The 72,089-nt window shown below is 37.5% G+C and overlaps 1 protein-coding gene across 1 annotated transcript; it reads right to left on the bottom strand.

Moving 5' to 3' along the window:
* Positions 1-27,581: 27,581 nt before the first annotated feature.
* Positions 27,582-59,908, bottom strand: GRXCR1 (glutaredoxin and cysteine rich domain containing 1). The gene is given in 5 exon segments (XM_072336496.1): positions 27,582-27,761; positions 29,716-29,781; positions 36,248-36,471; positions 54,936-54,954; positions 59,513-59,908. Coding segments are annotated over 5 exon segments (885 nt in total).
* Positions 59,909-72,089: the final 12,181 nt, after the last annotated feature.

Below are 72,089 nucleotides of genomic sequence, written 5' to 3'. Positions count from 1 at the left end.
TTTTTTTGAGTTGTGAGGAAGCTGGTAATCTCTCTTAATCACAGACAAGAGTGGTGTAACATGCTGAATGAAACTTAAAAGAGATCTGAGAGCTAAAGTAGCAGTTTTCAAGTTCATATTTGTCATTTGATTCCATAAGGAAGAAGAAAAAAAAAAAAAATAAAGCATCTTAGGGCCCAAAGCTGTGGGATAGCTTGTTTTCAGGTACCTTTTTATTTAATTTTAATGACTACATAATATTAAATAGAGTCAAAATGATTTAAGTTTTAAAATACAGGGCTGATTAAAATGGATATATAAAATATCGCCAGCTAACAATGCTCCTTTCTCATGAATATTTATGAAATAAATAAAAAATAAAGCCTTTTAAAGTCTTTAAGATCTGCATTGTTTTGTGACAAGCATGACACATGTCAGATAACATCAAATGTTTGCATTCACTGTGCTGAAAACATTACTCCTTAACGCTGGGCATTAACATGTCTGGCCTTGGAGAGGCTGAGATTACTCCAGAGACCCAGTGAACAGGATCAAAGGCAACCAGCCTTGCTCCTCCTCTGCCTCTCTCCTTGGACAAGGAAAGCTCTCAGCACACTGTTCTTCGGTCACATGCTGGACACAGAAAGTAGCACCAGTCCATCTCCTGCCTCTGATTCCACTTGCTTGTTTAGTATGTCCCCACGGAGATGAGACAGCATCCTGTTGTTTTGCATTTTTTTAAAAGAAACAATTGGAGAGCACTGAATCTCCTAATTGCACTTAAACAATATTTTTGTCATTTTATTGTGGGCCTTTTTAAGTCTAAGATTTTGGAGGATTTGTTTAGGCTTTGGTATTTCTTTCCATTGCATCACTGGATTTTTGTATTTGCTTCAGAAAATGTAAATGTTCAAGTAGCTTTGCTGTTCTTCTGCTAATGAGACACAGGATTCAGTGGTGTACCAGAGAACTGTGCCTAGTTCTGGGCCCTCCAATGCAAAAGTGATTTGAGCATACTGGAGACATTTCAGTGGGTGGCCAACAAGATGTCCAAGAGCTTGGAGCATCTGACATATTACGAGAGACTGAAAGCTGGGACTGTTCAGCCTCGGAAAGAAGAGGCTCGGCGGTATTTCATCAATGTGTGTAAATATCTGAAGGCAGAGTGTAAAACTCTCTGCAGTGATGGTACCCCATGCCAAGGCAAGAGGCACAGATTGCCCAGAGGTAGTAGAGTGCTCTTGGAAATCTTCCAAAGTCGCCTGGATGCGGATCTGCGCAGTCTACTCTCCTGTCTTTGCTGGAGCTCAGGTTAGACAAGATCACTTCCAACTTCAGCCATTCTGTGGTTCTGTGATTCTGTGGCATACATGAGCATTTCACACCTGATTATGAATCACTCGTTCTTTTGGCTCACATGGACCTCTGAATTTGTTCCTCAAGGTCCCTCAAGATTTGTTTGGACCAAACACAGGACAAATAAGATAGTTGCAAAAGTCCTCACTGTGTGAAACCTGAATATCTCTGAGAAAACTGGAGCTCAGCTCTTTAAGTTCCCAGCACAAAATTCAGGTATTTAGCTGAAAGACTGCACAGACAATATTCCATTATTCTCCAAACCTACAAACTCATCCAAACTCATGAGGATGATCTAAGGACCAAATAGGTGCTAATTCATTCCATTCACCCTCCAGGTTTTGTTTCAGTATGTCCCAACCTCCAGTAAAGCAGTAATAGGTTGTATTTAGCAAGTGCACTGTTTTCCTCTACAAAGTACATAGCTCTAAGGCAGGGGAGCTGGAACTCACTGTGCAAGTTAATTAGTTGTCTCTTTAGTCCAAATACTCTCTGGGCCCTACAGCCACATCCACACAAAACAACAAGTACTTCATACTGCAGTTTTACATGATATCTGCTTGCTGCTCTTATTTCTGTGGAAAACTCAGAAAAAACATCGTTATTTTAGGATGACAAGACAAGAAAAAGGAGGTGCCAATCTTGGAACAAAAGTTTAAAAAAAAAAAAAAAAAAAAAAAAGACAGACCAAAAATTTGACAATAAAAAAGTCTTTTAAAGCAACCCCTCAGGGTAAAAATACCCAACGAAATACATTCTGAGTCCTCCACTGATGTATGTGTTTGTTTTAAACTACTGTAAAAGCCATTTCCCAGAGCCAGAGCTAGCAACCCAATTGGACATGTTCCACTGATTAATTTATTTTTCATGAAGGACCATTACATGCGTTTGACTTGGAGTTGTTGCTGCTTTAATATTTTCCAGGATGGAAGCACAACCAATATTCATTTTGCCCTTTGCAGAAAAAAAAACAAAACCATAGTAGTGAAGTTATTGAGTCCTTAATTCAAATACATCTATTTACCCATACATCAAACTTAGAAAGAAATCCACTCTTGAATGGGTAAAATTCTTGAGTAAAAGTGTGTATGTAAATAAAATTACTACAAATGTACTCATTTTCCCTTTATAAACATGGGGAAAAAAAATAAATGTGTCCGGTCATAACTGCAGTGATGATATCTTTAAAATGGTTTGGTACCTGCTCTCTCTGACTGCAGACCTGAATTTTCCTGGCTCATTTATGTCATATATTGGTGTTCTTTGTAGCAGACATTAATTCTTGCCCTTAATAAAATCTGTAAAGTCTTCCCAGTGACTCAGGAATTCTGTGTGCCTACAGTAATGGGGCTCAACTCCAGGATGTGTTCAAGGAAATTCTGGCACATTCTTCCTATTTTGATACATTTAATTCTTAGTGCAGCTTATCAATTGCAGAATCACTGCTGTAATAAACAGGTCTCAAGGGAGGATGAGGTGAATTCCTGATTTATTTATTTTTTATTTTTTGGTCTGGGACACTCGTAGAAGAAGAGCATTCCATAGTCATTGTTTACACATATAATCTGACAGCTATCCTGAAAGCACCTATTTCAAGTGTTCTCTTCCAAAAATAAAATTATTCTGAAGAGACAGAATGAACGGGTATCAGATTTAGTCATAGAAAAACATCCCATCTACAATAAAAGAATTCAAAAAGTTATGCAGATGCAGTATGGTAAATACAGACTTTCTGCTAAGAAATGATGGTGTCATTATTCAATTTATAGTTTACTGGCATTTACATAGCAGATTTTTATTGCTTCTGATTAGCAGTAACAGGAGTTTAAAACTTACAAAGAAACAGGCTGACTTAAAGTTCTTATTAGCTTGACACAATCTCAGTGTGGCTTTGTTCATATTTGTATTTAAGGTGTGTTTGTTTGGTTTTTTTTCCATATCTGGGTGTAGCAGAAATGCTAATTCATGGACTGAAGCAGTGATTGAACAACTGGTGTGAAGGCAGAGCCAGCCCAGAGGAGCTCAGGTGTATGCAATGCACATGAGTGACCAGAAGGAGTGGAGCCTAGATCCACCCCTTCCCAGATCTCATTTAAGGGTTGGCAGTGGAAGCAGGGACATTTTGGAGATTTCTGTGTGCCTGAGGACTTCTAAAGGTAAGTAGAATCTTTGCTTAATTTTTGTGTCTGTGGTTGCTGCATTTGATCAAATCCTTGCTTTCTGTAGCCTCAGACTTTGCTGCTATGTTATTATTGCTGTGCTTTCTCTTGCATTACAGCATTATGCTGTTTGTGCTTTGAAGAATGGGCATAATGTTGTTGGAGTGCTAGAATCAATTGGAAGGTTCAGGATTTATCAAGTTTCTGTAGTAAATTATGAGATATTATTCATGTTATAATGTCTTTGTTTTCATCATTCATTTTGGGTTTAAAACTCCACCTGTGTATCTGGAGTATTTCTCAGGTCACAGAAGGGAGCAAGTTCTCCTTTCCTAGAATTGCTCCTGAAAGAGCACTGAGATGCTTAAGGAGCCTGTGATTTCTCAATTCTATAGTTGGTTCTTATATCATGAGGAAAAATCTTCTCTTCCTTTTCTGTGTCATTTCTGATGTTTCTGCAGTACTTATATTTTTCTCTTCAAAGGTTTCATATAGGCCATTAGGGTAGATATGAATTTCTGCCACCTCACAGCTTCTGATGCACTTCTGAGATATGAAAAAAAGCTGGGACTCGTGCAGTCCCAGTTCCTCAAAATATTTTTAAGCCTTGTTCCTTTTTTGCAGGTACATGTTTAAATCTTCCCACTAAATAAATACCATGAATAAATACAAATGAGAGTTATGTAGGGCTAGACTCCTAGTTAGTAAAATGCATGTCAACTCTAAAATGAAATTTAGCTTCATGTTTTTCTATGGAGGGCAATTTTTTTTATACAGAGGCTTTCATACAACTGCTATCAGCTTACTACATGCTCTGCTTGAAGGAGATGTGTCATAGAGTATGCTAATGAATGTATCAGTGACAGCATACAATGTCTTCATCTCCAGATTCTACAGCATCTTTTGTTTGTAAGTACTACAACACTTCTTTCTCTTCACATCATACACAAGGCACCATCTGCTGTGACACAAGTGAGAGATGAGCTTTCCATGTGTTGTTTTCATCAATAGTGTGGCATTCAGAATAGTTACTTTTTAATCAATGCCATTTTTGAGACTCTAAAAAGCAACAAGTGTCTCTGAGATGTTTTCTGTCATTCCACAGATGAAAACAGCTTCTTCGTCATCAGTATGCTCTTCTGGCACTGTGGGAAGTTGAGCATTTTCCCTTTTTACTGCTGAATCTACTTTTCAGCATTAGTGCTGATGCATTCCATCAAGCATTTTTGTAAAGTTTACTCCCCAAAATGTAAGGCTGCAAGAATGGCTTTGAATTTCTACATTAGAGTTTTGTTTTTTGTTTTGTTTTGGTTTGTTTTTTTTTTTAACCTACAGTTCCTACCTACCTGTTAGTCTCTATCCATGTCCTTCTTTTCTTTCCTTCTACAGTGTGGCTTAACCAGTGTGTAATTATAGCAGCCACAGTGCTAGAGCACTAATTATTCCCAATCTTGTGTTCTCTGAAGAAAGACTTTTAAAATAAATGTATATACTTGGTGGGAGTTGTATAAAGCCATAAAACTTCTAACAGAAGTACAGGGAATGTTGAGGTTTTTCGACATTATTAACATCCCTACAATTAAAGAAGCATTTTCACATGAGTCCTTATGACCAGAGCTGGGCATGTGGGGTGTCTGTCTGTCACAGACCTCTGAAAAATGCTTAAACAACTGTAGTTAAGAGGCAGCCAAGCTTGGTGTAATATCATTTATCCTGCCTTTTAAGAATAGGCTTTGGTGCTAGGTGTTGGAATCTCTGCCTAACATCAACTAACAGTTATACAATTTGTATGGTCATAGTATATGTACAGAAACCATTGTGAAACCTAGCAAAGAGGAGGCTTGTTATTAATGTGTATAAATACTTCTCTTTAAAGCTACATTGTTCCAAAAGTAATGCCTCCCATTTCAGTTGAAAGTACAACAGCGATAAAGAGTGAAACAATGCTGTTTGATAGAGCACGTTCTCAGTTACAGAATGTGGTTTGTCTTTAATGTTATTGTCACTACTGATAAAACACACCACCCACCACCTCACTGTGTTCCCATCCACAAGTTTGTCTCCATAAATGGTCAGCAAGCATTGATGAATGTTGATGGTGCCATTATTTCACCCAGGAGTTCAGTCGCGCCCCTTTGTCTCATATGCCTTTCCACATCAGATGCCATTTGTCAGACTGCTTCTCTGCTGCCATTGGTCTCACAGCCACAAAACATAATGGAATATCGATGGTTAGGTTCAACCTCCACTGCCATGCCACCAACATCTGCCTCTGATGTTGTGTGCCAACATATTAAAGTAGCAGGCATTATTTTCTGAGCAACCCTCATAGTTTACTGCATAATGCAGTTTTGGTAGCCCAAATGGATTTTTAAACAATGGCATTAGCAAGGTGATATTTACTGCAACAGTTATATCAGTTGTAAATTCACCGTATCTAGGTACACAGTAACAAAGAACCAAAAGTACTTTTAGTTTTACTGTTACAATTAGAAAAATAATTCTGTATGTTACTTATTTAAATATTCCCTGACAGTATCTGAGTGTTAGCGGTGCCCCAGTAAAGAAGCTTCATTCAGACTTCTGGGATCCTGATTTCCCATTCTGGAGTTTTTAGACAGGGAATTCTTGTTATTAAGAAATCTATCATTTTGGCTTGGATAAGTGGAGAAATTAGCAAGTGCTGTGAGTCAGGCAGGGTGAGAATTAGGAGTTCTTTCATGCCAATTCCATATCTGCTCATCACAGAATTTAACCTTATGCTTAGGAGGGTAGTATGCTACCGCTTCTACTTAGAAATGTGAAGGGAAAGCAGGTGCATCTCTGCCATGCCTATGTCAGTCTCTTGCTCTCAGCCGATATCTAAGTACACTTCTTGCTGTACTTTCTTTTTAATCCCTGCTGGTTGCAGAAGGAGTCTGGCCCCGTGGGTATATCTCAGAGAGCTTGTACAATTAATTCTAAACTTGTCATGAAGGCATTTCTCTCAGAATCAGTGGTGAGGTGAGTGGGAGAGAATATCGCATCACTTGAAGTAGAAGATAATCTCAGACCCTTTTTACAGCCTCAGTGGGGAGAGTGAGTGTGTGAAGATCACAGCACATGTTTGCTATATTGTTCTGAATCTCCCTTTGCAGAGCACTCTCTACTAGTAATGCAGAAGCCTGAGAATGCCTGAAGCCAGATGAGATTGATGTTTGGGAATGTTTTGCAGACAGAAGTGCAGTGTTTAAATCCAACTTTCATAAATCACTTTCTTCTCACTAATTTAAAGGTATTTACAAAAGGCAATTGGCACGAGGATTCCTTTAGAGATTGTGACAACAAGCAATGAAAGCACTAGTCATTCAGAAATACTGTCAGAAACCTGAATAAGGAGTAGTAAAAGTAGACCTTCGTGGGGGGGGGGGGCGGGGGGAATAAAATAAAATCTTGTTTCTAGTTGGGATTCATTGCCATAACCATGAACTTACACTAACAAAGGAAATTCACTGATGCTTTGTAATGTTTGTTCTTTTACAGGAGATAACACTATGCATAACTATGTGTGCTGTATGTAAATAATATCAGACATGAGAATGTTCCATTCCTAAGTGTATCTTACACTATGTTCCTGATATCAGAGCAGTAAATTCCAACACAGATTCAGAATAGTCATGGTCGTATGGGCATGTGGAACAAAGTCTTGAAATACTAGCAAGAAATAGCAATCTGCAAAAAAGAATCTTTCAAAGTCAACTAAATTCAAATTAGGTCATGGAATCACAAAATGAATGCAAAACCAGGACTTGGATTTTATGTATATGTATGCAGAGCTGTGTCTTAATTTGTTGCTGCAGCAAGTAGTTTACAAGTAAGCAAAAATTGTCCTTTCAGTGCTGGGCATGCAGATGACAAAGTAATGCCTGACTTTATACCCACAGAAACTTTGCTTATGAATTCAGTAGAGTCTGGAGTCATTAATTTACAGAATCTGAAGACCTAAATGGGCAACAAGGAGAGAGCAGTGTAGCAATAAAACCTCTCTTTCCATCAGCTGCTTGTCAGTGTTATGCTGCTGTAACAATGACCAATGACAGCTCTGAAACTCTCACACCGCTCTAATAATGCTCTACAATAAATCACAGTATAAGAACTAAACAGCTGTAGAGAAGGTCCAACCTGATAGCGCCAATGCTGCATATTAAATTTGAAGGTAGCACATTGCTCCCTACTCCTCAGTGTCCTGAGGTATCAGGAATGTTACTAAGGCAAGTTATTTCCCCATACAAGAAGACGGAGCAGCTGTTTGGACAGCTACAGTGACAGCTCCCATCACAAGAGCACCCTCTGAATTAAAGGATACTCAAAATTAGGTTAGAAAACTGGAAGTGTTGTTATGGACAAGAATCGTAGAATGATTTGGTTTGGAATGGACCTCAAGGATAATCTAGTTCCACCTCCCTGCTATGAGCAGGCCATCCTCCAGCTGAGGCTGCCCAGGGCCCCATCCAACCTGGTACTGAGTGCCTCCAGGGTTGTGGCATCCACAATGAACTGCAGATGGACCCTCACTGCAATCTGTGCTAACTACTGGGGAAGTTGAAGGTACCTCTAGAGACAGAAAGCATAGATTTCACCAAGGAAATCCAAGGTTTTAAAAGTGGATTTACTTACTGGCAAGCATCTTATTTCTATTCTGCTGGGAAAAGGGGTGCTTCTAGCATCTTCCTACATTAAGATATCTGTAAGTGTCAATAGCTGTGCAGTGCCATTGTCACTGGATACAACTAAAATCTTTTCTTTAGGTCAGCACAGGTTTGAAGTAACTGGCTTCAGCTCCACAGAAATACCTCCATGCTCACTATAGTTCAATATGACCAGTATGTCCCATTAGATCTAAACAGTCAGCCACATGTTCTGATTTATTTAATATTTAATGTCACTTTATGAGCTGTGTACTACTGTGTGAGAGGAACAGTGTGAAAGAACAGGATATCATAAAACCTTGGGAGGCATCTATGCTGTTTTATATGCCTCTCAGATTTTTGCTGTTCTTAAGAAATCATCTGTGTCACACAAGTGCATTCTTCTTAGCTACCAGTGCTTGCAAAAAGGTAGTTAATTCCTGCTACTTTTTCATTAAGCCAAAAGAAAATCTTCAGCACGCTGACAATCACAGATCCTAGACCACAATCCTGCATAAGTCTGTGCTCATCTTTTTCATGGAAGGTGCAGCTGTCAAAGATTAGAAGCACACTAGCTCCATCTGCTGAATCTGTGTCAGCAGAGCTTTTCCCAAATACCAGTGTTAGACAACATTTGTTTATATCAGCCAGTTTGTATCAAGAGATAAGTACTGAAGGCAGATAAGAAAACAACAAAGCAGCTTTGTCAAAGCTGGAACAAAAACATGTATTTTAACAACGTCTCAAAATCTGCTTTGTAAAAATGTGTTGTCCTACATATTAAGAGTAAAAAGCTGCTTTATGAATGTGAACCATCAGTCTTTCTAAATATTTCCTGTTTTTACTGACCTCCATAGATTTCAGTGCCCTTAGCACTAGTGAACGTTTTCTTACCCAATTTAGACGATTGTCATTACAAAATAACCTTCAAGTTTTAATAGCTGTAAAAGTAAGAGGATTGTGTCGGGGCAGATAAGAAATGCTGAATTCAACACCTAATTAAAAAGAAAATGTGCCTTTCCATGTAAAATAGTTTTTTGTCAAAATTAATATTTTCTTGTTATTCATGAAAAATTGGTTAATCATCAAGAAAAAGTAACTGACAATATCGCTTTCTTGTCTTACAAGAGATAATAATCTGATCTACCTGTTAGATAGGAATTCTGCATAAAGATCCCCTAAGTCTGTATTTTACAGTTTCTAACAAGAAAATAGGGATAGTTAAACTGATAAGTGAATAAAACTGCAGAATTATCAAAACAGACAAGAAAAAATTCCTTTCTTAATAGAAGTCAGTCTGGTACACAGTCACTAACTCATATGACACTGAAGTAAGATCAACAGGTAGAACTCCAGAGAATGGGTGGGAATTTTTCTTTCTAGTAAGCCCTAGCAGTTTACAGATATTTTTCTCTGCTATTGAACTTCGAGAGGCTAGGCTGAAAAAGGAATAGTTTATATCCCAAAGTAAGATTTCTAAGGGCCTGTAATTGTAGCATGAATCAAAAAGAAAATACCTTGTTTATATAAAAATACAATATCTCTACCAAATGATTCATTTTTACATGTGTTTATTAGTGAGATCAGCTTTGTGTCAGGCTTTCTGAGCAGTTTAGCTTTAAGAGAAGATACCAAGATCTATTTCATCAGTGAGACAGTAGGCAGTTTCCTGGACTGGGAGGTTACTGGAAGGATCAGTTCAGTCCTTGTCTTTGCTGTGTGTGCTTTCCACTTCAGTTCTGGTATGCTGCTGCCCCAAGAGCATGAAGGAAGCTCAGAGTTAGCCTGGGGCTATAAAAAAAAATAAATCTACATCCACATAAAGTCAAAATAAACAACACAGGCACAAAATATGAGAGACATGCTTGTACAGCTTCTGAGCAATATACTCTCTAAACAACATCTCTTGATGCAGGCTCCCAAAGCACACCCTTAACTAAGGGTTGTAAAGTGTTCTGTTCCACCCAATGGTGCGTCTATGAACTCACAGAGGTATGTAGTATTAAACAGATCCTGTATGTAGGAGGTAATCTTACTAGCTTCTACTGTACTTAACTCAGGCCTCTGATTATCAGTGTTTCTGCTCAGCATCTCTTCTATTAGCCCTGATGGTTTTGTCCCACAGGGAGTTATGAGGAATCTTTTCCATACTTGATATGCTCAATAAAGTCCTAATAATCAGCTTCCGAGACAAGCAAACTTATAGATACAACTATTGGAGGAGGGAGAAGAAATAATGTGTTGAAGAGTGCTGTAGTGAAATGTTTGTTGTCCCAGTAAGACAACATGTAGGAAAAGCATTTTACAGATACTGACTTCACCATCTCTGGGAACACATATATACTTGTCACATCCCAGCTGTTAATCTAGTGGAAAATCTAGGGCGTTCAATTACACAGTTGCTTAGCATATTTTACTCAGCCGTTGTGCTAATTCTAAGACAAAGGCGGCAGCATCTGAGGCTGTAGTAAAGCTTCTCAGTAACCTCTAGGTGTTTCCTTTCATGAACATCTCCTCTTTAAGGTACAGCCTGATTTTGCACAGCATCTCCTGAAAACCAAATACAGAACCTTCAGGATGCAGTAGAGGGAAGGGGAAAGCAGGACAAGGAAGCGAAAAGGATTTTAAAAATAGAGTATCCATCATGCATCAGAAAGAAAAAGAAGAAATAAAAACAGCATAGTAGGTGTTTTAAATACTTCCTTTACTACTTTCATCTAAGGTTCGCATAGAATGTCCTAATTCTATCCTGTGTTCCCCAGCTGTGAAGCTGACAAACATACCACAGGACTAATGGACTGATTTCACCAGAGGAACAGGTTCTGTGCTTCAAGGTGTTTAAAGAACTTGATTAACTTGTAATTAGACATAGACTGCAGGGAACACATTATCACATTCATCCCACAGCACATGAGGGGTGGGAAAGCAATTTCTTTCTGTACCACATACAAAAAGAAACATGTGGGTTTATCAGTTTTCAGCAGCCCAGCCATTCTGGTGGGGAATGACCTCTCTTCACCAGGTTATATGTACCTACTGAGAAAAGTCAGTATTTAGGCTAAATAATATCCCAGCTGGAATGTAACTAGCTACAGCTAAATATATTTAAGTGCAAGGCTTTGAAACCTTTTAAAACAAAAGCCTACAGTACAAGTTCTAAAAAAGGAGAGGATTTAAAGCATTAGGTATTATCTGTTAAGGTAGGGGAATGATTTTATTATGTTTTTGCCTCTGTGAAGGATTTGTTTGCAATGCTGTTAAAGCTGTGCGTAGGTTGCTGTTATGGGTTTATTTTGTTTGGTTAAGAAGAGGTTCACTGTAAGACATATATATATGTTCAAGTAGTTATTTAGCTGTTTATTCTGCATTTTACCTTGACTTTCTCTTATGTTTCTCTGTTGTTAGTGGGGAAATATTGTTGGTAGGTGGACAGTTGGACTAGATGATCTTGGAGGTCTCTTCCAAACTTGGTAATTCTATGACTGTACATCTTTATATTATAGGCCTTACCAGGCACCTGTGTAGACTTTACATTTTTGAAGGTTCTCATGTAATCAGTAGAACTACAGTGTCTGTATAGGACAGTATAGGACAGGCAAGAACTTGCTGGTGTGTCTCTCTTTCCAAACTAATGGTAGATATGAGTATTCAAAATGAACAAAAAAAAGTAAAAATTATGTGAGGACACAAAATAATCTTTTTTTCTAGAATGTTATTTAAAAAGCCACAGAAGAGTGCACTTGTTCCAAGAGTCAAATTGCTAAGATAGAGGGCAGCCTTATTGAAAAGACTACTTGATCAACAGAGGCAGTTCATATGAGATGGCAAAGTTCTAATGAGCAAAGATGTGTGGAAGGGTAGAAATGAACATAGAATCAATACAGCTTATGAGCAATTGATTTCCTGCGAATAAATAATCAAAGCTAAAGGTCTCAGTTAAAAAATATATACATATCAATCTCTATGGGGTATAAATGCAGTTTAAAATTAGGCTAAAAATAACAACTGTATTTAAAAAAAGAAACCTTGAAACTTGTACGGGGAAAAAAAAACAATACAGCTAAACAGAATGTAGAAGTTACAATGTGAGTTGTATCAGGCATGGCTTAAGGGAAGATGGAGGCATCAAAGGTGAAAGATATGGACAGATTTTTAGGTGGTCCTGTGTAGAGTCAGGAGTTGGATGCAATGATCCTTATGGGTCCCTTCCAACTTGTAGTATTTTATGAGTCTAAAGAAAGTGCAAAGTTTCTAAGACAAAATGTTTTCTGTCTTTAATGTTATTCATTTTATGATTGTACTCCAAAATTCAGAGTGCTTCTACTGATTAGCAGTCAAAGTGTTAAAAATCCTTTGTGAACAGAACACATGTAAAACTGTGGATGACAGGGACAACAGATGCACAGATTAGTAGTTTGAGTGGACCAGGTAAGTATCTGAGTAAACATTCAAATAAAATATCTAAGCAATATTGTGATGCTAGAAACCAAGTACAGATTTCAAAGGAATAAAGAAATTGGTATTGTGTTCATAACAAAATCTGCTACTCATTAGATCCTATCAGCAACAAAAAGGGTTAACAGTCACACAATGCTTAAATTTGTACTAGTTGTATGAGAAAAGAAACTGATTTCAACTATGCTGAGACTTCCACTTATACTGTGGAACTGTGTATAGTTTAAGTGTCCACATAGTAAAAATACCTGATGAAAATTCTCTGATGGAAAAATAAACAAATGCTCTAAATGCCAGATAAATTGTGTTTTAGTGAGGGTTTGAAAGACCAATCTGTTCAATCCAAATAGAGGGGCTTGAGAGGTGACTCTATTACTGCTTGTAAGTACCTCCACGGAAATAAATTATGTATTAAGGAGATGTTTAATATAGTAGAGCCATAATAAGAACATATGGCCAGACCATAACATCATGCCAGAAAAGTCTGGCATTTTTCCAGTAATGAAGATGATCTGTCATTACAGGGAGCATCTAATGGAAATGGCAGGTTTGTAACTGTTTCATGCCTTTGTATCAAGATTAAATGTCTCTCCAAGATGTATAAATTTGTGAAATGTAACCTGTTTGGCTTTAAGAGAAACAAGATGATTCAAGATCCTTTGACATCTATAAATCCTGTGGATACGTACACCTGGACAAGAGCTGTGCACTGTCTGTAAGGCCCTTTGGGAATACAGGGAAGAGTCCTTTATGCATTGAAAGAGTAATTTCTTTTTTGCTCTGAATATATTAACCTGCATGGAAGAAAATCTATGGATATGTTCCCACATATTTGGGGATATCTGAATACACCTGGCAACATTAACATTTTGTATAACTAGACAAAAGCAACATCAGATTCTGTGTGACAATATAGCCCCATTTTCCACCTTTAAGCCACCAACTCTAACTGACTTCCAAAATATAGTAGTTTCTGTATGTAAATATAACAGATTTTCAGCTTGGAGTTTTAGTAAGACTTGATCCTTGACAAATCCTTCTACTCTGCCCTGGTGAGGCCTCATCTGGAATACTGTGTCCAGTTCTGGGCTCCCCAGTACAAAAAAGACAGGGATCTCTTGGAAAGAGTCCAGAGGAGGGCCACAAAGATGGTGAAGGGCCTGGAGCATCTCCCCTATGAGGAGAGACTTAGGGAACTGGGTCTGTTTAGCCTTGAGAAAAGAAGGCTGAGAGGGGATTTGATCCAGGTTTATAAATACCTGAAGTGTGGGAGCCATAGTGGTGAGGCTGGTCTGTTTTCAGTAGTGCGTGGGGACAGGACTAGGGGCAATGGGCTGAAACTTCAGCATAGGAAGTTCCGCACGAATGTGCGCAAGAACTTCTTTACAGTGAGGGTGACGGAGCACTGGAACAGGCTGCCCAGGGAGGTGGTGGAGTCTCCTTCTCTGGAGATATTCAAGACCCACCTGGACGCCTACCTGTGCAACGTGTTGTAGGGAGCCTGCTTTGGCAGGGGGGTTGGACTCGATGATCTCTAGAGGTCCCTTCCAACCCCTACAATTCTGTGTTTCTGTGAAATGGTGATGAATCATCAAAAATAAAATGTTTTCTTTGCTGGTTATGTTAGTTTTATAGGAAGGTAGCAAATTTGACTCAAATTTCCCTTTCATTTTTTGTGTATGAACTTTTTGTGCATAACCTTCTGTATTGTAGTGGAGCCTTGATTGAGGTTTGCTGAAAGACCAGTAGCTGCTCTGCTCCCCTGAGAACTCTGGCTCCTGTAGGAGCAGAAGCAGGTGTTGTGCCTGTGCATTTTCAAGTCATGCTCAGCTCTGGCAGAGAACTTTTTCTTTTTTGACAGTGTATTGATTAGTAATCACTCTTCATATGCCAATATTTGTGTCTTGTTAACATAAGATGAGTTATTAAATTCTTTTCAAGTATGGGATTTGTCTTAGTGCATCGCATTGCTGAAGTACTCCAGTCACTCAGCCTATCTACCCCTCTACTGGAAAAGTGTCTTTGTCGTATCTTTGGCAATGCGCAAAGTTTATGCTAAAAACAAAAGATGTCTCATTTGTATCATCTACATTATCTTTAAATGAGAATAAATCTCTTTCTTCATGCCTTTATTGGAATGAAATTCATCTGCATAGCTTGTCTTAGAGAACCGTTAGAAAATACTAGGAGACAATTCTCTGTCAATAAATAAGAATAAAAAATAACTTTTTTTTTTCTGCCAGCCGAGGCCTTTAAGAGGTACAGTGCTCATCACATTTCTATCCATACGAAAGAGGTGGGGTGCACAGATAAGCTTGTGTAGAACAGAGCATCTGTGGTGCCTTCACTACACTATTTAGAGAGCTAAAATTGTGCTGTGTATTCAGAGATAGCTGTAGTACAGCTGGTTTTGGTAGATATAAGGGGAGTGCACAAATCCTGGGAAGAAAAGGGAGCAGAAGCACTAGATATGAAGTCTCGAGTCCTGGAAAGTGTGGTCATAGAGCTTTACAGGCTAAGATACGCTTTTGAAATAGTTTGGGGGTTTGGGGAAAAGTCAGACAAAGCAATGAAACTACATTCTGCCTAGCAGAAATATTTGAAATCATATGTGTTCTTTTGAAAGAAGATCGTTAAACTGTGTAGGGTTATATAAGGGAAGCATATGTGAATATATAGAATAGCTTTTTCTTAAATCCTTGCTGGTATAAAGTGCTGTGTTCCAGTTCTGTTGACTGGGGAAAAGTATAAAACTTTAGTTTTCTGTGTGCAGAGAAAAATAAAAGGAAGCAGCAGCCCAAGGGAAAGCCAATGTGTTCCTGGTTGGCTTGCTGCAAGCAAAGCTGGGTTCGTTAATTGGGCTTCCAAGGATGTGAAAAACACCAGCAGGAAATTACATGGTGACAATCACATTGTGGGAATGCAGCCAGCCCTGCAACATCTGTCTTTTCCCAAATTTTGCTGAAGCCAATTAAGTTTCCTTATAGCCAGCTGATCTCAGTGTGACCACACACTGACTCAGCCGATGCAAGCTGAGCTTTCAATATGGGGCAAGGCGGCTTTCATTTCGGCCTCTTCTGCCTAGCTTGGGCACAGCAGCATTATTCTTGCTCTGGTGGTCTTCCTTCCCTGAACTCACATTATGTTTAGGGTGAGGCCAAGGGTTTTTTCAAAGTACCTTCAGTCCTCTTTGTGTTTTGCCCTATGATCCAGGCAACCTAATGTAGGCAGGCAAAAATACCTAGCTATAATTCTGTAGCAATTGTAGCTGCCATATCAATGTCAGGGTGCCCCAGTAAATGTGAGGCTTTAAGTAATTTCCCTGTGCCAAGAAAACTGCAAAGCTTTGTTTTCTAAAGCAGTTCCTGATGTTTGAATGCTCCTACCCATCATGGCAAAGGCTGGGCAGGCTGTCTGACCCCAGACCAAGCAATCTATTTTGCTTCAGGTGCCTCTCTGAGGTACCTTCAAAGATTTCTCCTGGTTAAATTCACTTGCCCTTTGGCTCATTGTCTTTAAAAATAATAGTAATAAATTTTTTAAAGTAAAATAATTTGTACAAGTGCTATCTCTCATTTTCTCTCCTAGCAGACATGATTATTGAGAATAGAGAGCAAAATAATATAGAATCCTTGTTCTATTGTCTTTCTGATCCTGTGCATTAAGCAATTGAAAATGCATTGAAAAGAAATTTTTATAGTATAGTAATTTTCGTGCAAATCATAGTCATACATTGATGAGAATGTTGACAGAAATGTAAGTGAATAACAGCTTGGCAAGGGATGAAGCTATTAGAAGCAAAATGTCCTCCAAGTCATCTCTAAGGATCAGTGGGTTTTATATCTGGCAGCTTTTCTTTACATAGTGATGTTTCAGTGGGAATTACAGGAGCACAATTTCCCTTATCATGTTTTATTATCTCATGTGTAAAGTCTGCATAGTCAGTGTTGGGTAACAAAATAAAGGATGAAAAGAAAAAGGAACATGGTTTTGAAATTCAGAACTGATACAGGCTTTTTTTCCTATATATTACCCAGCCATATATCTCTACATGCCTTCAGCTGAGTAATTGTTCTAAGTTATTTATCTGGCATCAATTTATCATCACTGCCAAATGAAAATATTAGTAGTAGGATTTGTTGTTGTAGGGGAAAAATATAAATTATTGGAAAATATATTTTGCTTCTCTACAAGCATGTTCTACCCTTTCATCTGCAGTTCATAATGTCATCAGTGCTCAATAGATTTTCTTGCTTTCTCTTTATAACTAGAATTATCTTCTACATAGCGACAGTTCAGTCTTGAAAACTTCCTGCATGAACATGTAAATACTATTATAATCCACCACCTCTTCCCAGAATGCAGGCAATCAGGACAATGTTCTATTGTGTTTCTCTTCCAGACCAAGTCTGGAGATGAAAACATACTGTCTTATAAATCACAATCAGTTGGTAGGTGCTGGAAGACCTCTGTGGAAAAACAAATGACATGCTTACATAAAAATATTTGTAAGTATTTTTACTAAATCTTACAGAAAGCATAAGGGATGATTCACTGACCTAAGAAATGTATGCTCTAAATACAAGTATGATGAGTAGCCAGTGTGACATATCAGAGAATGAAAGAGAGACTTCAAGCAGGCCCATGTGCTCATTCATGGTCTGAACATCATTGTACACATGTACACACATACATACACCATATTGATAATGTGTGTAATATTTCTGCTTATGTGTGCATATAATTAACATGTCTGCAATCTGTTTAAGGTATTTCTAGGCACACTGACAGTCTGTGGTAGCTGCTGTGGGCTGGATGAGGCTAACTTCCTGAAGATTATTTCTCTGTGTCTTGTTCTTAATGATACATTTGTGATCAAAGTGTCACAATCATCCTGAGCAACAGAAAAAGGAAATAGAATTCTGCCTATGGACAAGCAGCTCTGTCCCTCCTGCATTGCAGTATATGTTAGAGGGCATTAGTGTTGAGTCCTCAAGAAGCAAGGTCAGCCTTGGAAAAGCAGTGATGCTTTTGTTACTGGGATAAAAGACAGCTGCAGGCTGAGTCTGCCTTGCAGAGCTGTATTGCCTGGGATAGAAACAGTTGCTGAACACATTCCCAACCAATCTGCAAGTTTAGGCAGCTTCTGGGTTGTTGCTTTTTCTTTTGTTCCTTTTGTCAGAAAAGGTAACAATATGGCAATAAACTATTACTATGCTATATAATAAGGTGTCCACTGTATCACTGGTCTCAGTGTGACTATAAATTTTACCCAACCTGCAAACAATACAGTCATTAAGGAGCTTCCTAGCCATTTTGAATTACTCCTGGTATCCTGTAAAACTGCTGACCATAAAATGCTTTCAGGAGAGAATTTCACTGATAATATATTGTATATCCCTTGTGGGTTTCTACATACTCTGCTGGGTTCTCATTTACAGTGAAAGTAAGAAGAACACTTTTATTTGCTGTGCTCCAGATGCTGGTTCTGTTGTTTTCATCAACACTGTGCTATCATTGTTTCCTAGTATATTGTTCTCTTTGGTGGGATTTCTTCTAATCCCTGCAGCTCATTGGTGGTATTACAAACGCCATATATTGTACTTTGAGAAATAGCTGTCATTGTGATGTGACAGTTCAAGGCACAAACAACACACAGCAGCTTTTGGCTGTGTAATTCTACCTACTATGTTACTGTGTGCTTTCCTGGTCAGAAATAACTAAGCATTCAGTACTTAGAAGGAGCAGAGCAGATATAAAGGAGACATTCTATTCAGCCAAAGGCAAGTTCTTTACTAGTTTAATCATAATTCAGAGCAGCAGTTGGAAAGCACTTCAGTTATCTTACTCCCTCACTTAGGACCCTTGGGATTTCAAGAGGCTCTACAGGCATTCAGCAGCTCTGTCCTGGGTTTGTCAAGTAAGGCTAAAGGACTGAGAAGGAAATAGCAGCCTGGGCTATGGGGTTTAGAGCTTCTTAAGTAGTTTTGTTGTTTTTTTTTTCTTTCTGCAAGCCTTTCAGTTTACATAATCTGTTCCAAATTCCTCAGTGAAATCTGATTTTATGGAACCTGTGATGGAATACCTACACTGGCTTTTTTCTCAGAAGGAAAAAAAAAAAAAAAAAAAAAAAAAGCCTAATTCCTCTCATAAAAGAGGGAAAGGGGAATCCTCCTTTTCAGGCAGATTGTCAGTGCTACCAAAGAGCACCATTTTGGATGATGCTGGGCAAACGTGAGAAGACTAATGTTCAGTAACAACTTTGGTACAAAATCAAAGGATTTTTGCTTTTTGCTGTAAGATGCAAATTGTTTTCTAAAAAGATGATCTGAAGTCCAAAACTGGTACCAACTATTGAATAAAGCAATAAGTAAAAGTATAGAGGTACTTGCTTTCTTCATTTGGTCCAAGGTTAGAAGAAGTCATTGAAGAAATGACCAACGTTTTGCATGCCCCTACTTATAAAATTTCACCCATTTACTTTATTCCTCAGATCTAGAGGGGAAGAAGAATTGTTGCCTGATTGGAGTACCAAGTTATCTCTGAGGATTGAAAATTACCCATATATCCAATAAATTCTAAACTGAGCCCTTGTTCACACCCAGCAATATAATTTGTGTCAAATTTACCAAGAAAACAGAATCAGCATTTTGTTTGTTTTGACAGCCAGTATTTTATTTGCTCTCCACAGAGATCACAAGTTGCTGAGATGGGAGTTCCAATGTGTGTCATATTACAGAGACTGCGTAGTTCCCTTGTGTCGAATTTCAGATTGATATACTGGGTAAAATAATAGGCCGGGGCCTGTTGTCAATGCAGATATTATGGCTGCATGTGATGTTAGGTGTGAAAGACCTAGGCAGGAAATACTTTCATCTGATAAAGATGTGTGGATTTAGGACCAAGCGATGATAATAACTATTTGTTTAGTTTGGGAATCTGAGCTATCGTCTTAGATCAGCAGGAATTCTCACAACAAGGATTCCCTTCACCACATCATTAAAATTCAGTTAACTCATCTAATCTATCTCTTATGACATGCGATATGCACATAGGACATGAGCTCAGTGTGGTTTAAACTACAGAGAAAAATCCTTGGAGTAAGAGATCTTCACTAAAAACCACAACTAATTTTCATGAGGAATGTAATATCCACAGGAAAACATCGCTTTCAAAACAAGTATGGTGTCTCTATCTATTTAGACCTGTTCACCACGCTTCTAACTTACAACGATCTCTGTATTATTTACATTATATATATAGATGTATTGTTAAGTGGTGTTTGAGAGAAGCTCTTAGCTGTTTTTTGTTTCACAAAGGGATCTCTACTCCTTAAACTAAATAATGCTTCTGTCCCCTGCTTCCACTTGGTTCCTTTAAGGCAGCTCTAAACGTTTTTCAATATCTATTTTGCTGTGCCACATTTTCTGTTGCGTTCAGTCAGGAGGACATGTACCCTTTGCATGATTACCATGGGCAGCCTGCCATTTTCCAGCAATATTTTTCAGGATTTCATGACCTTTTCCAATGAGTTAAAAATAGAGCATCAAATGACTATCTCCAGATCAGATAACTTTGAATACGTATTGGTAATATTTATGTCTAGTCTTCCATCTTATATACAGCTATTTAAATGGCAATTTTTTTTTTTAATTTTTTTCCTTAAGTGAAAAAAAGTATACCCTAAAAATGCATTTATAAGTTCAATTGCTGCTGCAGAGAATCTCCTCCAGTAATAGGCAGCAGCATTTGCAACATAAGGTATATTGATGATAACCCTAAACTTGCTAGAAACTCCCTGGAAGGCTGTAATAGCTGTTTTTCTCCTACAGGTCTTTCAGCCTCCTTAATGGATTAGGGCTACTTCTCTGCTCAGTCTTTTTGCTCCCTCCCAGAAAAGTGATACTTAAATTATATTAATGAGAAAGAATGTAGTTTTTACTGGGGAAAGAGAAAAGATTCTAAAGGATAGAAAAAAAAATCTGTTCCTCAATTTCACTAGGAGGCAGTGATTCCAGTAATGCAATGTATTAAAATATATGTATTTTTGCTGTTCTAAATATTAGGAGTATAACTATCAGGTAATGAAATTGCTATATAGGACAGATTCTTTTTTTCTTATTTGTCTTGGCTGGGTTACTGGCACAGTAGAAGTTGGAGATGAATTTAGTATACAGAATAGGGTCTGGCTATGAAGTAAAAAGTGACAATTTAATTCAAATTGTGTATTTCAAAGGGAATGTGTTCAGTGTTGCAAGATGTGTATTTGCCTGCAGGAATGTAAAAATGTCCAGCAAACAGCAAATTAGATATGATCTTCACATCTGATGAAATTTCTTTTTCACTGAGTAATGGATCTGTGCAATCCTGGCTTGAACCACGTAGGTAGTCATTTCTTTTCCTTTACTTTTGATAGGGGAAAATTCACATCTCTGTGAACAAGTCAAAATTTCTCCTTAGGAAAGAAAGAAAATGATTGATGTAACAAGTAGTTAAGTTGATGCTGTGATTAACATTAGCATTACCTAAGATCTGTGTGTTTTCCTAGTTGTAATACTGATTTTGGCCTGTGCATGGAGGGATGCCGGCAGTGGTAGCAGTAGGTGCTACTGAGCCCAATATGCTACCGTAGCATGCCATCTTGCTGGTTCGGTCACGTGGCATAAGGGGACATCCAGAGTCTTTGCTGAAGTGCTGCAGTCTTTTACTGTGTCTCATGCCACAGAAAGCCTGAATTTTCTACTTTTTAACATATATTATTTTTGCACACAGTCAGACTTTAGAACCTAAACCAACCACGCTATGAGTATTCTTAACAATATAATTATTTCCAGGTATCTTAGCAGCATGAAATGAAGAAGAAAATCAGGAAAATCAAAAATTCACACTTTTTCCAATCTAAAGCTTTTGGAAAATAAAACATTATAGTCTTAAAAAAGAAAAAAAAAAAATGTCCCTCAGAACATATTTTATGGGGCATAAAGCTTTTAGTAAATTCTAATTTATGTCCAGTATTATCTACGTGAACCTGGACATCAGCAAAAATTGCTTTTGAGTGGAAATTCAGATCAATTTTATCTGCTTCATTGCTGCTGAGGCAGTTCAGGTTGTTAAAATGGGATGCTAAATCTGACCATTCAGAACTACTGTGATGATCTTCAAGGTTTATAAAATACTTTCAGATCCACAGACAAGAATTCCTTTATTGCAACTATTATCAATGGAAATTCCATGCTGGGGGGGGGGGGGGGGGGGAGGGATGTCATTTTGAAAGTTTAGTAAAACTCTTGAAAAGAAAGCTCACTATGAACTTAAAGCAATACATCAATACATTTTTATTTTTTTTTCTCTTATCTATGTGTTGCTGTTCTGCAAGTGTACACTGAATTAAGACAAAGCCTGACAGCAGCTGAGAATTTAGTAGAAAAGATTAGAATAGACTATCTTTACTAAATAGGATGGACGAACTCTCTCAAGGAGAAAAGATGAACTGTGTGAATCTGGGATCAAACCCTAAAAACAAGTTATGGTATAGCAAATTGTTCTAGACCATAAGTAATAGTACAGCAAAGGCAGGTAGTAGAAAAGCTCCTAGACAGGGCAAGAGGACTTATGGCTATATCCCAAGTCTATAAATCATATACTAAGTAGCTATACTGAGTTCATTGAAGGTAACTGTATAGTGCAGTATGACATATTTGGCATTATTAACATCCTATGATCTTCAAGAAGCATAGGCTGAAATAGGACATACTTATTACTATCATAGATCAGATAAAGCTCTGGAAAATAAATGCAGAAGAACATTAAAGAGTTTTTCAAACCATACTGCTTATGAAATATGTGCTATAGTGGCTATAAAAACAGGAAAGAATCTTGTGTTTAACTTTTATTTGACACAGAATGTGAACTTTTAGTAGAGAATGTAAGTCTGGCAAATTAGGGTTCGCTATGTCCTAGACTGGTAAAAGAACATGGGACATGGAGAAAGGAAATACTACGCCACTTGTCTGGCTGCAGTGTATGCAGTCCCAGAGGATATTACTAGAGGACTCCCTCAGTAAACACTAAACAAGAATGATTAGAGACTGAACTTTCTGCTGTATTTGCACCAACCTTCTCAAGATTTTAACTGATGGATAGAATAACAATTGATACGTCCTACTTCTGTTTAAAAGTACATTTCTATTGCTTGAAAGTATCCACATAATTTTTTCTTCTATCATTATGATGACAGATAAAACTTCTCAATTATCAGTCTGCAATTAACATCAGTTTGCATGTAATGATAAAAGCAGTATAAATTGCTGTACCTCAAATACATGAGTGTTTATGCTGTTTACTGTTTTCATGCTTGTATTAATATGTAAATGTGTATATATTTATGTGTGTTAACACATAAAGACTTTTACTGTGAACTTTGACTCTACAGACTGATGCATTGATTTTATGCCATGTCTGCTGACTAGACCCCTGAGGCAGTAGAAAGCACTGTTTGCCAGTGCAGTTCTATTGATGCAAAAGATTTAGCATAAATTTATCATCCCACAGATTTGGCTGATTTTTTTTGAAGTATAACATCTGTCCTATGGTGTTCTATTCCCAGGCATCAAAGAACAGGGAAAATTAATGCACAAATGAATGCTGTGAGACTGTTGGACTCAGTCTTATCACTAGTGACTGTACTCAGATTTAGATGATGCTTTGTAGATTTGTTACCCTTATTCATTTATAATTTAAATGAATTGGAATAAGGAAGAAATTTCTCCTGTATCTAACAGGCAAGAGATTCATCTACCAGATATAATACTATAAATTAAATGAACAAGTTCTAAGTGGCAATCTTATGAATGTTGCCATTTAAATGGCATTTTTAAAGATTTTCTACTGGTCTTCATTTGTTAATTTGAACTGATCACAATCAATAATGATTTCATTTTTCTCCGCATTAGAATACAGCCCTTTTTTAGTTACTAGAGAATATTACCTTGAAAAATATTTCTTTATATTCTTTCAAATTTCACATCAGTAATCTATAATGTCTTGTGCTTGATGTCTAATGGCTTTCAAAAAAAGAATCCTTCTATCAGTGGAAAAAATGAGGCCTCAAATAGAGACACAGGGCAGGTAGTGCGTGTCTTATTGCAGCATGGCTCCTCATGAACAGTGAAATTACTGGGTTTCGTAAATCTTTGAGCTCATTCTAAAGCAATTTTTCAGAGCAGAGTAGATAAGGTAGAAGAAGCTTCAGCTGCAAGGTTGTTTTTTTGTGTTGTTTTTTTTAACAGCTCTTTCCCTCTGAAGCAATTATTTCCTGATTCATTACCCCCTAGCAAATTAATGCAAGAAGGAAGAAAAATAGGATTAAATATAACAATTTGTTTCTAATAACTTCTACTTTTCAAATCATTGTCGGCTTACAATGACCGTTACTATAATCTCTAAATTATTTAAGGTAAGCTATGCAGGCTAAATTCTTCTCCTTCCTAAATTATTTAGGGCATTAATGTTTCCTGTCAAATGCTTATGTGGTCAAATAATGTATCTAAGGATAAGTGAAGTGTATAAAATTAAATGTAATACAATACAAAGGCAGCAGCTAGAAAAAGCAAACAAAGAGTCCACCATTATAAATATTATCATGAAAATTGTAAAACAGCTCAGTAAAATTAATTTCCTGTTTTCATGAATAAAAAAGCAAATGTCTCAGGAATTTATTATATATGGCACTGAGGTCAAAACTAGTATTTCATTGAAATACAAGTTTCTTGCAGCAGAATGAACTTCAAGATCTGTCACATTCTTTTCATTCATAACTACGAATTCTTGCAAATTAACTCAGGGTGAAAACCTTGGAGGGTTTCAGGGTGCATTATTATTTTAAAAGAGACATATATGCTATGCACTATAATAGAGCTGATTTGCTAAGTCAAACATTAACAGTGCTTCATTACTAAAGAGAATATGGGGTAGTCTCAATCAAACAAGTGTTTAAATCAATACAGTCATTCTCCTAAACTTGAGCGGAGTGTATTTGGAATTAATAAGTGTTAGAAATAGCAAAAAATTGTTAGCTTTACATCTAATATTCTTTTAGTAGATAGGACTAGAAGGACAATCATGTCCATGAAATGTTGCCATCAGAAAACCTTCTCATTAAGAATAAATATAAATTATTTCTTTTTTAAAATGGACAGATCTTTTACACAGGAAAAAAAAAAAAAAAATTAAATTAAATTCTGCTTAAGTGGTCCTATCACTTAGAGTGACTAATTTACTTACATATTAGTGTAATGAAATCCATTCTGAGGCTACATAAGATGATGTTGCATAGAGGTTTATTTAACATGCAGTTATCTGTTAAAATTTAAAATATGAATTTCTCCCTCAGTATTACATGGCCAATGTTTAAAGAATGTTCATGCCTGTCTTAAAAATTATCAGATCATTATGAATAACAGGAAGAGTAAGATAGTAGGTCAGAGCCTGTGGGTGAAGATCTGCTATTGCAGCCTTGAAGCCCAACTTCAGGCAAGTAGGGGAGAAAAGTCAAAAGAAGCTCCAAATCACTCCAAAACATCTTCCTGAAACAAATTATTATTATTTTAGGCTATTATAATGAAAACATAGGTGAAGAGAAAGGGTCAATAATTCATCTGATGAAAGAAGCAAAAACAAGTATTGGAAATTTGACATTGGTTTCTTGAAAGATACAGTGCCTGGGAATTCTCTATTTGTGAACATTACTTGTTATTACATTGTCTTCTAATTTTCCTTAGAAGTTCTTGACATCTTGATTTTATCATTTCTTCTTCAAAATAGAAAAAAATCTCAAAAAAGGGGGGGGAGGGGGGTGGGCTTACCATAGTAAGAACTTATAGGAGTGAAATATCTCTGCTAGAAGGGCTGCATCAAGGCTAGGGTAGTTTCTCTGTTTCTTGCCTGGCCCTTAGCAGTAATTCATAGAATAAACTAGATTTAGTGTATTAATCTCATTCTCAAGAAAAAAGATATTTCTTATCACCTAGAACATGAGGAAAACACCTTCAAACACTAATTCCAGATTAATTAAGAACTTGGTTTCACTGAAAATATTTTATATATTCCGATCATTTATAGTAATTTTTCCCTGTAGTGTTTTGGTGGAAGAATGGTGATATGAGCTATCTCATCATGCAAAATGCCTTTTCTGGGGTGAAGACTGTGGAACTGCAGAATTACAAATACAGTGTTGTTTTCTTGAAAAGTAATTTCCCTCAAGAACATGTTTGCTTATGCCACATGAAGTGTAGTATTCAGTGCCATGAATACACTTAGCCCTTACAGCCATAGTATATTACTAGCTTAAGAAACAGCTTTCATGTAACCGAAATGATTCTAAACATCATTATTCTGTTTTATGCTACATTTCATTCTCTAATCACACCAGTTTGGGCTGCAATACTAGCCAGAAATTTAAGTTACAGAGAAATTTTTGAAGGGAACCATATTTTCTTTCTTTATTCCTTCCCTATACACTTGTAAGTTAAACACATCTACAATTCAGTTTTGTAGATGAGGTGCTAAGAGTCATGAATGTCCTTTGTAGAAAATATAATCTCATTTTTTGTAGAAGACCAAGACATTCGCTCTGAGCCTCAATGTAGAAGCTGTAGGACTGGTAGGACCTCACAGCATTTTCAAACCTGCACAATTAGTAGCTCATAGAATACAATTAGTCCTTCATATTCAAATGTTCAGAAAGATATGTTACTTCAACTCGTAGCACCAACAACTACATCTAATTATAGCAAGGGGAAAGAAGGTGGATTTGGAAAGGTCTGGAGCAGCATAAGGAGCTGCTGAGGGAACAGGGATTATTTAGTCTGCAGAAGAGGATGCTCATTCTTGCACTCCACAACTACCTGAACTGAGATTGTGGCAAGGTGGGGGTCTGCCTCTTCTCCCATGTAACTAGTAAATGACAAGAGAAAATGGCCTCAAGTTGTGCTAGGCAAGGTTCAGGTTGAACATTAGGAAAAACTTCCCTGAAAGAGTGGCCTGGTGCTGGAACAGGCTGCCCAGGGAGGTGGTAGAGTCACCATCCCTGGTCGTTTTCAAGAGATGTTTAGATGTTGTACTGTGGGACGTGGTTTGGTGAGAAGTATTTGTGATGGTTGGACTGGATGATCTTGGAGGTATTTTCCAACTTTGGTGATGCTATGATTCCATGAAAGTGAAGAAAATTGTTTTGTTTTTCTGTAGGTTCAGATAAGGGAAATAAATGTATGTTTCTTGCTACACTATCTGAAGGAACATTTTTGCAAACCATGCTTTATGCAGCTGTAGATATACCATTTAATATAACAGCTATGCTATGCCCAAAATACTGTAAAGGAAGATGGGCAAAGTCAATGTAAACAGAAGAAAGTTTGCATAATATTGTACCCCATTAAAAGCACTCTAGAAGTTTGTGAGCACTCAGAAACTTCCAAGGTGAATATTCCTGATGTGGAGTTCACAGTGTATTCAGACTATCCACTGACTAATTATCTTGTGTTCCTGTTGGGGAAACCTTCCAAAAATGACAAAGCTGTATGCAGTGGTAGAGTTGTCTGACCATTGACTCTGCTGGAAAGGACAAGCGCTATAAAAGAATTGCACTAGACCAGACCTTGGTCCATCACTGTTACTACGTTGAATATCAGAAATTTTGATACGGTCTATAAGGCATGTTTTCTTCTCACTTGTTCAGTATTGCTGATGATTACCCACAGAAGAAAGGAGTACTTCATATCCTAGTGTAAGCACCGTAAATTTAATTTGGCAGCTAGCAAATAGTTCCAATGACCAAACCAGCAGAAGCATACTATAAATTGATTTTTATTGACTGAATTAGATAAACACATTAATTAAAAAAGAAAAAAATCATATTACAAACTGCTGCAGTACAATAAAATGAGTTGTAAATATGGAGATGCCCTTTTTAACCTGCACAACTTCTGCAGCGCTGTAGCCCATTCTCGTTGCAAGCTGTGCACTTGAGGGCTTTGAATGAGTCCGTAAAGCAGTTTCGAAACACAGACATCTTGCTCCCATGGCACACTGAGCACGGAAGGAAACCAAAGCCCCCACATGAGGGGCACTCATGAGGATGCTGGACTCTCTGCTCAAGGAAGAAAGTAAGAAAGATCAAAATGTTACTTTGTAAACCATCATAAGCTCTTGGACAAAGAGGTCTCTGGGACAGCTTCTCAGAAACACATATTTATTCCCATCTTGATAAACCATCCCCCCCCCCAGCCTAAGTTATGCCACTATGGAAGAACAGTATGTCTGCCTTTTCCTTTGTAGAGACACACATGTAGTACCAAGTCAGTCACACTATGCCTCAGTAACCTATGTTTGTAGTTGCCAAAATGGCTGGCAAAATGAAAGAATATGTACATTGTGCTCTGTTGTAGTCATAGATCAATTCTATTAGGTACTGGAACTGATTGGTTTTATATCAATGTATGTTAAAATATGATGACTTTCATCATTTGCTTGGTTATGCTGAGAATTCTCCTATTAAAGTTAGACCTTAGTTCATAGCTTTTGATGAGCTGAGCTTTATGTTATAAGTAGCGTGCCCATCTTTATGGGTCTAGAACAGTGAAGTTTTTGGTGGAAAAGAAGACCATTGTGCATGTTCTGTTTGAGAAAACTGCTGCATACAAGTTTTAGGTTTGCTCAGGTGTTCTAATTCATGAGTAGAACAAGATTATTTTATTTATTTATTTATTTATTTATTGGCAGAATTGAAGACAGTGGAGAACACAGGAAGAGATTTTGAAGGCATGTTTAAGTTATACTTCCTGAAAATATTGCTAATTTATTAAATGATCACGTAGTGCTGGTGTATTATGCTGCTTTAAACCCATACTGCAATGTAGAAGTATGTTCCTACTTACTTCACTTGTCAGTATTATTGATACAACAGTGCTTTGGTTCACACATAGAGCTATTGTGCAAATTTATCTAAAGTGGCATATTTTGGTCTTACTACATATGCAAAATACTTACATCATTCTTTTCATATGTTTTATTGGTCTGTTAGATTATCATTATAGGTAAGAAGACATAGGAAGACTAATGGATTATGCAATGTATATACATCTGTCAAGCAAAAAATCAAAGTTATATGGGAAAGTTTTACAGGGAACAAACCAACTAGAAATGCAGTAGCATAATAGTATTAGAAGAGTTTTTGTTGTTGTTGTTTAATTTGTTGTTTGTTTGTTTTTTACCTCCATTCTTCTTTACTGGACAAAATCTTTACTCTAGAGGCAATGCTAAATATTGTGTAAATCTATCATTTACTTTTATCTCAGGAGGGCCCTTGTCTTATCATTTAAGAATGGTAGTTTACTTCACTGGATATTATTGCAACTAATGTTAATATTTTAATATAATATTCAAATTTTAAATAATTAAATTATTAATAATTACTAATTAGTAAGTAATAATTATCATTATTACTTGTTATGTTTGTAAGTAACAACCTTTCCATGCAGAAGGCTAAATAAGAGAGCTAAGAAAGAAACATTTTATCTTAGTGGCTCAACAATCACTATTTCTCTCTGGAACAGATAGTTTCTATAACTACCTCCTGTAATCTTCAGTGATGAAGAAACATGACTGTCCCTAGTAACTGTAGCAAAACTATTTTTGAGGTAAAACCCAGCAGGTAACTACATATTCAAAGTAGTTATTGTATTCAGTAAGCAGTTATCAGTCTGCTGTGGCCTGGTATCTTTTGTCTTTTAATTGTACTTGTTGTGTGAATATTAGTGCCTAAAGCAATTTAGGTCCTAATGTTATAGGGCCTCCCCAAAGGCAGCATATGGGGTCAATCATTCCAAACTAATGAAAAACGTTGAGGAGAAGTACCAACTATTATCTCCCTCAGACAACAATAATTCTGCATGTATGAATTGCACATACACATTTATTGAAGAGTTTCTGGTTAGCTTTCAATTTCAATTTGTAACAGAAGAGAAGTAATCAGTTGAGAAAAATATTTTCAATTGTAAATTTATGTTTATGTTCCCTATGATTAATTGCAGAAATACAATTACCTCAATTTTGGTTAAGAGATCCTGCAGTTCCCCAGATTCATTCATTAGCAAAATTTTCTCAGCACCCTATTAGTAAGAAGAAGAAAAAGGTCAGCACGAAAAGCTTGAGATGATTAGAAGATTTCATCTTGAAAATTTAAGCAAGCTGAGTACAAATTTCACTCTCATTAAGTATTTTGTAACTAGGTCAACCTTAGGAAAGCTAGAAGGAGAGAACAGTCTAATGGCAGTTACGGTAGAACTGTCTGAGGTTAGTTATCAAGTGTTATATTGTATTTCCCCTTTGTAAAAAGTGACACAGCTTGGAAATTCTCATTGTGTTCACTTTATTTTACACAGTATGCCTCCTGACAGAATAATAATAAAAAATGTCTAGTTATTATATCAAAAATTACAGTTACACAAATATACAACACATCAGAGATTGCATCTAAGTGAAAGGAGAAAATTGTATTTCAAGTATTCCAGCAGCTGAGTATTGAATTAAGGTATAATATGTCAAATGTAAAACAGGAGAAAAACTATAATGAAAATACTGTAGCAACATTAAAGTCAGACACAACAATGAATAATAATAATTCAGTTTGCATACACTGCACCTCTGAGGGGCTTTGTGATCTGAACAAAGGCAGTGCTAAGGTAGTTCTTTTCCTGTCTGAAAGTAAATTAAAAGAAATCATTGGGAAAAAAGAAAAATCAAAAAAGTGAAAGTATTAAAAATGACATTAAATTAATTAAAGAAAAAGGAAAAAAAAAGTTTTATTTCTTTCCCATCTGGAACTACAGGGCTGTATTTGAATGCTTACACATCAGTGATACAACATCATATGCTGAATACTGACTATTACCAAATGCTTTCAGATGTTTCTGAATTCCCATACTGCTAAAATTCATCTCTGGTGAATTCATGAGCAGAGAGTTGCTAGTGGATTCTAGAGACAGGCTGCAAGCTGACAGATCAGATTTGCTATTACTTGGAGTCAACAGCAGTCACCTCTCCCAAGGTGCAGAGCAGGCAGGGAAAGGGCCAGCAGCTCTGCCTGTGGCTGAGTACTGTACACAGAAACACTTCAGAGTGTAGCCCAAAAGCCAGTCAAGGGGCACAGAAACTTTGAAAGGAAATTCACATTAGAGCCTAGTGAGGTTTGCTGAAAGACATTTTGCTGTGGCTTTGCACAAGGAAATGCCCTTCTGATTCTGAGTACAGTGATACACTAAACAGGTCCACTGCAGGCTCCTTTACCATGTTCACTGAGTATTATGCAGAGATGTTTGTAATCACAGTATTACATTTCATTTAAGCAGACATTAATGTTTTAGTGGTGTTTTTGCCACTTCTGCAGTAAACGCTACAGTCTCAGTGTTCCGCTTCCAAAAGTATTTAAGAAAGAATTACCTGCCAGGTAATTATTTGTCATTAGTTATGTGGAATATGACAGGGGACAGACCAGCTAGCATTGCTTGTGCTGAATATGTCTCTACTGAAATCTATTATATCTGGTACACACAGAGTGTACCAGCTTCAACATGCACATCACAGCCCTCTGTGTCCCCAGCAGAGAAGCTTATAGCAGCCTCCTTCACACTCTGATCTTTTTGTGTTTTCACACAGAATGGGCAGCAGGAGCAACTGGCACAGCAAAGCCAGGGTTTGCCAAGAAGGACCATAGAGCATTAGCTCAGGCTCAAACATGCTGTAGTGTCTTGAGAGAGTTTGCACTGTCTGTGCAAGGAAGAAATATTAAGGATTTGCAGATTTGCTGATGTAATTGCAGCAGTGCAAATTCCCTAATCAGGTCAAGCCCTGATTTGCCCTCTTGTAGGCAGATCTGTGTAGCAACAGTTGGCAAAAATCATTCTTCTCACTTCTGCTCCTTGATGCAATTGTTCTGTACAGTGATGCTGACTGGCTTTGGGAAGCCTGTAATTAAAAGTCTGTCAGGTTTCTTATAATAGATTGATATTTCAAAGGATTTATAATTCAGATGGCATTCTGTCAGCCAGCTGTGTTATTCTCAGAGTGGAAAGTTTCATCACTATGTCTTTAAAATTAAAAACCATACTTCCAAATGACTATCAGCATTTTCAAGTGCTTAAGTATGTCCTTTTGATTAACATCTGCCTCAAGTGAAATTTGAATAAAAGACACTTTGCAGAGGTTAATCTACCCTTTGAATCTGTGAAGCCTAATGTGCAGTGTCTGTAATTAATGGAGTAATTAAAGCAGCTGTTAAATAAGTCCAATAGCTGCCTTTTTTTCTTCTCTCGTATTGTTCTCAGTCCACAACTGATCATAAAGGGCTGTGATGCAGTCCATCCAAAGATGGAAATCGAGAGCACAACTTAGATGGGCGTAACATCTAGCCAAGAGAAGAGAGCTTTCAGTTTTGTGAACAAGAAATATTCCAAGTTCCAGTCTGCTAATGCCCCATTTGCTAGTTTCAATAGCTGCCTGCATGGTCCAGTCCAGGGGCTGCAGTGAGGTGTTTGCTTTTCTTTTTATAGGCAAATGATATATGCAGACTTTGCTAAAATGCTCAAAAGGTTTCCTACACCATTTTTATTCTTCACACTATTTTCTCAATTTTCCATTGAGAACATCTGGTAATTAGCATCATATTTCAGGTATAGTCCCACTAATTGCACAACTAGGACAAGCCCATTAAATTATCTACTACACCAGGTCCATCTTGTCATTAAACTAGCCTGCTGCTCATCCATCATGAATGTAGCATGTTACCATTGCCGTGATGTAGTTCCTCATCACAGGATGCATCTTAATCTGTGTGTATGGTTTGGCTAAATTAGAATGCCAGCTGATGCGAGGAAGTAGCCTCTCTTCTGCATCATTCCTTACATACAGAGAAAAAATAGCACAGCATGGAAATAGTAATGAGGGTGGGCTGGGAGCCAATGTTGGCCACTTTGTTGTTTGTAGGGAACAGCTGAACCCAAGTATCTCTTGTGAAGATGTATGGAATGAGATTAAACACCTGGAGATCTGCCAGTAAACATAGAAAAGTGCAACTGCAGTGTGGCATAAGGACCAGAAATGTGCTTAATTAAATCTCTCTGTTCCTGAAATTTTAAAGCAGAGGAAACGTGTGACTGAATGCAACAATCATATCATAGTTTTACTACCACAGAGCCATTCACATCTACCCCACCAAGGAAAAGCCAGGAAATATGTTTACTCTAGCAAAACATGAATGTGGTTGAGAGCTACTAATCATAAATGGGTACTGGAAAGAAGTAAAAAGGAAAGTATTATTATTTGAATAACAAATTATACTTTATACATGTATTTTCTAAAAATAATTACAAATATGGCTTCTTCAGTCTTAGGAAACAGTAAGAAATAATTAGTGAAAATATTTTTCTATAGAACCATAGTAGATTGATTTCAGATGAGAAAACTAAGTAGGAAGCTGTTTCTTTGCAACAATAATTGTCATAAATATACATACTGGAAAATATCTAGAGTAGTTTCAAATGACAGCTAAGTACTGGCATTTAGTCACATATTTTAAGTGAAAAATAAATGAATTATTTGTGTTTTTAAATTATAAAGCAGTGAGCATATATGTTAATTAGGGTTGACTCTATTTGTCTTTATTTTCATCCCTTTCCCAGTAGGGAGGGGCTTCACACAAAATAAATGTTTACCAAACCTGGGTGCCTTTGTGAAAGAGTAAATGAATGCCCCAGTGTTTTTCCGTGTTGCTTTCTGCTTTGTGGAAATCATTTTTCACTCTGCTTTGATACCCCAGCAGATGGCATAATTCCATTTCAGATGGAGATAGCCTCTGGTGAAAGGCGTGGGGGAATTAGATCAGATGGTAAAGAACGTGCTGCAGAAAGAACCTGCAATTTGCTGAAACACTGATCTTTAGAGAGCATGTATAAACATATGCAATTATTCAATCTTGAAAAAAAAAAATAAATGAGATTAATAAACCCATTATACTGCAGCAAACAGGTCTTTCCTTGGTAGGAACTAAATATGGTTTTTATTTTGCTTCTATACCAGGAAGCTGGTTGGTTTCATTTACCCTGTGCAGGCAGTGATAAATTCCACAGCCCTGTGATGATTTATCCAGCAAATGTGTAGTACTCCACAACCCCATCAGGCTTTTTGAGTGGCGCAAATACAGTGTTCTTTGTCACATGCACATACGGTTTGTTCCAGTCCTTTTGTTACATTTATCTCACTAAAAATAATCTTGTCTCCTTTCAAAGCTGTTCATATTTTAATGAGGGTGCTTCTTTATCCTTTAAGGCTCATTGAAAGGTGACTGTCTTAATATAGATCCTCTTTTGTATTACTACACACAATCTCTTTTGGGAAAGGATTTACTAGGAAATAAATATTCAAAATTAAAAAGAGAGAGGGACAAAAAATAATGCATGATTAATTTACAAACACACCAGGCTTCTGGATTTCTGCGTACATTTGTTTTGCAGAAGATAATTATCACAGAAGACGTTATCAAAGTATCTGCTGTCACCAACAAGCCCAAATTGTGCATTGAGCTCTTGATTACGCTTTGAAGAAACACGAGCACAGCACAGTGCTGACCTGCGAACACCCATCCCACCCTCAAGGCAGCAGATAGAAAGAATCCTGGAATCACAGAATCTTTAGAGTTGGAAGGTATTCTGAAAGGCCACTTAGTCAAACTCCCCCACAATGAGTGGGGACACCTACTGCTAGACCAGGGTGCTCAGAGTCCTGTCCAGCCTGGCCTACCTGAGGAGTGACTGCTTCCACATCCTGGAAGAATGGATAAATGGCCACAATTTTCCCAACATGCAAACTGGCCCCCAAATTGTTCCTGATCCTCATTAATTTGATTTTGTCCTCTTTTCTTTTTTACTAGATATCTTTTCTTTCCTTAAACAATATGAATTGAGTTTGCATGTTTTAATAGATGTTTGTAGACCAGAATTTTTTCTTCATTTTTTACCTGCTGGTGCCAGCAGATAGTTTGACAGCTAAATACATCTTTCCCATAACAACTGGTTCTCTAATTTCCTTTCCTTCATTCCTACACCTGTGTAAAATATCCCATAAAATACTCAGATTTAATAAGATTATATTGCCTGCTACACTTTGTTCCTTCATTAAAAACAAGTTTCCCTTGCTATTCTACATCATCTATCATACAAAAATGACTGTAACAGGCTGAGCAAATAATTTATTCAATACATTTTGGTATCTTAAATGATTTCTTCTGATGAATGGATTGGAGTGAAGTATTCGTGAACTTGGTCATAACTTGTGTGTATTCATTTATTTATTTAATGTGCCAGTTAGGTGAGCAAAGCTTAGTGTGAATCCTGATGAATTGTAAGCTACTCTTGAAAGTAGCAGTGCTGTTCCTGCTTGGCTGGTGAACTGTCTGTCTGAGGGTTTTGATAAAAGCAGTCACTACTGTGAGCTGAAATTCTCCGTCTGCTGATGCCCACTTGCACATTGCCCATTCTGCAGTTCTGCAGCTGTCTGATGAAGTGAGCTGATCAGGGAAAGGCAGAGCACAGAGAGCTTGGCAGAATCCCAGTCCCCCAGGAAACGGGATAAAGGGTGCCTGAGTGTTCTTTGCATCCCCAACATCAATTATGTGCTGTTTGTTGGATGCATTTTATTTCATTACTTAAATCTTTTATAATACCAGCAAACCAGCCCTGCTGTGTTTAAATACAGTTTGCCTCTGCAAATCATAGACTCACTGTTGGTGCTAATTGCTACTTCTTTACCACTTGAGACAAATACCTTTTCTAAGCTCCCAGGCTGTTTTGTTCGTGTCATTTTACAGAGTTGTTTTGGTGTTTTTCTTTTTACTTTAAAACTCTGGTGTTTTTTTTTCAGTTTCTGAAAAATGTTTCTAAAGAACAGGCCTGAACGAAACAGTGGTTTCCTTGCCCAAGTACAAATTTTAATTATAGTTTTCTACTCCTGCAACAGAGAAGCCATGGGCAGTTATTTCTCTTTCTAGTGTTAGATTTCAAGTATTAATCAATTCTGTATTTAAGATAATGTTCAGCTGATTATAGTTGCTTGATGCACCACATAGTGTATGCTTAAGCTCTTAAGCCCTAAGCTGCTAGACAGGCTCATATTCATTGCAGATATTACTAAATGAAATATTCATGCAATGTGTATTAATTTTCCTGGGTCAGCCATATATACAGGTTCTCATGAAGAAAAAAGAAAAAAAAAATCAATTTCTTTAGATTTTCATGATTGCAATTACAAAATGAGTTATTTTTTAAGAAACACAGGGTAGCTTGGATGGAATTACTACATCTTACTCCCCTCCTGAAATCCTCTCCCCAGCTGTCCTGCCTTTGCAGCTGAGCCACCTAAACTCAGAGACGCCATTCCTGCAAGCAAGTTGATCTGCGCAGGAGAGATGCCGTCCAAGCTACTCAGTGTACACTAGAGTTCCCATCACTCCAACACTGTAAACAATTTCATTAATAACAATTTACATTTGTTCTTATAGATTCCATTGACTCACGATTTACTTACCCCAAGGTAATGGCCATCAATAAACACAACAGGGAGAGATGGGGCTTCACAAACCTTCCTGCATCTTTCATCAAGTTCTTTTCCATAATCACTGTTCAGAGCAATATTTTTTTCTTCAAATTTAACTCTGTGGTTTTGAAATATCTTTCTAACCAGTTCACATCTTTCAAAAGTGGTTCTCACCACACGAAGACTGGTGGTATAAATTACTATGCGGCCAAATTCTGGCACTGTTGACACCTGGAAAAAAATAAAAAATCAGTTTCCATTGCAGTTCATGAAATGTTAACAGTCTGTTTCCCTGACTGCTGTAATAGCATGCAAATATTAAGCAATATCATTAAAAATATTATTTAAGCACACAAAAATAGCAATTTAAAGTGTTTATCAACATAAGGTATAACTACTGTTTTGGAAAGCCGTGGAAATAGTGAATTAAACCCAATATTTTCAAGAAACAGATATATTTTAGATCCTGATGAGATTCCAAATGGTAAGAGGTAATTGCTTTTTTGCTGTAGTAGCATACACAGATTCACCCACATTCCCCAACCTGAAAGATGTTTTGAGTTAGTTTCACTTCATTTGCAAAAGCATGAATTCTTTAAAGATGCAACAGAAACACAATTTTCAGAGCAGTCTGATTCTGTTAAAACTGAGAGTCTTGTTTGTACAAACTAAATCTGCTAATGCCCATGCTAGGTCTGAGCTGCTATTTCAGGTATTAACGGTCTCCTTTAGGCAAGTACTTGAAGGAGCTAGGAGCTTCATCACAAACTTGAGTCAACACTGACCTATTTTAGCTCTCTCCATGCTGAACTAGGTCATGATTGCAGATATATCCCTAATTTTTAGTGAGGTATCCAGTCAAAACACTATAAAATCCAACCAGCACTAAAGAAAGTGCTGCTTGTGCATATTCAGTGTTTAGTTCCATTGGGCATAGTAAGTTATGGTGCAGGTTTGACATTTTACCACACTTATTTAAGGGTAAGTTTTATAGTTCATCCTTTCTCCTATGAAAATATTTGAGGAATGTAAATACTGAAGGGATATGAGTTTTCCAGGCCACATATAGATCACTAGAATTATGACTACAACTACAATTTTGGTGGTAGGTGGACAGTTGTTTTCGATGATCTCAGAGGTCTTTTCCAACCTTAATGATTCTATCTACCTTTTACCAGTTTTCCACCTCCCATCTCAGAAAAGAGGCTTGTTGTGCTAGGTCAGCATTAATTTCTTTTAGGAAAGAAGTTTATAAAAAGAGAGCTACTTTTCACTATCCTATTTTCTATCTAAAATCTGTTATATCTCTCCTGCAGAACTGACTCTTCTGCAATATATTATTCACACATTCCAAAAGAGAGTAATAGCTTTTCCTCTGCTTCAAAGACAAGTACTCCACATAGACATGGCCAAAAATTTTAGTAACAGCGCATAGGGCACAGGAATGAAGAGTTCATCCTTTTCAGAAGTAACCAAAAGGTGGTTTTACAGTATTCTTTCAAAAGGTATTTTCATATGCTTATTGCTTTCTCCTCTTTGGAGTGCAAATACATTTTGGAGCGCAAAACTATTCAAAGGGATGGAAATTTGTGCTCCTTCATAGCAGTAATCTCTAATGCTGTTTGTTCACAGACAGCAGGGCTGGCAGGATAGCTACAGACCATCATTATCTAGAAAACCATCAGGTCTGCAGTGTCCCTGCAGCATACAAATAAGCAGCTGAAGACATGGAAAAAATGGAAAGTTGTAAAGTGATCTGGAAAGATATCAAGTGGTAGGTGCGTACAGAGTCACTTTTATGCTTATCCCCCATGTGGAACAGTGAAGAAAAACCCTTGTTTTCACTACAAAGAAATATCGAGGGCATTGAATAAATAATAATAATCTAGGGAAATTTTCATGAACACCTTGTTTTGTGTGATATAAACATGTAAAACTTTTCCTAGGCGGGACTTTATCATATCTGGGAAAATCACTCCTGTTACCCGTCCTGAACAACTATGGTAAGTTAAAAGAGAGGTAAAACAATTAGAGAGATTTACAAGTTATTTTCTTAATGATAATCTATGTTTGTTTGTATTTGTTACCCATTTCTGTAGTTGCATCCTGTAATATTTATTTGCTAGAATATGCTCTTGAAATAAATCAACAGAATAATGTTATAACACTCTGCTTTTCATTCCTAGGCTGGAAGTGAAGCAAAAACAAACAAACAAATAAACAAATAAATAAACAAATGTCATGCACTAGAAACAAGTGAACAGAAAGACATTCTAGAAAATAAATATTTACAATTTAGGGTATAAAATCCAAATTAAAATAATCTTGTATGACTTGTACTTGCACAGAAAATTTTAGCTGTAATTAAACAGAAGATAATTCTCTGGTTAATGAGCAGGACGAAACATTCTCTGGGCTGTGAAAGTTGAACAGATTAATAAAACAAAAGATTTGGAATGACATACATTGACCATTTTCTCACACCTGTGAGATTCTCGCTGAAACCTGAAGGCTGTGAAAATCCTCTGGTCAGAGGGGGGCAAGTTTTGTGTCAAATTAAGAAATTTCCAAGCATACAGGCCAAGGAATGTGTTCCAAAGAAGGTATCCATATAGAAATACTATCAAGTGATTGAAGGCTTCCCAGGGAAACAAAACTGCTTTATCAACAGCACTCTACATCATTTACAGCTCACAGGTTATCAGCACAGTGCTATCAACTTCCACAGAAGCATTCAAAGGCACTGTCTGTTTTATTGCATCAGTATGAACATCTTGTATTTTGCTTGGGACCATCCAGCAGGAAGCAACAACAGCATGACCTGCATGGCTTCCTGGCACAGATGTTATTCTCAGTTACTTGGGAACAGCTGCCCTTCTTTCATTAAGGAAGGAAGGAAGGGAGATAGGGAGGGCAGAAAAAGAAATATCAAGAAATACCCACAACAAGAACAACAACAACAAAAAGAAAAAAAAAAAAAAAAAGAAAAACACAAATCGTCACAATGAGAAAGTAAGAACCATACAGCTAAATGTATGAACAATAATATAAAAAATATTAAATAAAAGAGACAATGAAAAGAAATGTAGCAAACAATAAACCTTTCTAATCCTCCCTCTGGACAGAAGGTATGAATTCATGTTTTACTCTCATTGGTGTGAAAAGAATATCTGTTTACATTCATGCTCATAAATAAGTAATTTCAATGGTGGTGTCACCTGAAAATTTGCACTTCTAATGTACTTGTTTCCAATAACAGATGAAAAACAAACTAGCAAACAAACTAGCAAACAAACAAGCAAACAAAAAACTATTCTGTATTTTTCATTATAAGAGCAACTGTATTCTAGCAAAAACGGAATCTTTTTCTGTTAGGATTAATGAACTACTATAATATTCTTTCAAAAGCTAAATTTCAGTGTTAGCCTTTAATATATATGAGATTTTTAAAGGCTTTTACTATATTCAAATATAGCGTTCGACTAACATTATCCATGATGTAGTGAATTGTTTCTTTGACCTAAATCAATGGTTGATACGCCCTTCTCTGTCTCAGAATATCATCTTTCAACATCTCAGAGTGTTCTACTGAAATATGCACCTCTTGTCTTTGTAATTAGATACTATCAGACTGGTAAAGTATCTCCTATCCACTAGGGTAGCTGAGGAAGAAACCTAGAGTGCATTCTAAACCCTGCTCCAGAGATGTTTCATGGAGTAAATGTAGTACTCAAGGTCTAAAGAAAACACTGTGCAAGAAAAAAGTTGTATGTACACATGTATGTGCCTACTTGAATATTTTTAATGTATACCTGCATATCTACAAGTCTTAAATTAAGCTGTTCAATTCATATTTGGTATTGCATAACTTACAGCTTGAATTAGAATCAGTACCCAACTGGCAAGAAGAATTACAATCTAACTAACTTTCTGATGATTATTTGGACATTTTGTTTTCTCTTTACACTCAGAGATAGAAGGAATGAAATCAGCCATGACTTTGTTGTTGATTAAATTCAGCAGAAAAAATATCAATCTAAGCATTTAATTCCTGATGGACTGAAAAGCTCTTACTATTGGCTTTTGAAACTTTTGAATATGTACATGGGAAATATAATTTTAAATTTAAAAAAATCACCAAAATGTTTCTCTTTTTTATTATATTTCATCAGAACATCATATTCCAAAATGCATAGTGTTTAATTAAAGCACACAGTTCAGTATGACACTGCCTAGGTGAAAATGTGCAACATTCTTTGAATGAGGTGGCTGGAGACTGAAAGTCAGTGTTGCAGAGAAAACTATCTGATGTCACACAATGCTAATGGAGTGGTGAACTAGTCCCTTTGGTCTGCTTTTTTTTGTTACCTATTTTGAATAAAGAGTTTAATGGCATATTTCAGAAAGAATTGATTCCCAGACCAAAAGACCTCTTGCAACGAACAAATCTTGTGTTCCAAAGTAACATATCTTTCCTTGGCAGGTAATGTTTGTTCACACATACAGAAAGAATTGCAAACTGCCACAGTGTGTGCTCTCAGTACAAAATCACATTCTGTTCCTGTTCATTGTTTGTAGTTCAAACCCTCCATAGGCTCTCACATTCCAAAGCACAGAGAACAGTCAATTTTAAATTTAAGCACTCTCTAAAGTACTTTATTACATTAAAACTGTTAGTTCTGTTTGCATTGTCTTTGAGGACTTGGCACTATGTCAACAATTGGGAAAATTCAGAAGTTGAACTTTATTAAGTACAGAAATCTATGCATTTTTGTAGGTCACAATAGAATAGAGACTAGTTTTCCTGCAGCAGTGCTACTTGAACACTTGAGATCAAAGCATATGCTGATCTTTTTTTAAATGCATCACTTCGTTAATGGTACACTAATGGTACACTTTTCTTATCCTATTTGGTACTTTCAGGGACCATAAATATGGGACTTGGAGTCTGTGAACCTTTTTCATTGTGACAGTGAAAGGATCTCTCCAGTTATCATCCATAACCATCAGCAAGATGTCTGCCAACACCAGTTAACAAAACTAGAGAGGGCAACACAACCCTAAACTAGGTATATGAGATCCTGGGACTGTCCCAGGTTTAGACATTAGTTTTGTTGTCTCCATGAAAGTGGCCAAATCATAGCTTTTCTCAGCTTTTAAGAAAGCACAACTTTGTTTCTGCCTTTTGTCTGCCTAATTCCTGATACTCTCCATCCCACAAACAGCAGTCCGAGGAACATAACTATTTATAGGAGCTATATAAGAAAAATTGTTCTACTTGATTGAGTATTCCAGAACAGAGCATAAATATTTATTTCTGTTTCAGTTTCATGGGATGAGATAACTCTGAGGATCTGGTCACAGGGAAGGGCTCCAATCCAAAAAGAACATGACCTCTTTGACTTCCTTGCTCTTGGACAGTTCTTATCTCTCTTACCTATGCATCCATGATATACTGAATACTGCAAAATAGTACTGCTAGCATAAAAATGTTCATCAATTGCAAAATAAAATATAGGATTCCATTACACAGAAGGAACAGGTATTGGTTTTTTGTGCATGCATGTAATTCATTTTTATTTCTGAGGCTGCATATTAGTTTTGTGGATATCTGATGAAAATGACAAAACTAGTAATACTGTTAGATATGATGTTTATATTGTTCCTTTCATCCTTTCATCCAAAGGATGCCAAGACATTTTCTGGGGGAAAAAAAATAAATAAATAAATAAATTAAATTAAATTAAAAAAAAAAAAAAAAAAAAAAGGCTTTTTATTAGCATTATTATCAGCATTCAAGTCACTTGACTGAGTACTAAGAAAAAAGGGATATGGTAGATCTGTCTACCCTCTAACTCCAAGTATATGAGTATTGTGATACTTTTTGTTCCTCAAGTGATAGAACATTGTATTGTGGTTTGTTTCTACCACTGCAAGCTTTCCCAAATACCCTCCTGCATGGGGTGCTGTTAAGGAGATATCAAAGAGTTTCTATTTGAAATCATAAAAAAATTGCAATACCACAGAAATGGAATAGAGGACACAACACAGCCAATCCCTGCTCCTTGGAATGCTTCAGATATTTATAAACATTTATAACATTTATGACATTTATAAAGGGTTCATGAAGGGTTCATGAAGTACAAAGACTGCAGCTGAGCTCACCTCCCCATGTTCCTGTTGTCATTCATCCTGCACACACCCATGAAGCCATGCTGAGGGCTGCTCTCAGTGACCCCACTTCAGATAACAGAACGGGTTATGCCCTTGGGTTCATGGCTTCCACCAGACACTCTACCAGCATGATGCTGACTCAGGACAGAGTACGGTCTGTAGATAGCAAAGCATAGTAGTGCTGGGGAAGTCAGCCAGGGCAAAGTATGTTAGAGTGTTCAGATTAGTAGGGGGAAAAAAAAGCATCATTATCTGTCCATGTCTAATTGCATTTTATTTATCAGGCTTTCAGAAGCCTACCAGTATTTTCTTATTAGTGTGCTTATTCCTTTCTGCAAAAGAAAGGACTAAATGAAACCTTCAAAATCATAAGCAAAAAATAATAATTTCCATTAGTATCTCTAGTCTAGCTTGCAGTTTTCACAGGGTGGGGAAAGGGAGGGGAACAAAACACTGTGATACAGTGTTCTCTGTTCTTCTTCTCACTTATGGTTTTGGAGGACAAATTGTACCTAGGTTGTCCAGTAACACATTTAACACATTGAAACTATTTTTAAGCATTTTAAATGTGGAAAGTTTTAAGTAGATAACAGTTGAATTGTTTACTCTACGTGAGTGTTTCTATCTTTACCCTCTTTCTATACCTTCCAGATCTCATCAAACTGGTTGAGCTCACTTTCTCTATCTTTCCAAAGATGCCCTTGTGATGCACTATGAAAATACAATGTTAGAATGCACAAAGCAAATGGCAATAAAGTATCGCAGCCAGGCATGTGGTCCCACAAATAACTGTCTAACAGTTGGTCTGTAGAGGCCTAGACTACCAATAAATTTGCAACTTCCACTAGCAGTACAGAAAAAAATTTTCATGACTGCATCCAAAGGAGGAAAATCTGACACATAAATCATGATGGCGCAATTCTCTTAACAGCAGTAGCAAGAAAACATGATTTCAGTAAATTTTCAATTAGCACAATCACTGTGCAAAAATAACTTTTTAGGGATAAAAATTCAGTTCTTTGCCATTTTCAGCCTAAAATTCCATGTTCACTTCTAAGGCAGCTGTCAGGAAAAATCCAAACCAACTTTCAGCAAGGTGCAGAAATACTCTCCTTTTATTTCAAAGTGCACTTTGAAATCTTACACAGAAACATGTACTTGAAAGCTGATATACTGTTTCCATCCTTATTATAATCTTCTGTGCAAAGTATTTCTCCAGGGCCAAGTGTTTCCTGAATTAAGTAGCACACAAATTCAGGATTTGGGTGTTGATCCGTTGCCTTAGATAAGACTATATCAGTCACTGAAAGTCACAGAAAAGGTGATGCTAGGATAATTATTTTATGTCAATCAGTTTAACAACACTTGGAGTTTTTTGGATCAGTCCACAGGGCATCTAATTTATAAAGTTAATAAAACTACAATATTTCCTGATACATAAATGAAAATTATCTGTCACTAAGAAGGTTGATTGGAAGCAGATTTCACAGAATGATAACCTTGCTCTTGGATCATCATTTTCTTCAACATACATCCATGAAGATTTCCTTGAGTGAAGTTCCATGACAGTTTCTCAGTGTATTTATTTTACCAAATAGTGCTATCTTGTTGTGTTAGAGAAATGGCCTCAATGCACATGGAAGGTACACTTGATTTTTCTGATATTGATCTTAATCTTCACTGAGAGCTTCTCAGCCTTCAGTGGCAGGGCCAGAGCAATTTCATCTGTGTGTTCAATAAGTGTAATGTCAGCTCTGAAATGAACTGTCTGGGGAATAGGAGAATAAAGAAAGTTCAAAATTGTTCTGATACTGCTCATCAAACAGCCTGTTCATCCGTTTTAGTTTTCCTTTACTCTCCTCCCCCCTGATCAATTCATTCTGGAGTACCAAGATTTCCTATACTGTGCTGAGATTATTTTATTTATATAGTATTTGCAAAATGGTTCTTTTAAGATGACAAGCACCACTAATCTCTCAGAGCTTTTCCTTACAGAAAAAGCAAACTTTCAGTATGGATATACTGTTTCTTAAAAATATTTTTTACATCTCACAGGTGTTTTTCAGCATGTTTAACAAGAACGTGCTTGATGTCTATATTAACCTACACAGAACATACAATGCAAACATCAGCATGGGTCCTAATAATAGTGGGGTTTTTTTGGCAGTGGGACATGTTATGTTCACCTATGTGCCTATTCTGTGTTGGAAGATTTACTGCGGTGTGCTATGAATCTAGCATACAAGCAGGGAAACATTTGTTTTCTGCAGATGCCATGGTAGTAAGAGAGCTATAAGCTAATTTTAGTAACATTTGATTATCTGCTATGTTTGATAAATGGCATTCAGCTGAACAATCTGAGTGGCATTATAAACAACTTCTCTTTGATGTAATCACTGCATCAGGAAAACAAAATCTATATTTCTGCAAAACTGTATTGCAGCATTACAAGAGATATACACTCTCTGGTTTGCTTCTTGGGTCTTTGCATATAAAAATATTACTTAGAAATCCATATTAAATTTGCATAGCATATCTTAAGAAGTTGGCTGTGCCAGTCAGATACAAAGGAGAAGAAATTCAGAAAATTTCAAAGGTGGAAAATGAAAAAAAATAAAAATAAATAAAAAAAAATCGCAAAACTTCAAATTCCCTTGACATGTGGACTGAAGCCCTTATGAAAAATTATGCTAGAGATTGTTTTTCAAGCTGCAACAAAACTAGGAAGAGAAATCATCATAGAGGTGGCTGAAATGTGGGTGTGTTTAAATTGTAATCCTAAGAATCAAATGGTTTTCTTTGTGCTGGACACGAACAGGTGTTGCTGCAGCAAGGACACTTATTTCCTCCTATTCACGTCTCACTGACAGATTTGCTGAGTTTAACCTCCAACAGAAAACTTGTGTTTCACTCTTCCTTTCTCTTAATTTCAAAGAACTGATCAGCCTGAATTCAAAGCTTCCCTTCTCCAACAAGCATAATTGCTCTTCCTCCCTCTTCCAGGTCAAAGCCATCTCTGAGAATTTTATCATCCCATTTTTGTCAGGCCTGCAGAAGAGATTTGCACTTTCTTCAAGACTGCCAGCACACAGAAGCCTTCCTTTTCCTGCTCTTCACTTGTTGGTTTATCCTCTAGAGATAGCACATCACTGCCACACTTGACATTTCTGGCAGCTATTGAGGCAGTGATTTAAATGAAATCCTTATTTTTGTATAAGATTTGCATTAGGTCAAAATTACAAGACAGTGCTGCAGGCAGACTGAAAGAGTAACTGGCTGTTAGAGATTTCCCTGATGTCAGCTCAGAAGCAGATAGTGCCTCCTAGTTGCCCTTCAAATGAAGTAAATGTTGAATTGGCCAAAGGGTAACAGGATCCTACTAGGGAACTCACAATAGAATAAATAGCAGAAATGCATGTCTGTCTTAAGAACTGTGCTCTTAACAAATTGAGCAGGCTCCATTTCATCAAATATCTCAACAAGAATTTCTCCTCTCCCTCTCTAAAACAGAAGTTTTGTCAATTGCAGCAGAATCCATCTGTGGATGATCTGTTTGCCTTTCTAGTGCAAACCAGTGCCATGAGTTGAACTAGAATGAGATAGAGTCAAAACCCTCAAAGATTTTTTATCAGTCACAGTTTATTCCTGAAATGGGGTGAATTTGAAGCATTTCTTCCTTATCTGGTGAGTTTGTTAAGGAATTCTCTGAATCCAAGCTAACAAGTGTACCTAGTCATCTTAGCATGTGCTCTGTCAATATAGGGGATTTAAAACTATTGTAGAGTACCTTCAAAGCCATCCCTGAAAAACTTCCAAACCCTGGCAATCAAAGATTCCTCTTTCTATCCCATATATTCTTAGTCAAAGACATTGCTTAGCTAGCACCTGAGATTTTTTACAAGCTATTTATCTTTGACAGTGTAACAACACTGATCCCCACCACCACCACCTTCCTTCCCCCAACTTTCTCCTTTCTTCTGACCTTACAGACAAATTTTGCACAGGTTGACAATGAGCAACACTACTTATAACACCCTTTCTAAAATAGATTAACAGACACACGTCTGCCTCAATCTTGGGAACTGAAGGAATTGATAGCAGACACCTGGTTCAATAGCTGAGGACCAGTTGGGCATGGAAAGTAATCATCTTACCCCATAAATAGTGAGCAACACAAGGCCTCTCTTTAAGCTTTGGTCTATTGGTTAGTGACACTGTATTTATAGGGAGGTTGAAGCTAGATGATCATTGTGGTCCTTTTCAACCCTAAGCTATTCTATGCTCTCTTGCATGCTAGCTGACTGTGTAATAGGATCTTCCCTGAGTAGGGATGCTTTCTGGTGTTATGCCTACATAAAGGTCCTTTACACCTTGACATCAAGTTGCCTTTCTAATTCAGATCCTTGGTAAGTGACTAATTGCTTATTCTAGACTTTCTTAGCTTCCCTAAGAACACTTCTTAGATTAGTAGTTTTAGGCTTTCTTAGCCTTGCTAAGTTCTCAACTTAGGTTAATATTGCACATGTAATCCCTTAAACTGTTGACAAAGCCTAGGTCTAGGAGTGAATTCAGCTGCATCTAGGCTCAATGCTTACAAAACAATGTAATGCTACTTTGCAGTATGAACCATGTGTCTGTTTCTGGGTCTGAAGGTTCACTTATTTAGACTCACTTTAGATCCAGTAGCATGTCTGATCTATGCTTACAGGTGATCCTTTTGAGAGTTTATGATTGTATTGCAATAATAAGAAGCAAAGAAAAATATTTGAATTTTTGCATTGACTTCTTACAGCAGTTTACCTGTAAGATAGAATGTGACTGTGGCAGTTTATGCAGTGTGCTTTTGATGTGAGAAAACTATAGATATGTTTAAGTGTCAGGAAAAAATGGAAAGTCAAATAAAATAGGCAGTGATGATAGATTCTCAGCATATAATTCTCACAAGTTTTCTGTGTCTACTAACACAACAGAGAACAGACAAATTAAAAGATCTTTTCTACTAATCCAAATTACCTTGCAAATATAACTAATTTAAGAGGGGGGCAGGGGGGTAGAAGAAATATCTACTGCATGTTACTTAAAGAAATGTTGCCATCAGTAAATTAAAAATGTATGACTGGAGCTGCATAGCATCTGCCTACCTAAAGCTGCTTCTGTAGGTAGTGTGGGAGGCCAGAGAACTGAAACAATGGACCACAGATCATGTAAATTGTTCAGACTTGTACATTTAATACTCACATTATTTTTCAAGTCCTGGAAATCTAAGAATGAGGTTTTATTCTTGATGGTATCTCCACTGTTTAATTTCCTATTGCTTAACCCTTGAGTTACTGCTTGGTAATTAAAGTTATGTGTAGCTGTATGGAAGAACAGTTATTCAACATTTGTTCAGCATTTATTTCACCCCTCTCTTTATTGCTGTTAATACTGGGAAACAGGTTAAAATGAGAGAATATATTTAATAGAATGGAATGGATTTTCTCAAACAAACCTTAATTTTATGTACTTTTTTTTTTCTGGGTCTTTCTGTTTTCTAGTTCTAGTCTAAAGAAGAAGGTGAGCTTCAAATAAAAGAGCATGTAAGTCAAATTGAATGAGCTCTGACTAGCCTTCAGTGTCCAGTCACTTACCCAAGAACAGACCTTTAAGCTATCTATACTTATTATGTTTGCATGCTAAATTACTATCAGCTCATGTATTAAGATTTCTTTTGAGTTTCCTTTCTATTAATATGAGCAGGATTTTTCAAATACTTTTTCTTGTCTGGAGTGGAAGCATTGTATCCTGCTACTTACTTGGACTCTGGTAAGAGTCCAACTGACTCTTAGTTGACAAGCCAGTTCTAAGACTGACTTGCATACAACTTATCATAATGTCATGCTGAATTACTACCAAAAAAATAGCAGAATATATTTGTCTTAAACAACATGCTCAGTTTAAGGGCCCAAATCCTATCTTCTTCAGCAATAAGACAGCTTTTACTCTTCCTAATTTATCACACTGTTCAAGATATCTGTGTCTTGAGTTGTCTATCCAGGTAGGATTATTGGAAACATCTTTTAAGGATGGTCTTAGCCAGTAGGGAAGAAGATCATGGTTTACTGAGGGCTGTCAGATAAAGATGAAGCTGTTTGATATCTCAGATCATGTGGAAAAAGTCAGCAAACAGCATGGCTCTGAGTGAGAGCTGTTTGAGCATGCTGTTCCCATCTGCCTATAATCACTGCTGCTTCCCTCAGTGGAACATTTCATACTGCAGGGTTGTGTTGATCAGCAGCAAGTGGCTGTTACAAAAACTGGTGTCTGCTCTGGCTCATTTCTTTTTAAATTGGCAGCAACTTTGTAAAACTGTTTATTTTCCTTTGCAGGCACATGGATTTTAAAAGGAAAGGTTGCTACACTGTCCTACTTGATAGAACTGATTTCTGTTTCAATAAATAATTATTCGTTATACTTTCTCCTTTCTTCCACTAACTCCTCAGTCTTCTCTAAAGTATTTCTTGTGTAATCTTATATGTTGAAGAGACACGCTAATAATAATATATATATGGATCTCTGATAATTATTTTAAACTTAAACACAGTCAGACACAGTTAGCTCACACAGTGATTCCCTCTGCAGTTCCCAAACATTAGCTACAGTTCACCAAGTTAAAAGTTATTGCTGGTCTATGCAGGTGAACTCAAGTTTATTGAGCTTCTTACAGATGGAGTTCATCTAGCAGCTGACTGGAGAAACAAACATTGATAGCTGGGATCCCATTCATGATGTGACATACCTCTGTCTCCTTTGCCAAGATATGCTTCATGTGATAAATAGATTTTCTTTTCTATAGCACAAAAGTTAAAAATAATAATAATAATAATAAAATCATACAAAAGAACAGGCCATGACCTGTACCTTGTTTGTACCTCTGCTGCAACTGGTAATATTCCTAGTGATAAAGATAACGCACAAGTACAAACTGTCTTTAAAGAAAGCTCCTGTCAGTTAGATTTAATCAGCTGGAAATTTACATTGTGAGTTAATTATGCCCTGGGGTCAGTCTGTCTTACAAAACAGAACTACTTCTGCTCTCTCAGAGATCAGCAAAAGAACAGAATAGCATAAATGGATTAAGGTACCACTTCTGAACCGTAATTAGCAGCAGGAGAAAAACTTGATCATAATCATAATTTACCTTTCTGTTCAATAACGCATTGAACTTGGTGCTTGAAGGTCTTTTCCATCCTAAATGATTCTATGAAAATCAGAGGAAAGATTTAAATGAAGTCTAGTTTTGATTTGGAATATGTCCTGGAGTTTTTTTTTAAATCTGGCAGCTAACAAGCTTTCTGTCAGGAGTTATTGTTTTTTTCCTATGAATGGCAACTAGAATGAGATGCACTGAGATTCTGAAACTCATAAAGAATGGGTTAGAGTCCTTGTTTGCTTCCTTTCTTTTCCAGACATCTGGCACTTAAGTGGAACATGGTGCAATTTATTACAGACAGTATACATTTTTTTAGCAGAGACGCTGTGAGCATCTTAATGCTTCAGTCTGAATCAGAACTTGGGCAATATGTATTTTTTCAATGTAAGTTATTATTATTACTCCCCTCCTATAGTAATAATAATGTGTTAATATTCATTGTTTACAACACATTTATTGTTAAATGTAAATGCAGTTGTTGAGATAGTTTATCTACCTGCTTTTCTTTTGGAGCAAAAAACACCACTTACTCTAATATCAGTGTCTGTTATTACTTCAAAAAGCAAACTGCTAGAGCTACTGTGGATGAAAGAGTGGTGGAAGAGGCTATATGGTTAGACTGTTCTTAGTAAGTGGCAGCAAAAAAAGACAATGCCACCTGCATGCAGCTGCAGTATTGAGCTGAAAGAGTCCCATTTCAGTCCACAGTTTCACTCATGAAGACTTATGTGAACATTATGCACCAAGGGAGCTTTTAAAATCATGACCATCCATCAGTTACAAAAACCATCACCAATGCTGCAAAATTTTGCATGCATTTAAACAATCTATTTTCTGAACAATTTAGGAGCAGACTATTTTTATCTTCACAAAAATCAAAGTTTAGGACTTGGAGTAGCTGAGTATGACATCATATTTTTGGATCATGGCAGGATTTAGAAGAGCAACTGGGCCTTCTCCAGTGCATGTTTGGAGATATGATTAAGGGTGCTGGCCCACACCTGGAAAGGGATGTTCTCCAGAAGCAGATGAAGACCTGCTGCATGTGGAAGGAACTCTGCTGCTAACAATTAAAACTTCTCATTGTCACTGCTGCTATCACTCTGTCTCCTGTAATGTTTGAATAAAATGCTTCCTGGCTGCCTGCGTGGCCAGGAGGGAGAGTCCTTGTCAATTGGAATGTGAGCAGCCAGGCAGGAAAAGACCATTTTATATTAGAGACTGTAATTGCAGGTGTAGAAACAGACTGCTTCCTTCACTACCGAAGCTGCACATAGAAATAGATATTTGTTCAGTAGTACTGCATGACTCTTCTCTATTCTTTAAAACTTGTACCAGGCACCAACACTTATATATATATATCTATTTCTTTGTCAGCAGTAAGCGATTTGTTATTGCGAGAGAAAACATTGCATTTAGCTTTACCTTAGTGGGAATACTGGCCAGTAAATTCTTCCCATTTTCCTTTGTGATGTGGGGAGAGGGAGCAAGTTTGCATGTGATGTTACTGTGGTATAGAAGCCATACTGCTTTGACTGCTTTGACGTTATTGATGGATGGTGTCTCTAGATGTCCTTACAAAGAAAAATTGTACTAGCTTTGTTAAAATTATTCTCCAAAATTTGTACTAGCAATGCAGATGGCTTTTCTGTCATTTTTCTTGTCATGTGTGAAATGAGTCCCTACCTCACTGACTCCAACTGCTCATCTGTGACCGTTTCTGTTGCTTTATGTGATGAAAGGCATAAAGACATGCTGTGGCAGCCTCTCCAGAATATAACAGAGCAGAGTAAAAGCACAAGTGTGCCACTTTGGTTGAAAAGCTGTATTTTTTTTTCTCTTACCTGTTTTCCAAATCACCAGCCTAATTACTGTTTACATTATAAGATTTAGAAGATTTGTTGTAAGATTTTACTTTTGTGCTTTGTACTACTTAGTATGGATGTCTTCATGCACAAAAGTATTACTCTTCTCTCTGACGGCAAATTACATCCTAAAGCATATTTAATTGCATTTAAGCTAAAAATCTATGGGTTGACAAACACTGCAGTCACAAATTAAAACTCCAGGCAGAAAAAGCAGCATCTTTTTAACCATTTAGTTGTTCCAAACTGCTAAAAGTGTAGCTTGTGCTGGTGTAGTGTGTAATAAACTGTCGGCAGTACCAGACCAATGCCAGATCAGGCTGTTGACAAACTAGGACAGTCCAGCAAATGTTATCTGCAAATAATGCACGACTTCTCCCTTAAGGAACACCTATATGGCACACATGCGTTTAGGTTTGTCTAAATATATTTTGCAAATATCAATTTTACAAACCTTAATGAAGAACTGAAGCAATTCTGGGCTCTGTGAACTACAAGGAAATGCAGTATTATTAATTTGCTAACAGGTACAGAGTCTGTTGTGGCACAAAATGAAATCTTTAGTATGTGACTGCAGAACCGCACCACCAAAGTAAATAAAATTCCTCACTTTTTGGAACTAACATTTCTGTTAAAAAATAGGAGATTTTTTTCTATCCTCATTATTAACATATTTTTGCAGTTGCACAGCTGTGTGACTGTATAAGCTAGTGACAAATTAGGCCAATGTATCAAAATATTTCCTTCCATGATTGCAAATGTAACAAAAATATACCTCACCTAAGATGTTCAGAGCAATGAAGGCCCTTAAATATCTGATTGCAATGTAATTAATTTGCTCTCAACCATAAGCAATGTATGTACAAAATCAATACTGGTAATTAAACACAATAGGAAGGTTTATGTTTGTAGATAATCTTATTTGTGCTTTTATCTTTAAATGTTCCTCGCGTTTCATATATTCCTTGTCATATTCGGGGGCAAGAGGAAATAACAAATGAGGTAATAAGCATTCTGTTGTGCAGCAGCAAAGAGTAAAAGCCCAGACTTTTCTTCTCGTTCCTACTTTCAAGAATGCTTTTAACTTTATCCTAACTTTTTTCCTGAGTTTTTTATTTGAGCTTCACAACTAGAAAAGTTATTGTGCTGATTAGTTATTAACATTAACCAATGCATCTCCTTAATCTCTGTTGTAAGAAACAGATTTCTTGCCACTTGAATAAGTAGAATTAGGGCACTAGTGTCCTAAGAATTCATTTGGTTGGCTTTTTATTTAAAATCACTTCTCTTCAGTCATTGTTAAAGCTAGTTTAAAGGAAGACAAAGCATTTTCCATGTTCATTCAAAAGCTGAGCACCCTACCTTCTCAACCAGCTCCACAAAGTGCACCATGTAATAGTAGCAGAGAAGTACATGGGCTTGGCCCCAGTGCTCATCTAAACTGTCAGGTCATCGATCAGACGTAATTAAAATTAAGAAGATGTGAAGCATATATGGCATTTAGTTTAGAAAATTTCCCAAGGCCAGTGTGTTTAGGAATCTAACACAATACAGCTGGGAGTCATCACGTTCCATTTGGCATTCATGTTCATTGCCAGAGAGCAAGCACACTGGTTTGTTCTTTCAAAAAGAAAGCATAGAGAGGAGTGGCAGAACATTGCTATTTGCAGTCTTTTGAATCATGTCTACATGCATTCAGTCTCATCTCCGCATCTGGTCCCTAACAAGCAAGTTACAGGCTCTTCCAATATGCTTCCATGTTAAACCAATGTCATCACAATGCAGTGCTGAAGTGAGAAAAATAAAGAAACTGGAATCAAGCACGATGCTGAACTATGGTATTTGGGATGGCAAATTGAGAGTCAGCATGCCTGTCCTCCACTCCTGCATCAGTAGCTTATTCATGCTGTCTTGTGACTGCCTCACTCAAAGCCCAACTCCCACCACTGCCTCCTGCAGACGCATTCTGTAACAAAGCAGCATCTGCTTATGTACATTTTGTGTAGGATCAGATTCACTGTGCATACTCAGAGGACACCTACTACATGGAGACCTGCAGGTGAGGCAGAGAAAGGAAAGCCTGTTTTGTGGTTCATGCAAAGTGTGTAGGAAGGAGCTGTCAGGTCCTGTCAGTGATGAGATGCAGAGGCACATGGCCAAGGCTGTAATGAAGATTAGTCAAATTTTCATTTAATAAAAGACTTTTAATGCCTTTCAGACAAGGTAGCTTGGAAAATCAATTTTGGATAAAGTCCTTCTTCAGAAGCAAATTGTTTTTTTTTTAAATCTGTACCTAATCACAGAATCACAGAATCATAGGGGTTGGAAGAGACCTCTAGAGATCATCAAGTCCAACCCCCCTGCCAAAGCAGGCTCCCTACACCACGTCGCACAGGTAGGAGTCCAGGTGGGTCTTGAATATCTCCAGAGAAGGAGACTCCACCACCTCCCTGGGCAGCCTGTTCCAGTGCTCCGTCACCCTCAGCGTAAAGAAGTTCTTGCGCACATTCGTGCAGAACTTCCTATGCTGAAGTTTCAGTCCATTACCACTAGTCCTGTCCCCACATCATAATTCAATGTCATAATTCACTCTAGTATTACATATGTGTATTCCATCAATACATTTTCACTGCAGCATAAGCTTAACTTCTTTGCTCTCTCCGTTTCGCAAAGAAAAAGGACAGGGAATGTGACTTATTAATAAATCACTCTGGGAAGATAGCTACATGGTATAGGCTTCACAAAACAATATCTCTGCTTTTTCCAGTGGGCGGCATGATCTGCTAGGGTCATGGGCCCTCAGACTGGGGTCAGCCTGAGGCAACTCTCTTTAGTATCAGTCCATTGTTAGAAGCTACTTTCTCACCAGAAAAAGGAGAAGCTGCAAAGTGCAAAACAATCTTCCCACTTCTGTCTGCATCATGTTCCTGACAGAGCCTGGTTATACTTGAAACTTGAACATCAAGGTTGTTCACAGACCATGCTGGGGAGCATGTCATTTCAACCTGTCTCAGGGAAGGATCACGGCACCTCAGAGGAAGGGTAATTTTGAGGCCTCGCAGTGTGCTGGCAGGTTGGACTGACATCCAACAGTGTGCTGGCAGGTTGGATGTGCTAATCAAAATGCTAGTATAAAAGCCTAGCAAGTTTTGTGTTTTTTTTCATTTATTGATTCTGTCTTGAAGGGGTGACAAATATAACCATGGGTTTGTTGCTTAGCATCCCAGTGCTCAGTATATTGGAAAATCAGGTCTCCTCTTACCTACATTTTTGCTAAAAAGAGACAGCTTAATCTTTTTGGACTCAAAGCCTGTACAACACTTCCAGATGTTTAGGTGGTCTGTAGTCTGATAACTCATCATTTCAAATCTTAAGTCAAATATGCATTTTTCAAGTCCAATAATGGCAAATACTAAAATATCATTAACAGCCCAATAATAGTCTTAACTGAGTTCAGTGTTTTATTGCTGATTTACAGGAGAACATGATAAAAATAAATACTAATATTCTAAGTACTGACCAATTCCAGGCTCCAGTTAAAAGTGAACAGGCCTGAACATCTAATAATGGCCTTAAGTTGTACCAGAGAAGGTTCAAGTTGGATTTTAGAAAAATTTCTTCTCAGGAGTGGTAATGCACTGAAACCGGCTGCCCAGGGAAGTGGCGGATTCAACATCCCTGGAGGTGTCCAAGAAACACGAGGAAGTGACACTGAGGGACATGGTGAGTGGGCAAAGTGGAGATGGGTTGATAGTTGAACTAGATGATCTTAATGGTCTTTTCTAACCTTAATTATTCTGTGATTCTATCTGACATTTTTTAGGTAGTGGCTGTGCAGCAACCAGCTCTAGAAATCACTTAGTTTAAAATGTAAGTTACTCAACAGTAATGACTTTGCAACATCTGCCTTCTTTGGAAGATCATTGCTTTTGCTGCTGTCTTTCATTTTATTTTCTCTGTGATCTGGTGTTAGCCAGCCCTTCTAGTTTTGGCTAGTGGTGTATTCACTGTTCCAGGTCACTAACAAGTAAAGAGAGAGGACTACAAATCTAACCACTTTCGAAGCTCTCATTCTCGTAGCAAACTCCCACCTGATTCTTTACTCTTTCCCTTTTCTTTCTCTAAATATTAATAAGTTTTATCTCACTGAATATTGACTTGCTCTTTGAAAACCTTAGACAGTAGCTCTGTCTGAGATACTGCACTGGAGATACCCACTGAAAAGTATTCAGTGCAAACTTAACCAAACTTCCAGCACAGCTTAACCACATTGTCTCTCTCTTCCCACATCCCTTCTGATGCAATGTTCACAAAAGCATTAATCAGGTTTGTTAACCAGGCCTGCCCTTTCATAATAGACATCAGCCTGAGCATGAGATCTGTAGCTAATTTAGCAGAAAGAGACCTTTCAGAGTATGCTGGAAGGCCAATGAAGTGTATAAGCATGAGATTAGAGAAAGAGACCCATGCTGAAATGTGAGAATGAGGGGGACCTGCGTGAAGCCTTTGGCTGAGCACCATCACTGTGCACACTGGGTGGGAAACCAGCTCTGGCATGAAATGATCATTGCACTACTTAGTAGTGACAGGGAACTCAAGGATTTTTGCTTGGCATTTATTTAAAGGAAACGAGAATAATCCATTTTATTTTTCTACAGGATAACACAGGACTCATCCATACGCATCATCTTTTAAGTGCTCAGATGTAAGTTAAATATTTAAAAAAAAAAAAAAATATTGATGTGCTGATGTAAGGCAATTATTTTAGATATGCAGAGAAGGGGTTTATGGGAGCAATTAGCAGGTCAGCCCGCCAGCTCCACAGCTGCTAGACCTGTCAGTTTTAATGTTTCAGCAGGAGATAATTTCCCTTACATTGAGAGTGTCTGTGAACAGGGAGACCAAGAGTTCTTGTTCCTTTCCATTATTTAATTTTTTAAACAGTGTATATTTCTTATGGGTAAAATACTTCCAACCATTCAATCACGGCAGCCTGTCAGAATGAGCTGCCCTTCAGGTCTCACATGAGATGTACGTTAAGGCCATGTGGGCATGAGGGTGAGATGATGTTGGTTGGACTTGGTATTGAGATAGACTGAGCTCTGGGGAGCTGCATTGGCCTGTCCCTTCAGAAGATGACTGCCAGAGAAATGTTCTCCTTGTGGCATCTGCCCCTGCAATGAGAAAGCTGGAGAGGTTGCCACAGAAACTGTGCTTCCCAGAAGGTGATTTGGGCTGATTTCTTCTCACCTTTCTGTCCCTGGTATGGCCTGCCTTGGAACTGATTTGGCAACCCATATACATGCTGCTCTGCCCTGTACCATGGAGACATCTTACTGACAAGGACATAGGAAAGTTGTTGGACAGGCCAATATGTTGGACCTAGTTTATCATCTTATGGAACAGCAGAAATCAGGTCTCTGGTCCTGCTGGTGATGGAAATGATCCATTAAATACAAGTGCTTGCATTCAAGCATATATCAGTACTTGGAACTCAGGACTGTCAAAATGAGCATACCCTGAGATTCCCTGCTTTGAGTCTGAGAAACGTATAATGAGATGATCTACTGCTGAATAAGCAAAGGAGCAGAGACAAGTTTCTGCATGGATAAGAGATTTGATATACATCCACGCTACCTTCACACATTATGTGCTGCTTGCCCAAGAGAAGTGGAATGTAACTGCAGATGGCCTCACATAATCAAGAAGAAAATTTAGGGAAGTACCCAGATTAAGAGATACATATTTTTTTCATTTATATCTTCTAACAAAGATTTCTATCTTATTGAATCTTTGAATGCAGAAATCTTTAAGTGGTATTACTGCACAATTAATTGTCTGGAACATACTTACTGAAAACTAGAACTTATCCTACAACATTGTCCTAAAAGTTGTTACACATTTGCAACTAGATGGAGTAAGGTCTTATTTCACATCAAGATCAGACCATTCTGAATTGGCCCCAAAGACAAACTTTGTGTTTTGCTCTTCTCTGTGCTTACCGTGTAGCACAGAAAATTAGTTCACAATATGACTTAAAAGATATGCAAACAATCACTTTCAGTACACTTTAAAATTTATCTGTGGGGAAACAGGAACTTGTTTGTAACAAAGCCTTAAATCTCTATGTTCTCTGCAGCACTGAATATATTTCTTTGATCCAGCAGATGCTTGAGGTAAAATTATACAGTTCTAGGAAGCAGGCATCTAGATCTAGATCTAGATCTAGATCCTGCCTAAGCAGGAAGCTGTTCTTCTCCACATAGATTTTCCTCATCTACTTTCAAAATTTGTATTCCTTTGGCTTATGCTTATGCACAGATTTCTTAAATCTAATTAACTGCTGTAAAAAGAACTGTTGTTAATTTCCATCTAGGTTAATTTTCCCTTATATTGTAAAATACTACAAATTAAAGATCCTTATCAACTTTAAACGTTATTATTTTACCAGTTCTAACTATGGACAGCTATGGTTGACTTAGCTATATATCATTTTCTGAAGCTGTCAGATAGCTGTAACTACTCTTAAGCCTTCCTTTCTTCTGGCAAAACATCTCATAGAAATAGTGCTGATCTGCTAGAAATAAAACTTCATTGCTATCCAAGTATATTAACTTCTGTCCCTGAACGTCCCAGTCTAGAACTGGAGATAGAAACAGCAAGACAAGAGAGATGCTAATTGAGGTGCAAATGCCTACAGACAGTTCCATTTACTTTGTTGATTCAAATTTCTTAGCTTGGTGTCAGTGATGCAGTAGAAGAAAGAATTTATGTGGCAGTGAAGTTGGTGGTGAGGTGAGATAGTATACTCTGTAGAAAAACAATGTGGAATGGGATTTAGAATCAGGGCTGGAAAACACAGATATACCCCAGTGAAAACTTCCTAACTCATACTTTATTAGAGAAGTCCTCATTGACTTTGTTATAAATTTTGTCAGAGTAGGGAAAGTCCTCAATGAATACATAGAGGTAAAGGAAGTTATGTGACTGCTTTGTGATAAACACAGGCATTAAAGCTTTTCCATCCTTGAAACAGCTGTCTCCCAAAGAAACATCAGTATGGACAAAAATACTAAGTACAGCACAGGGAGTAAGTTAATATACAGTAGCAAGACAATGTCAGCCAGCAACCATTCCTAAAGTATTACAAAATTACTATTTCAAAGTAGCCAAGAACATTTACAATGCTTCATTTTAAAACAAAACAGCAGTCATTATTATTATCAAAATCTTCATGTTTTAAAGCTGCATACTTTTTTAAGAACAATGCACTGATGTAAACTATAGGCAATTCAAATTGAGCAGTGTAATCCTGGGTTTATCTGTATACCTGTTGTCCATCTGCTTGAATATTAATGATTTAAAGACCTGAATATTATATCTAGATAATTTGTATATATGAAGTAACATTTTTAGAACTTTATCTCAGTTTTTCTCTGAGATCTGTCTTTCTCTAAGTGGTCAATATGGCATATACCATTTCAAATACAGATATTCTGCTCCTTCAATAAGGTGAATGGAAAGCAGACATTAATAAAAGAGACCTCTGACTAAAATTTCATTCCTCTGAAATTTTCATGTGGGAAAACAGTTAGTGCTGCCATCCTGCATCTAATTTGATCTACTTTGCAGATTAAACACAATGGAATTTACAAGCATACATATTTACATTGCAAACTCATCAGAACTAATATAACAGGAGTGGAAACACAACACATCTCCATACAGATCAACTGTGCAGATCTTTGGTTAATTCTTCTGTTTCTTTCATGGTTCTTAAATGGGAAGCACAATATACCCAGTGCTGGTCATCAGAGTTTGGGTCAGTTTTGAAAGAGAAACTTCATAGAGCAATGACCCTCTGCATGCAAGAACAGACAGTGAGCTGCAAGGGAGATAAGGCAGAACTGAATTCAGAGTCTGAGAAATCATCAATGAGAGAGCTCTGAACAAAGGAAAATAATAATGTGAGGAGCTGAAAGAGACAGATGCTGGGCTTGCAGCCAGCTGAACTGCATCACTTACCTGAAATATTTTTGACAAGTTGTCAAAGAGGGCTTGACCAGCACTGACTTTGTGCTTGACACCTCTGACCGTGCCATTTTTGCTGAGGATGTTGACTCGCTTTGTACCAAAACTCTTCTCTTTCGTGGCTCTGACTAAAATGAGTAAGTCATCCTGCTCATTTTCATTTTCATCGCACTCAGAGCCACCGTGCCCATTCTGCTGGCCCTCCACCTCGCTCAGCCGGCTGGTCTGGTCAGTCTCTGAGCTGCTGGTGTATTCAGAGTCCAGTGAGTCGGTGGCCTCCCCATCAGCATAGACCTCCTTCAGCACCCGGCCGCTATGTGAGGATGCCACACGGAACCGCACTTTCCTTGACAGCCTCTCACTTTCTGCCTTCACCTCTCCCTTGAACATGGTCTCTTCCACTGATATAAGCAGTTTGCATTGTTCCAGGGTAGTGCCCATCGGATCTGCCAGTTTGTCACGCTTAACAACAATACCAGCGCTGTTTTCTTCTGATGAGGATTCTCATATTAAGCCAGAGAGGATTCCCAAGAACCTACGCTGCTATTCAGCAGTTAATAATGAATGTGTTTGTGCTATGGTTACCTTTAAACTAAAACCTGTAAAATGATATCATCAATTAAATATTAAAGAGCCATTGTGTAGTTTTTAGCACTAAGGAAGAAAGAGAGAAAATATATTATTTGAATAAAAAGTCAGAACTGTACATGTTAACCCAGACAAAGATGTCCCGGGAATTTGTGTAAATGCAATTTTTGTTTGCTGAAGAAGGCAAAAAGGAAGAGTTGTTCACAAGATATGTAGATGCACGGCTGTTCGTGCATGTTACACCTGAGGTGAAAATTGTCATCCTGAACACAGAAGAGGAATCGGTGATGGAAACATCTTTCATCACTACACTTGATTCACCTACCAGCCGTATCTCACTCACAAATGTTTCCTTTTTATGTCAACTTACAGCAATTAGGAAGAGCCATGACCTAGTATTCTGTGATGCTGGCCTTCTCACAGACTGACAGAGAAGCAGAGAAACAATTAGTCACAATTTCCTACAGAATAACACAGTGATATTAAAAGGAACTAAACCACTGCTATTATCACACAGTTACCATGGCTCTATTTTCTTGTTTTTCTCAAAGGGCTTCACCAAGGGAATGTGAACAAAAGGAGAAAACTAATTAATTGGGGCAACAAGCGGCAAACAAAGAAATGAAGGATTGGGTGGATTCCACAGTAAGGGAAGCAAATTCTGTCACCACATCACACCAAGTCATAAGCAGAGCTTGGAGCAATATTGATCATCCTGCTATAGGTGTGTATATATAATATAAATGCTATAGAAACTTTAGTTTTCCGTGTCTATTCAATATAATGTAGTAAAACATATGAAGACAAAGCACGATGATCCATACTTACAGTGCTTTACTTTCGTTTTCTCCATTTGAAGTAAAATGCATATCATCACCTAAAGCAGCATCAAAAACCACATTCATTTCCCACTTTTCTGGCAAATGTTCTCTATGCACTCTCTATAGCTTCATTTCTCTCCAGCCTCATGAATAATGAATGGCATCCTGAAGCCTGAGCCCCTCAGGCAAGAAATGAGTCCCTAGATGCTCAGCTATCCCAGAATGATAACACATGAGCAGCTGCAGAGCTTTGCTCATCTGAGGAGGCTTTCTGGGCAAGATTTTGGAAATGTGAGCTCCAGTCATTCAACAATTAGATAGCAGTTATCGTAGCTTTCTTTTGAACAAAAGACATTAAATGCTGTACTTCAGCCCAAGATTGCACTTCTTCAGAATCAGTTATGAAATCACTTATTTTTCACCTGTAAATCAGGAACATAATTTATTATATAAATTATATAATTTATTCTAGCATTAGTAGTTGCCACACTTCTTTCAAAAAGGAAAGGTCACTATATTATCAGCTATATCTATTGTCAACTGTACTATTAACTACATTAGTTTGCTACATTATCAACCAATACTGTTAATGGGGGGGGGGGGGAAGAGAAGTAAAAATAAGTTACTGGAGTTAAAATCAACTGCTATTCATCTTCCAGAGAATAAAAATGGTCAGTACTAATATGGCATGCAAATACCTTCTAAAATTCATTTTAGGGGGATGGATTGATACTCACTGTAATATAGCTGCTTGCCACGGGATAGCAAATACTGTTCATTATTACTAAAAGCTGACTCTGAATTATGAGCATTTTGTAGCAGAATGATTGTTACAAAATATCTTTTATGCAATTACTCAAATAGGGCCAGAAGGCACCTAAATAAAACATTGGGCCTGTTGTCTACCCCAGAACTGGCCATATCATAGTATGATGTGATTACCTGAGTGATATCGTCTTAGAAATATGCTGAAATTATCTTTTTCCTACTCTTTATTTTATTTTATTTTATTAATATTATTTAAAAAAAAATACAAGTGCTTTGTAATGAATTGCCACAAATTAAGAAATCTGAGTTTCTATAACAGAAATATTTCGCAAAACACATTTACAATATTTTTAATCTCTAAATGATGCTGTGTATTTTTAACATAGAAACCACTGCACTAATTGCAGACAGTAAGAAAGCAGAAGATTTGATGATATCTAAGTAATTTAAAAAGTTAATGTAGCATTAAAGAAATGTGGAATTAATTTGTACAACATTTTAAGGATACTTTAAATACTGTTAATAACTTGTTCTCTGATAGCAGGAAATTGGCTTGCCACTTAGTTTCATGGCATTTCTATTATTCACTGGAAAATATGTTTGTGTCAAACGACAAAAACAAACTGTATGCAGGTTTTTCTCTGTAGGAAAGCAGGCAAGCACAGTGGAGAATGCCCCTTGACAGAGGCATTTACACACAAAGTTTCATCTTGACATTCCAACTGCATATCTTTTCTGAGTAAATGTGACTTTGGGGGCAAGTGCTGTCTGCAGCCACTTCTATAGCGCCGGTAGTAATCAGAAGCATACTGTTGTAATCTCTCATTGTTAATGTACAAGTAGAAGAACAGTTGTGAGGACAGAGATATTTGAAAACCTGGATTTCCAGCCTCTTCTGGCAAGTGGGTTGAAAATCTGAGCTTATTTGTTCTCTTACAAGGAAATCTTGTTTGTGAACTACAACAACAAGAAAGGTGTAGAGATTGCAAAAGTAGACTATCTGGATCATAAATGATAAATATACTACAAAATACTGCAGATTAACTGCAAAATAATATCTTTACTATAGTGAAGTTCATAGGGACACACTGAGCGTACCCAGGTACCCATCAGAGTCTTTTGTTTGTCAATTACAGGGGCTAATCAGAAATACTACAAATTAGAGCAGACTGAGCACACTGTTGCTATTATAATGTTTAATTAGTCATATCAAAGTGCTTTATGCTGCTGCTTCATTCACTTTGTAGATTTTATTTAACTTCTGTCAAACAGTTTAGAATAGTGGGGCATCTGTGTCTGTATTTGTTTGCATTAGTGAGCTGGTTTGTTGTTTCTTTGATTTACATAATGAAGTACTTAAACAAATGAGGAAATCAACACAGGTGTCTAGGCCACATACAGGTGCACAAGGAGTAAGAGGACACATGGGATCTCTCCATTACTCTTTTGCCATGGTAACAGAAACCCTTCATTTCTGAGCTTTTTAGGGAGATATGTTATCTTTAACTTTAAATTTATGGGTATTTCAACATAGTTCTTTCACTTCTGCTCTTGCCATGGTAGATTTCTGTAGGAGCCAGGCTGCTGAGCTACATTCAGAAGCAGTGGTTCATGAAAACTTTCTGTCTTTATGAGGGAGATCCACTTATGCTGAAATCTTATATTGTGTACTTACTCTGGGCAAAGAAAAATCATTACTTAAATCTGCTGAGTAGTTAAACCATACAAGAAACAGGCAAGCTTTCTTCTTTAGGTGAGCTTGTCAAATACCTCTAGCCTACTGGCCGCAGTATAAGAGTAATAGCTGGAAGATTTGACCTATGTCATATCTCTGATAACAGACAATCACTTATTTTGTTTCATGTAGCCCATCTAGAAATTCATTGTTCATACCTCCTACCCCCTTTTTTTTTTTCTCTAGTCTTGTCAGTGGTCATCGCAGGATAAATGTTAGCTGTCTTTCCGGAAGACTTTCCTTGTAGTTGGCTGCCAAAATCTCTCATGGCTGCGAATTATAGAGATCTCTGATATATTTATCTCTGTGTTCTGGTTGTTCAGGTAAAAACTGAGAACACGCACTGACATTTCAGGAGGTTATTTCCATTTTTACTGTAACAATGGGGATAGCAGACATGATTCGTGTTTCAGGAAGATGAGGAACATTATAGCAGCAATTTGTGGAGGAAAGAACAATTGTATTATGAAAAAAGTATACATGTGGAAAAAATACATCAGTTCAAGTGAGATCAGAAGCATGTGAAATAAGAGGAAATTGTTCTGTCAGATTGTTCCCTGGTATAATCAATACTGTAGCTTCACAGTCCTTTCCATTCTCAGAGCTTCACATAAAACAGCCTTACCAGCAGCAGAAATACCAGAACCCTGTCCTGAGATGCCTCATACATTTATACATTTATTTCTCTTAGCTTCCAGTAGGGACATGGACTGTGCACTGGGTCTGTTGCAGAAAAGTAAACGTAACACAAGTAGTGGGATTAAGAATCCAGTATTCAGTTATGGTAGAGTAAAATGAGAGGAAAAAACTAACACAGGTAAAATTCAGTTTGGAACTACTCTTCCTGAAACTACAGTTTGTTAAGTAGCCTAAGTAAGTTTTTCATGGTTGCCTTGTTCGCAGACATTATTTCTGGGTAATAACAGCTATATAATACTTAAATATAATTCTAGCACACTTCTATCATTTTGTGACTCCTAAATATGTATATGCATACTTATACTAGATGCAAGACCTTATAGCACATATAAATTAGGCGTGCTTGGGCTACCTGTTGCTTTCAGTATTCTGTACAGATTTCAGCTAAACTGTTGCATTCTGCATCGATAACTTTCCCTGTACTTCTAATTGGATATGGTGGCCTTCCCCTCACTTTACTATATTCTTTTCAGCAGCTGCTGAGTCCTAATGCTGAGCTGTCAGCATTTCATCAGTGAGTGACTTTATTTAAATGTTCTCTTAAAAGGTCCTTGGAGACAATAAAGATTTAATTATATAGCTTTACTGGGTTTACTCTGAGATGCTTTTAAAGAAATGAAAGGGACTTAGAAGTACTGAGAGTAGGTTTCAGGATTTTCAGATTTTATTCTTACATTGAGAAAATGTTTTTCAGGTTGGTTTATACCAATTGGCTTCCAATTGGTAATATGTGGGTTTGGACTTTACCTTGGAGGGAATCAGTGCTGTCAACACTAACCCTTTCTTATCCAGATATACTCTTCTGCAGTGATATGTAATATGCTACTGCTTGCAGACTGTGTGGAATTTGTTCCTGAGCAGGCAAATATCTGCTAGAATCCTACATCTGACCTGAGGCATAGGTCCTGCATACCTCCCTCAGGATTTCCAACAAATAGCATTTATGAGATTTCATGCCTTTAAAGCCTTTTTACATGCTTTCATTCATGCTTTTAAAGCCTTTGACACTGTTCCCCACAGCATTCTTGTGGAGACGCTGGCTGCCCACAGTTTGGAAGGATATATGCTCTTCTGGGTGAAACACTGGCTGAATGTCCAGGCCCAAAGAGTTGTGGTCAGTGGAGTTACAGCTGGTGGATGGTCACAGGTGGTGTTCCCCGGGGCTCAGTACTGGGGCCACTTCTATTTAACATCTTTATTAACAGTCTTGGTGAGAGGATTCAGTGCACTCTCAGTAAGTTTGTGTATGACACCAAGTTGGGAGGGAGTGTTGAACTGCCTGAGGGGAGAAAGGAACTAGAGAGGGATCTGAATAGACTGGACCAAGGTAAACTGTATGAGTTTCATTAAGGCCAAGTGTCAGGTTCTGCATTTTGGTTGTGACAACCCTATGGGCGTGGGGAGGAGTAACTGGAAAGCTGATGGAAAGGGACGTTGTATTGATGGACAGTCAGCTGAATATGAGCCAGCAGTGTGGCCAAGAAGGCCAGTGGCATCCTGGCTTGTATCAGGAATGGTGTGGTGAGCAGAACTAGGGAAGTCATCCTGCCTCTGTACTTGGCACTGGTGAGTCCTCACCTCTAGTACTGTGTTCAGTTTTGGGCACCTCTGTACAGAAAGGACATGGAGGTGCTGAAGCAGGTCCAAGGAAGGGCAACAAGGCTTGTGAAGGGCTTGGAGAATATGCCCTATGAGGAGTGACTTTAGGAACGGGGGCTGTTTAGTCTGGGGAAAAGGATGATGAGTGGAAACCTTATTGCTCTCTTCCAATATATGGAAGGTGTTCACAGCAAGAACAGGGCAGGTCTCTTCTCACTGGTGGCAGGTCACAGGTTTAGGGGCAATGACCTTAAGCTGTACCAGGGTAAGTTTAGGTTGGATATCAGGAAAAACTTAGCAGAAAGGGATGCCAGGAGCACTTGGAATAGGCTTCCCAGGGAGGTGGCTGAGTCACCATCCCTGGATGTGTTTAAAAGCTGCTTGGATGTGGTGCTCAGGGACATGATTAAGCAGGGGATCGTTAGAGTTAGGGTAGTTTGGTTAGGTTGTGGTTGGACTAGATCTTTAAGGTCTTTTCCAACCTGAGCAATTCCATGATTTTATGAAACATTTTATCAAACCATGACACTCAACAACTACTATTAATTTAGAATCTTTGTTTGCATCTCTGGCTTTCAGAGGAGAAAATCATCTTCAGTGTTTCACTCCTATCAGTTTTTTTTCTCCTTAGAAAATTACATCATTACTGTGTGATTGTAGACAGCAGATACTCCAGAGGTAATAATATATAGCAATGCATCTTAGCTTTTACTTTGCGTGTGGGAATAAAAGTGATGAAAATAAGACAAAGGACTTTCATTTAGGTACATTATTACTAGAAAATGCTACAACCAGGGTCTTTCTGTGGACTTCTTTTATTCAAAACTTGATAAATCCTTGCTTGCTGTTTATTCTCCATTTCTCTACATTATTTTTGAGGTGGGGAAAAAAAGACTACAAAATTTCATGAAGTTGTGCAGTTTTTATCTTCAGCTGTGTACACTACTGTTCACATATGTAACAGCAGACTGGCTCCTATATGAGGAAGGTGATCTGCCTACTCTGATTTTTCTGTCTGGCTTCTAGTTGACAAGCTCAGAGCCTGGGCTGTTGTGCTGTTCTTAACTGAAGATATGGTCAGTATCAGTATTGGTGAAGGAAATATTTCTGCGTGTACAAATGTAAAGAAACCTGGATGGAAAACAAAGAATAGTGTTTCATACAGTCATCAACATAGCAGTATCACATCAGCTTCATCTTGTTTAGCCCAGAGGAGATTTATTAGCTGTGAATTCCCAAAGTTGATTCTCTATGAGGCCAAGAGGCAGAAGGACCATAAACAAACACAGAAGAGATTGGACTGGGGTGATTTCTCTACTTCAGTAATCAATGGATATGCCTAGAGGTGAACAGAGAGAGGCAGCAGAGAATCTGGGCAACGGCTTCCTTAATGGCTTAGCTAAGTATGAGAGGCATGAGTCTCTGAGTCATTCAGTCTCTGCACATCTTGGCCATCCCTCTGGGATCAACTCACCTAGTCTGACCCAGGCAAAAAGCAAATAACATCTACAAATGGTCCTCTGTGACAACTAGTGAAATCATGCTTATGTGGAATGAAACTACTGCTTTACACTGACAAATGAAGAGCTTAACCTGTGTAAATGAGGGAGAGGGGAGGAGGTGGTTTGCATATGGTCACAGGCATGCTGGGGGGGATACAGGGCCCTAACATGGTCAGTACAGGCAGAGGGCAGCCCAGGGAGGCGTATGTGGTCAGTGGCACTGTCAGAAGAGGGGGCCTTCCTTTTCTGTTTGCTAACATAAAAGCGGGTACTTCTGGATACATAGAGGAAATAAAAGGTTGGGAAGACATATAGCTTCTTTTAGCACTGCAAACTTCAAAACACCTTGCTAATAAATGATATAGCACTACCCAGTTTTTCCCAAAGTCCAGTGCACTGCTGAAGCTGTAAATCCAGCTTCTACTTTGCAGTCTCTTCTTTAGGCCACTCATTTGGTATTTAAAATATCATAATGGGGAAAAAAGTCAAGCACTACTAGAAGGTTATGCATGTAGCATAGTACTGGGGGGCGGGGTGGAATAAGATGCCTTCTTCTTTAGTCACCCTGAATCTCCTTATAACCAGAAAAACACCATTTTCTGAGCTGAGCACCCAGCACTCTGATATCTGAACAATTTAATGCAGTGGTTTGTACATTATAATGAATCACACATCTTCAGTCACATATGCTTTTGTTGTGTTATTATCATTATTTTTATCTTGCTGCATTCTTCAGGAAACTAGTGGCACCAAAACAAGTATGTTATTCTAATCTTGTTTTCACTTCAGCTTAGATTTTTCAGTGCTTAGATTGAGCTAATTCAATTTACAGGATCATTAACCAGACTGCAAAGGAAAGGCAGAGACAGAGCGTCTCGTCAGGAATCCTCAGTGCCAAAACAGCCCCTGAGTTTTACAGACTCAGGAGTTTCTGGCACAGCATCCGTCTGCTTTCTCTCACCTGAAATCCACAATAAGATCCAGCAGGTAGAGATAGTGGCAAAGAAACCAATAGCAAAATTGTAATGCTTTCTTCTCCAGTCAATATTAAATTGTATGTGAATTTATTTATAGGTTTCCTGGTGAAATCTCCACAAAGAGACCAGGATTTCATTTTACATGGTGGATTTGAATTACAAGTATTTGGAAATCAAAGTAAATGTTTATTTCTATAAATACTTGTCTCAATCTCTCTAAGGGCTGAGGGGCAGTAACAGCATTCAGCACTCTGATAGCAGCAAGGCATCCATGTCCAAGCATGGAGACAGCTGTGCCCTGTGTCCACCAGATCCTTTCTGTGCATCCAGCACAAGTTATTATTAACCAAGTGGCAGTGACACCTTTCAGTTACAAGTTTATTCACCTGGATGTGAGATTCTTTAATCTATAAATTGTTTACCTAATGAGAATGTCTTTTGGTTTGATTGGGCTTTCTGTAACTGTTTCCCATTTCTTATTTCTTTCCTCCACAGAGTTGAGAAGAATGCTGAATTACAACACTATCTGAAGGATGAATCCTTCAGCTGAACACTCTTATACAAATGACTTTCATTTCCTTTGTGGTATACATTCATCAGAGGTAAATTCAAATGCGTGCACACTTTACTACTTTCTTACATCTGAAAGACGTATTCACAAATGCAATATTTCAAATCGAGACTTTGCCAAAGTTCAGTGACAGTCTAAATAAGTTCAGAGGATTTCAGATCAGCCTGACATTGAGCCCAAGATACTGACCACCACACTGCTGTATAATTCATTTAGATGTTCAGCTGTAGTCTCCAGTTAATAACACACAGACACACTCTTTTTTTTTTTTTTTTTTTTTAACATAAATAGAGGCCTTTATGCCAGGCAGCTAAATGCCTACTGACTAAATGTCGCCTCTTTGAATGCGAAGATATTTCATTGTCCAGAACTGTTCCTGGAACACTGAGCAGCATAATGATCCCTGATAAAACAGGCACCTGGGATGGCTGATACCACAGGAGATTTTCATAGTCGCACACAAATTCTAGAATCCCATTGTAAAGTAATCTACAAAGATTTGCATTTGTTGGACTCAAAATGTCTTTTCTACTGTTCTGCTATCAATTCTACTCCAGGACAGGTAATTTGTGAGGTTTCCTTCTCAATTTTTTTCTGCATCTTATGTTTTTGGGTCAAGTTATTTTCTTTGTTTATTTTCAGCAACAAAACCCGGATAAGAGTGATACCTGAGTTTACCTTTTCAAGAAGTGAAATATTTTAGTAGTTTAACTATAGCACAGATATCAGATTTATTTGTTTAGCACATTCCAGATTGCCACTTAGATCTCAGTCACTAACTGTACTCCCTAAGCATTCAAAAATTCATGAGTCAGGTTCCCTGAAATCTTCACAATGGGTAGCTATTTTACTATTTGAACGTGTGTACATTTCTTTTCCTCTCTAATCCTGTTATTGCACTCCTTTGATGTTTTCTAACCTTGTCCTGCATCAGCATGGAGAGAAATCTTATTTTTTCATAGAAGCTGAAATATTCACATAATCCTTGTATATTAGTAGTTGTGCCCAGCACTGTGTCCAGTCATGTTTCAAATATCTCCACATTTTTTTCACTCTTTTGCTTAAGAGCACCAATTATTGTAACACTCAAAGAAAATGTGCAACTGTGCAAGGATTGCTGAGTCTGTCCCTTGGGGGGATTGCACTGAGAGACATACAACATTTGTCACTCCTCCTGAGAATATTCAGCTGCAGTACATCTGGTTATGCAAGCTAGTGTCTAAATCTTTTAGCAATCTGTTACACATCAGAAGTTATGCTCTTTAGTAAGAAGAGATGCAGAAATTGGGTATCTGCCAATTCAGCAACCACTTGCATACAAAGATTTCTACTGATAGTTGTTTCACTGTATTCCTATTACAGTAGTATGTGAGTGTCATGCTAGTTTTTGTAAAATAACTTAATGTTTCTGTGAGATGAGTGTTTTCCATCAGTTATCCCCTTTGCTTACCTCTTGTAGAGCTACCAAAGCCAGCCAAAAAGTCAGCACTCGAAGCATTTGGGCTTTGGGTGATTTTAACAGACACTGGACCCAGCAGCACCTATGGTCTGCAGGGACTTAATTAGCCCACCTGACATTTTAATGGCAGCAGTTTTATACTTCATTATGAACCAGTTCAGTACAGATCATTCTCAGAAGGATTCCCATGCTGCCTGCTACAGTGGCAGATGGGATTTATGAAGGTGGTTATAAATATGACATGGATGTCCACGGGCAAGAGCAGGAACACTCTGATCTTCAGCAAAGCAACCATGTATGCTGTGCCATGCCCTAGACCTAATATAATGTTGAGGCGCTTGACTCCTACTGAGAACAGTAAGTCTCATTGATAGGAGCCTGAATATTTCAAAGCCAGTAAGTCTGGGATCACATACCGCATTGACTAGAAGTGGTGCCTGCTGTTAGCTTTCAAATCACCATCCCAATCTTTCTTGATGAAAGAAATTGAACTCTAGACCCCCTACCAAATCTTATTTTTGCTGTTTCAATCATCTTCTCCTTTAAAAATATCAGCAGCCTACCAGATTAAAGTACACAGAGAAGGGAAGGTCAAGTTGCAGAAGGAGGCCTTTTCTTCTCCCTCCCTCAGGCAGCTTGACACTGAAGTGCAACAGGGGTTGCAAACAGGGTGCAGTACAGAAGTGAGTTACCATTTACATAGGCAGATAGGATAAGGCTCATGGCAGGGATTCTAAGAGTATTTTTGTTAAACTTAAAATACTAACTTTTTACAAATATTAATCTGTGAAATTTGTTGCAAAAAGAAAAAATACAAATAATCAAAGAATGCCTTTCCAACTTTTTACTAGCTCTCTATTACCATAATTTGTCCCTTTAATTCAGATTCATTATTTTTCCTAACCAGGATGTCACTTTACATGTAAATTAAACCTATAACTATGGAGAATATTTTAAGAAAACACTGAAGTTGAAAAAGGTCACAAATTAGTGCATCTCTGATTATGTTTCTTTTTCTTCAGTCATTTCATAATATAGAACATGAGAAAATAAACCACAATGAATGTTTTCAGACTTACGAAATTTGGTATATAGTAAGTTGATACAGTTTACCAAAAAAACACGATCACATTACTGAAAATACATATGTACTGTAAAATTCAACGATGCCAATGATCCTTTAAAGCGTGGTATTAACATATTTTGTGTGTATATCACAACTTCTTTGACACTTGTTCAAACATTTGACAAAATATTTACATATATGGTAGTGCTGCTGACTTAGTACCATATTTGCCGTCCTTGCACATCTCTTTCTCTTTCAAACCTCACCCAGGTTTCTTCTAGCTTCCTAGTCAGCGTTATCCAAAAATAAATTAGAAAGATTAACTATATAAGTGATTCTATTAGGAGAACACATTTTGTAATAACCACTTTTCTAAATGCCTTTTAATTCAATTCAGTGTTGACAGCAGATGGAGTAGTCAGGATGGAAACATTTGCATATTGAGCAAAGCTCCTCCAGTCCTGATTCTGATTTTTTCCATTGCTCTGAGCCACTGCTGGTTTTGCTTCCCATCCCAGCCTTCTCACTTTGCTCACTTTCCTTCTCTGCGTGTTCCTTAGTGGTTTCTACACTAGTGGTTCTTTCATAGGAAAATAAAACTAATTAAATTTTCTAGCTTGTAATCTTACAGTGATAGTTATTTGTGTTCAATAAATTTCTTGTTTATTAACTGCATATAAGAAACACAGAGTTCCTCTGACTGGAACAAAGTAGATCACAGACTTATTATTTCCTAATATGTTTTCAAACTATGCAATCTGCTGTTTCATGATCAATGGATTGTGG

Source organism: Excalfactoria chinensis, chromosome 4 (genome assembly GCF_039878825.1).
Source record: "Excalfactoria chinensis isolate bCotChi1 chromosome 4, bCotChi1.hap2, whole genome shotgun sequence".
In the NCBI taxonomy this organism is placed as follows: Eukaryota; Metazoa; Chordata; class Aves; order Galliformes; family Phasianidae; genus Excalfactoria; species Excalfactoria chinensis.
Note: the sequence above shows the minus strand (reverse complement) of the source record. Positions and strands in the feature narration are given on the sequence as shown.